At 40.4% G+C, this 72,089-nt stretch overlaps 1 protein-coding gene across 1 annotated transcript; it reads left to right on the top strand.

The window, feature by feature from the left end:
- The first annotated feature begins 28,715 nt into the window (after window positions 1-28,715).
- Itprid2 (ITPR interacting domain containing 2) lies at window positions 28,716-64,683 on the top strand. The gene is made up of 18 exons (XM_051167126.1): window positions 28,716-28,967; window positions 29,267-29,312; window positions 32,501-32,550; window positions 33,142-33,198; window positions 35,042-35,081; window positions 35,169-35,267; window positions 36,461-36,669; window positions 37,451-38,148; window positions 44,845-44,917; window positions 48,391-48,479; window positions 50,438-51,679; window positions 53,951-54,028; window positions 54,105-54,232; window positions 54,613-54,763; window positions 55,877-55,942; window positions 56,463-56,918; window positions 63,685-63,801; window positions 64,651-64,683. Exons 1-17 carry the CDS (start codon window positions 28,763-28,765, stop codon window positions 63,787-63,789), a joined length of 3,792 nt encoding a protein of 1,263 aa, XP_051023083.1. The 5' UTR covers window positions 28,716-28,762; the 3' UTR covers window positions 63,790-63,801; window positions 64,651-64,683.
- Window positions 64,684-72,089: the final 7,406 nt, after the last annotated feature.

The following is a 72,089-nucleotide window of genomic DNA, read 5'->3' as shown; positions in this document are numbered from 1 at the left end:
GGAAACACCATGTACTTTAGGGTATGTTGAAGTTCAAACTGCTGTTATCTGGGAGTGTTGTGGAATTACTGGGAGACAGAAGGACCCAAACAATGATCAGTGAAGCAGAAGAGAGCAGAGCAGGAGCAGGAGGGAGCACTCTCCTTTTTTCTGGCTGTAGCGTTGCCAGTAACTAGTCTGGTGAGCTTGAGCAGGTCCTCTGACCTCCTTTAGTGTTAGAATTTTTTTTTCTTTGTAAATAAGGGGTTGGGCTCTGATTTCTAAGGTCAATTAGGAGTATGAAACCATGCGACTTCTCTTAGAGTTTCTTTCAAAACACACATTACATATTTATTTATGTCTCTGCCTATCTTAAAGGTATTACTGGACTACATCCAGTCACAGCTCAGGCAAACAATGCAGCCACAGAAAGGCTACTTGCGTCATTTTATATTATTTTATTTTCACATTCAAACAATACCTGGCAAATAAATAAAGGTTTCTAAAATTGTGATTGGCACAGCGATGCATGATCTGCTGCACTGAGCACTTACGCAAAGCACATACACATGCACAGCTAAAAATGAGCTGAAAGCAGATGAGGTCTGCCTGTGCTTGTGGGAGGCCAGTGCTGGAAGCTATGGACGGTGCTACAACGCTTACAGCTCCACAGTTCAGCCCTCCCCTGCTCTCCCGCCTTTCCCATCAGATGCTCACATCTCAGCAGCCTTCCCTCACTTTCTCCTAGATCTTCTTGTGTTTCCCCTGTGTTCTCTCATTTGAGTGGCACTACACAGCTTCCCGTCCTGGCTCTTGCTTTCTTCCCCCTACTTTAGATATACAGCAGATTTATATACCGGTTGCATTCCTGTGTGTGACAAAGCATGACATAGGATGGGACTCTTAGGTACAGTGGCATCTTTAAAAGATGAATTTCAATTTTTAATTTCTTTTTTTCAGAGAACTTAGGGAGTGGGCTCACTCAGACTTACTACCCTCACCGAATTCATATTCGACTTCTTTACAGCACAGAGGACCAAGCCCAGGGGAAATGCTTTACTGCTGAGCCACATCCCTGGGTCCCTCTAGGGATAATTTAATATGACCTGTCTAGGAAAAAAAAAAAAAAAACGTGCCTTAGTTCTTGCTAGAAATTTAGAAAATATTCTCAAGTTTATCGAGGACTATATTAGGTATTATGTTTTAGAAATCTAATGAATATTTTTTGTGATTAAGAAGTTACTTATGGTAAATAGAATGTAGGAGTAGACCTTGGGGTTTTCAGAGATTATGAGTGATCTAGAACTGGGTGGCCCAGTGACTAAACACTATGTCTTTATGAGCTGTGCAGCAGTTAGCAAGCTATCACACCTTTCTGTTTTTAATTATTTTCACACTATAAAGTATGGCTACTAACACCCCTGCATAAGGTTGTACTAAACAACTAGGCAATGTATACAGAAGACTTAGAAGAATGACCAAGTATATATTTGAGTGCTAAATAACAACCCCACAAAGCAAGCAGTGTGAGCCTATTTTACGGGCGATGAAATCAAGCCTGAGATCCTGGGACTTGTTCAAAATAACTTGGCAACAACTCTATACCCTGTAACTTTAAAATCTTTTCTCCTCTTCCTGACTCATGGGAGGCTTTATGTTATAGAAATGTGACAATGGATGAGTAAGTCATAGCCCTTAAGGACAACAAAGCAGACAGGAAGGAAAAAGAGACTAGAACATTTTTCACATGAGCTTTAGGTGTACTGTTTACAGAACTCTAACCTGGGGTTGAGTCTGGCTTCCATAGGCATTTCCAGTTGAGCCCGGTCTTGCAGTGTGGACTGGAATTACGTCTTGGGCTTGGTTGGGATAGAAGGTGCCCTATGCAGAGGAATCAGGGGACGCAGGAGGAAGAGCTTGGTCTGCGGGTAAAGCTATAGACGCTGTGGGAGGGCAGGGAACGCTCAGTACTGCACATGTCAGCTTGACTGGATGTGGGGTCTGTGAATGAGGGGAGGCTTGGATGTAAAGGCATAGTATGAACGTAGTTCCTTAAGACCGGTACAAGAACGTGTACACAATAATGTGTAGACTGAGGCGAGGCGGTCTGCACCCCAGGTGTGCAGGCTGCTGTTGATGGACGCTGAGGTGTGAGTTACAATCCTCTCATGTATTTGTGTCTGTATGTGTCTGACCTCAGGCCTGCTGAGGTCAGATGTGTCTATAGGCAATGTGTATTATGTAGGGGAAATAACCTTATTCACAATTGAGAGGAATACTTTTCCCACTTCCGGGAATTCTTTTCTCGGGAAACTTATCTACATTGAGATCATATGTTCAAATGTCTTTGTTTCTAACAGGAAACAATCTTCATGACTTCTTGTGTAAAGCTGTTGTTTCAAGTGTTTGATTCTAACCATTCTTTTGGCAGGAGATCATTTATAGACCAAGATTCCCAGGACCCCATAGTTAAGCTTCAGAGAAATATTGATTTAAGAATCACCATAAACTCTACTCTTAAAGATAGATTACTTGAAGACTGATTACTAATAGGCTTCTACAATCAGTGTAAATTTACTATTTAAATTTTATTTTTTGAGATAACTAAAGCGAAATGAGTTGGGTGTTCGCTAAAATTTCAGGAAAACATCTTACTAATTTTGGAAAGTATCTCTGAAAGCATAAGTGATAGTTCACCATTTCCTCCATGTGTAGCTTCTACATGTTATTTGTATGGCACCAGTATGTTTAACAATAGCAACATTAATCTCAGAGTCAGTAGAAGCCCTGTTATATGGTAATTGACTCAATTACATGAATAAAATGTGTACCGAGTGTCAGGCACCGTGCTAAACACTAAGGATGCCACATGACTTAGTTGCACCCACAGAAAAAAAATACTCTCTCTTTATGTAGATGAAAACAAAATTAATTCCATGGTGGATTACGGTAAGCCCTAGAATACAAGCATGAACATGCATGCATGATAGAATTGAAGCTGATGATAGGACACCCTCCAACTTGGGCTAGCACATGTTAGTGCGGCAATTCAGCATAATTGTTTTTCTCTAGTAACTACAAGTAGAAGGGTGGGACAAGGCTTTCCATAGGTCAGGAAACCATCTGATGGGCACTAATTCCAATGACTGATGACATTATTTGGACTTCCAGCTCCCTTGTCTTTTTAAAAACACTCCGTTCCTATAGTCATTTTAAAACTAAATTGTGTAATATACACTCTTTAACTAGAAGTTTTTTAGGTTATGTAATATTTCATAAAGTACTGGAAAAGTCAGGTCAGTAGCTAAAGGATGACAGTGTCTCTGAAAACACTGTGCAGATATCATAATTGAGAGAGATTGAGATTGCTTTTAGACTGTAAAGCTGTTTCTCCAAAACTGTAAAGTGTATCTTTGTTGTCTTTGAAGCAAGACATTTCACTGGGCACCTATGACCTATTTCCCCTGTAATCTGAATTCCCTGATTGATTATGAATAAACCAGATACTTCAAACTGGTCAGTCTGTACCTTAGATACTCGAAGGGATGCCCTGTAGGTTGTCAGAGCTTTGACACAGCCAGTTGACACTGGGGATTTCATGCTCACACATCCCTTCCTGCGGACAAGTGACTATGGCTTCACTTGTGAAAGTGAGGGGAAAACAATTGAGATATAATCTGAATTAATAATAATAATAATAATAATAATAATAATAATAATAATAATAATAAAGTGTCTTTGGTCCTAATACTCAGCTAGCAGCAGCACCAGCGAGATTATTGGACATGAAATTCCTAGCGCATTTTTAGAGCTAATAGCTTTCTATTTTAAGTTGCAGAAGAGAAAACAATCGGTAGCTTTTCTCGTTTCAACATAGACTTGAAAATGTCAGGAATCCTCTAGTCAGCCCCTCTGCTGTTCTAATTTTGCTCTTCTCTCTCCTACAGGGTTTTCCTCTTCAAAGTCACTCTTCACTGCTTTTAAACTTAAACAAACAAACAAACAAACAACAACAACAACAACAAAAAAACCCCAAACCAATGATTTTAAATCTGATGAATCCTAGTTCTGTTAAAAAGGGGGGTGGGGAGAAAATGAGATAAGGAATCTCTCATTGCTCTCCAGACAGAAAAAGAAAAGTGTTCTGTGATTTGTTTCAGATCTCACTTGCTTCCTGGTGTCTCTAAAACTGCAATTGATGTTGACGTGCTTGGCTGAGATGATAAACTTCACACCAGTGGTCCTCAGCCTTCCTAACGCTGTGACCCTCTGTTCTTCACGTTGTGGTGACCCCAACCATAAAATTATTTCCATGGATACTCATAACTGTAACTTTGCTACTGTTACAAATCATAATGTAAATATCTGTGTTTCCTGATGGTCTTAGGGGACTTCTGTGAAAGGGTCATTGTGACCCCAAAGGGATTGCGACCCACAGGTTAAGAACCACTGCTTTATACCTTAGTTCTTCATTTGTCTAAAGTTTTAAAGGGCTCAAAATGTCATCTTGTGCAAAAATACAGCACTGCTATTTACAGAATGAATGTGAACATATGTGGACAGAATAGTCTGTAGCTAACATTTTTTCACTTAGCATTTTACTAATAAAGTATGATTAAAAAACATTTTCACAAAGACAATTAAATTGTCTCTATATAACATTTATTTTCTAAGCATAATGCACTAGTAAGAATTAATTTACAAAGTATATTTCTAAACTTATATGTATATGCTCATGCATGGTCTCATATATATATATATGTATATATATATATATATATATATATATATATATATATATATATGTGAGCAGGCTTTTCTATTAGACTTTTCATGTTATAAATCTGTTTTTTTAAAAATGAAACTTTGGTGCAAAGATTACTGTGTCAGCAACTGTTTTGATGAAGCTGACTTGACAGCCAAAGCACTTCTTTTTTTATTGGTAGCTGAGTCAAGTTGAGCTGATGGGAAAACCAGAAACTAAAAAATTTATAGACGTTGGCGGCTACATTGAAGTTCTCCGAGGTTAAAAGCAGCAACAGTTTATTTAATAGGTGGCCTGAGTCAAGTGAACTTACTGTTTTGAAATTTTGCCTGACACTTTCTCCCATCTACAAATGAACCAGTGCCCTGTGGGAAATGGCTTTTAAAGGTGGCCAGACTAAAATGTCCCAATTTCAATAGCATATTTTATTACCTGATACTGTAGTACTCTTTAGTGGTATTTGCCTGACACTGAGTGCATATTTCCTCTCATATTCGGCTAAATTCTGTGAGGTGTTGCCAGTACAAAAATCTGAGTGATCTTTATACCAGGTTGTCTGTATGCAAGAGCAACAGGTCACACTGCGAGCTCCCCTCAAGTAATGCGGATTGGTGAATGTTGAACACAAATTTGGGCTGCTTAAAAAAAATACAAACTCAAAAGAGAATTCTAAAAACTAAAATCTACTGCTAAGAATGATCCTAAACTAGAATCAAAGAAAACCATAAAAACTGTTCAAATTTCTAATCGATTCTAAATGACAATTTATATCAGATATGATACAGATATTTCTAAAGAAGTATCTAAGTGTAGTGGACACATATAACAAGAAAGCACAGAATAGTTTCCATATAAATGTTGTCATTGGCTCTGAGTGTGGTATTACAGGACTTGTTTGTTTATACTCAGCCTCTAATAAGATATTTTTCTGAAGGCAGAGAAAGTGGCTCAGGCCTACACAGAGAAAGCATGGCAGACCAAGGCCAGGGCAAGGTTGAGGCTGGCTCAAGAGCCCCAAGAACTATTCAGAGGAGCTCTGGGTGCTGCTGTGGGAGGTCTAAGCAGGGCACATCTTCTCCATCCTCTACAGGCAACACTTACCAGCAGAGTCCCCTTGCCTCCATCTAGGCCATGTGACTTGAAATTCTGGGTAAGAATGGGTTTGGGAAGAAAGAGGAAGGGATCGAGGGAGGAAAGCAGAGAGGGAGGGAAGGAGGGAGAGAGGAAGGGAGAGAGGAAGGGAGGAAAGGAGGGAGGAAGGGAGGGAGGGAGGGAGGAAGGGAGGAAGGGAGGGAAGGAGGGAAGAAAAGTGGCTAGGTTATGGTACCCAAATCACAAGCAATGCCATTATATAATAGTATGAGAATAATCAAGAAATCAAATTCTAAGCTAAGGAAACAGTGTAGGGACTTTGCTTTGTTTTATTTTGGTTTGATCTGACACAGGGTATCATTTCACAGCTCAGGTTGGCCTGGAACTCACCATCCTCCTGCCTCTGCCTCCTAAGCACTAGGGACAGAGAAATGAGTCACTTGATGGCTTGAAATGAAGGTTTCTGTATAACTAAACCTTTTCTGTCCGCCCCCTTACACATTGATTGCTGACTTTAATGTAGTAGAAATTTGAATTGTATAGTTATGAATAGTGAATACACAAGCATTGATAGGTACATTCCCAAAGACAAAGAGTAGGTGGGTGCACTTAAGGAATTTTTATTGTTTTAAAATTTTGGCAGTGGGAAAAAAAAAAAGGATGTCAAAACATTCTAGATTTTTTTATAGATTTAAAATTGCATAGTAGTTGATACACATTAACCTTTTCTGCTACTTTCATACTTTGTTTGGAAAACAGTTTAGGCATATCAACAATAATCTAACCAATTTATTTTATGACAGCTTTTTATAATTCTTGAACTTTTTCATTATTATGACATTTACTTACTTATTATTATTGAGAAAAGAGTCTCACAAGGAGTCTCATGTACCCTGGCTAGCCTCACACTTGATCAGATGGCCTAGCTCAGATGTGAGGATGACCTTGCCTGCTTATCCTCCTGCCCTCCACCTCCCGTGTGCCAGAGACCGACTGAAGGTGTGCACCACCATACTTAGTTTATGGAGCCTGGAGGATCACACCAGGAGCTTTGTACAGTGGTTGGCAAACAATCAACTGATCTATATTTCCAGGCTCTGCCACCCACCTTTAAAAGAAAAATGAGTAAGTATACTAGAAATTTCGCCTACAATAAGCCCAATTAATTTGAGAGATAATGTTCAGTACAAAACTGCTCAAAAAAATTAGAGCAGTTTATAAATATTATTTATGTATGTTTAAAACACTGGATGCTATTTAGTAATTAAAATTGGGGAAATGACCTTCTTTAGGAAATTTTCACTCAAATCTTCCTGGAAGAGTTATCTTTTTCACTTATAACTCTCTGCTGTCTTCAATGTGGAAGACATGAAGACAAAATTTTTCCAGGTATGAGTAATAAATAATATAAATAAAATATCAGTGGAATAACTAATTTTCTTGACTAATTGAAGATTAATTCAGTTAATATATATAGGAATAGTTATTATATGATTATTAGTTTTTAAGGTGAAGTAAGCTGGCATTTTTAAAAGAGATTTGTTTATTTAATATGTGTGTATGATTTGCTTGTTGGCATGTATGTATGCACAACACATGCATGCCCAGTCCCTCCGGGCTTTGAAGAATGGGTTGGAGGCCCTGGAACTGAGGTTACAGATGGTGGTGAGCCTGGAACTGAACCTTAGTCTACTGCAAGAGCAGCAAGTGCTCTTAACTGCTGAACCATCTTTCCAGCACAAAGCCAGCATTTTACAACAGATTTTACCATAAAAGTTAAAACGGATTCTCAAATGAAAAGCACTCTACCAGTAGAACTTTCAAGTTGTAAATATATTCCTGCAATTTGTATTGATTCTCAACTACTAAATAATTTCTTCTTCTCTCTTTTTCTTTCTTTTTTTCAAAAGATTTATTGTTAGTAGTAATATGTATATTTCTTTTCCTCCTCACTGTCTTTCTCTTTCCATGTGTGTGTGTGTGTGTGTGTGTGTGTGTGTGTGTGTGTGTGTGTGTGTGTGGTCACAGAGGTCAGAGTTGCCTGCCCCTCCTCCATCCTTTTCCTTTTCTTAAGCATATGTGTCTTAGTTGTGGGTATGGATTTGCACATGTGCTGCAATTCTCTTTTCACAAATCAAATGCAAAAAAGAAAATTATGTAGACAGAAAAATTCTGGATTAGTACTATCCTTATTGGCGGAGGGTGTACACAGGAAGACTGTCAAGAGCTGTGTCTGAGAGTAGTGCCATTCCAAAGAATGCCTCCTATAACTAATAATGTTTTCTTCTTAAGTGTGCGTGGCTGAGAGGACAGTTTACTTCATTTAAGCAGGACTGTGTGAGGAAAGGGACAGGAGATGCAAGACAAGTTAGGGGGCCCTTTCGAGGGGTAGGACTATGCCCAAGGACTGTGTGTGCTGTGAACTGTGGAGTGCTCTTTCATCTCCATCCCGGGACAATCTTTAGCAAACTGCTTTCCCTTGCTCTGGGGTTGTGAAGTTAGTTGCCTAGGGGTGGCCATGTAGGGTAATTACAGGCTTCTTATGGAAAAGGCCAGGTTTTGGAGCACGGTGTTAGCATACACATGTTGATTGGCCTGTGCGTATTCGGACACAAATGCACATGTCAATTGAAATAATTGATGTTTGCCAAGGTGAGCTGCTCCCCACTGACGCTGGGAGGTCAGTTAAAAAACGTATCATGCTCTTGAACCATTCTGGCCACAGTGATGGTGCCGAGACACGGGCTACCGCGATGCTGCCAAAGAGCTTCGGAAGAATCTACCTGATAAGACTACATTCTTTTGTGATTCCAAGAGGCACAGTTATATATTTACATGGACACAGGACCTTGATCTAACTTTTATTCATAGTTCATAAATATGTAGAAGGCATGGGACTACTGCTTACAAGATGGTTGGTGTTATAAATATATAGATATATACACAAATATATATTAATTCTCAAAATGAATGGCTGCTATTGAAAAGGACCCTTTACACAAATGATCATAATACCAGATAAAATCTGTTGAATACCAAAATCATTAGGTGTTTTGACAAATAAATACCTACTTCACCTTGGCATCTTTTATACTATGTATTCATTGGTTTCAAAACAGTAATCTTTCTAAACTAAGAACCTAAAGAAAACCCAACCCAGTTAAACTGTGTCGATGCAGACATTAATGTGTAATGAGTTGCATATACTGATTCTAGTGGTATGCTACACAAGATGTAAAATGATGAGCTCTTAAAATATACATGTACTTCATATTTAAGAACTGCTGAAGATGCTAATTAGAACTTTCCAGGTCTGGGCAACACATATGATCAACTTGCTGGCTGTGAGGGATGGTATATTTGTGTTAGTTAGGATGTCTCTGACAAGAAGTGACAGAAAATGCAGAAATAAATTTGACTTACTAGTAAGGGAACTTCACCAATATCAAAATGTTTGATGAAGGGTGTTCCCCGGCTTCTGTACTTCTTCACTGAGGTGGGGCGTGTGTAAATGTCTGTTTTGTCATTCTTAGCATCCAGGCTATACAACACCTGCTGGAATTGGAATTTCAACTAAAGAATGCATAATTTTTGACTCTATGCCACACAGCGTTGCATTTGCACTTTCTAGATGAACTGGGTGCTATGCGTTTCTGTCTCTCAGATCCGAGCGCCTTCCATGCAGATTGTTCTTCTGAGGCTAGCTTCCTTTGTGGCTACAAGGTAGCTTGTGCTGGCTTTTAATGTCACGTTTCATGCCAATATACAGATGGTGTAAAATTATTCTGTTGTTGAGAAAGACAAGTAGTGGCTCATAAGCAACCAACAGTAGATGTCAGTGAGACAAGTCTGGATTTTTTTTTTGTTGTTGTTGTCTAACACAGTTTTCTCTGAGAATGTGGACTTAGTTCTGTAACAGGGATACAATTGACCCTGTCTTCTGATCCAGGGACAGAAGGTGATCAAGTGTCATATTTATGCTGAAGCCTCTGTCGTTTTATCATCTATAGTTGTTAACATTTGTTTTTGAGACCCCTTCATCTTGTTAGTGCTGGGAACTGTCCCAGCCCCCCACCTGAGTATTTGAGATGATTAAAATGCTTCCTTTGAGGGTACTGAACTGAGGGACATGGCTCATTTGCACGTTCTCCTTTTTCCACAGCATTGCCTGGATGGGTATTACTCAGCTCCCCAGGCTCAGGCTCCATAGTCGACTCCGCCTGCCTAAGGCTGTTTCCTGTGCTCCCTTCCTCTTCCACTCCCCTCCTTTCAAAAGCTGTCCACACCTTCAGAGCCTTATTTGTGCTTAAAGCGCTAATGGTTTTAAATGGGCTTGATAGACTAATCTGTGTTAATATTTACTTTACTAATGTGTTGGACCTCTGAGGTAATTTAATACTTTAATCATTTCAAAAGTTCAGCCTCGCAAGACCTTTTCAGGAACGCTGCCAGTGTAGGCATCTTCGTGGCATGGAACCTCCAGCTTTCCTGCCACACTCCCAGGGGCAGGTAGCAACAAGAAAGGCTGTGCCATATAACAACTCTCTGGACTTTGCTCATTGCTAACTTGGTCTTGTGACTTCCTCCATATTTCACTCCTCATAGCCTCATACTCAATGCACTGGTCTCCAGGCCTTTTCTCCACCCAGCTTCCTGTCTCACACTGAATGATTCATACATGACTGCAGTATTTATGATGATGCCCCACCCATCACCCTAGACTCATAATTTCTTGACCGTCTGTGGTGCGTAAGTCTTTTCCTTTGGACTTCCGTGTGGACAGCCAGTGACATGCCCTAGTGCTACCTAGTCATCCCCAGCAAGTCCCCACCTATTGTAACTACAACACAGTGTCATCAGTGTAACCTGAGTGCCTACTCCTCCAATGAGAACTCTTCTCCACGTCTACCAGACAGGTCCATTGGCAATGAATCTAAGAACATAGAAAATCCGCACAGTATCCTCTCTCTGAGGCCTCCCACTAGCCTACATCCTCCTTTCCTGACCTTCCTCTTCCATCTATCTGTATAGTTTATCTGAACAACTAAGTTCTCAACTTGCTCCATTTCTCCAGTCTCCATCACATCCAATCTCAATGTCCAAACTCCTATCTTGACGAACTTAAAATGTGCTCCTGAAATTCAACACCTATATGTCTGGACCCACTAAATACAGCTACACCATTCCCAAGAGGGCTTCCAGGTTGCCCTACAGTATGGAAGCATCACTGGGTATGTGTTGTAAGGAGTTTGGAGGTCAGATGCTTTCTGATCCCATTCTAGCTAGGAGCCCTTGAGAAAATAACATGGCCACACTGTGCTTTCTTTGCGTCACCCACAAGAATCAAATGATAACATGTCTCATTGGTGTATAATAAATAAATGTGCTAACATTTATAAGCTGCTTAGAGAAGTATATAACTTGAATAAGCAGGTTTTTATTTCTCTCTTTAGTTTTCTGTTCAAATTTGAGAACAATTCGCTATTCTAAATCTTTCTTTTCTATCTCCCCATGTCACAGGTTCCACTATTTTAGCAGATTACTTGATTCTGAGTATTTTCAGGACAAGCGATGAAAACCCTTTTAAATTATCTCTGTCTACAAACCTCTGAAACATTGATCTAGGCAAAGGCTTTGTTTTGGGCTTTGATTTCCAGTGTGCTAGTAACAAAACCAAACCTAGACAACTGTGGTTGTGTCAAGCTACATAGGCTCTACAGAGCAGCTGAGGGAAGACACACTACAGGGAGGGTACATCTGCAAATTGTGTGTATGTGTATATGCACATGTGTACCAGACGAAGGGCTAAATTTTAGAATATTTTAAAAAGTAACTCAATATCAAGAAAATAAATAAATAAATCTTTAAATGAGAAAAGAGCTTGGATACACGTTTCTCTAAAGAAATGAGCAACAGGTACTTGAAAAACTGTTCAGCAGTACTAACCATCAGGGACATGCAACTTAAAGCAACAGAGAAATATATGATTTTACACCCATTACGATAGCTCTTAACAAAACACAAGCTAGCCAGTGTTGTCAAGGATGGGAAGAGCAGGGGAGTCCTGAATACTTCTGATGAGAAGGTAAACTGGACCAGTTATTATGGGAAGTGGCACGCAGGGTCCTCTACTTCTGCAGTGGAATCAATGATGGCAGACACAGTCATAGAGGCATAGAAGGCCCTGGAACAACCCTTACCTCCACCCCATGCTAAGCCCCTGAAAATAGTAACCGCCTAGACAGGAAACCATCAAAGGGAACTCTTAAAAATTGTGATAAAGATGCTGAAGTGTAGCTCTTCACCACTGATGGCTTCTGGCGGGCACGCAGGTGGGGAAGGACTCAGTTTCCTTTAGGGGCTGGCCACTGGGAGTTTGACCATGCCCCAGTGACTATACGGCGAGCAAAACTGGACTTCGTTTCTTCTTCTTCTTTTTGGAGGAGGAAGTCACAAGAGTGGAGGGGCAGACCTGGGAGGATTGGGAAGTAAGTGTGACTGGGGTGCATAATGTAAAATTCCCAAATAATCAATAATAATATTATGTTTAAAAAAAACCAGAATTACTATATGACCCAGCGATCTCATGGCTGTATTCCCGGAAGAAATGGTCAGTCTGAGAGCACTGAAGTGACACTTTTCTTCCCTGCACTGATGTGCATAATTGTAATGTATGAAAACAAACCTGTGTCCGTGTGGATAAATGGATAAAAAGTGATTTGCAGTCATAGTGGGACACTACTATGGTACAGAAAGAAAAATACCCTTTTGTTTGCAACAGCTTGGGTGACTGTGGAAGGCATTCTGTTGAGTGAAGTAAGTGAGGCACAGAAAAACAAATAGCATGTCATTTTACCATTTGCGCAGTACAAAATAAATTCTCAGGTAGAGAGTAGTAATATACTTATAAGTCCAACCCTGAGTTAGTTTAGCTACTGGGTACTACTTTTCTGCTCTTGTGAGAGAACACCATAACCAGTGCGACAGACAGGAGAAAGAGTTTGCGTTTGCTCCTGGTTCCAGAGGGATAAGAGTCTATTGTGTCCTCCTATTCTTCCCTCCCTCCCATTTTCCCCTTATTCCCCTCCCCTATGACTGTTCCTGAGGGGGATTACCTCCCCCTGTATATGCTCATAGGGTATCAAGTCTCTTCTTGGCAACCTGCTGTCCTTCCTCTGAGTGCCACCAGGTCTCCCCCTCCAGAGGACACAAGGGATGGGATAGCCATTGAGATGTAACAAGAATAAATTAATAATTAAAAATTAAAACACACACACACACACACACAAAGTGATGACGACTTTTACTGTGTATTCTGTACCCTGTATTGTTTCATTTAAAGTTGTAATTCAAAATATGACAAAACTATTACTTTGCATTCTGTACTTGTACTGTGTATGTCTGATTGCTCACTGACTTCCATGCATCTACTCTGTTTCAAAATATATGTATAAAAACTTAAAAAAAAAAAAAAGAGTCTATTGTGGTGGGGGGAGGGTAACAGGCAGTGGAAGCTGAGTTAGCAGAGGCAGAGAGCTGGAAGTGGCACAAGATGCCTCATCTCAGAACATAACCCCTAGGGCAGACTTCCTCCAGCGATGCTTCCCTAGACAACACCAACCACTAGGGGCCAAGAGCAACTGTCTGAGCACTCAAGGGCATGCCTCTCATTCAGAGCCCTCTATTTTCATCACTGTGTATATATTTTTTTATCATATATGTGCATTGTGTGTTTCTACTTTCTGTCATTACCGAATTATTGAGATATGATGAGATGACAGTAATTGTGGGGCAGCAGTAAGGTTAAGACTAAGTTCCGAAGGGATCCAGAGTTTTGACTTGTTCTTTACGTAGGCTTCAGCTGAGCAGACTCTTGTGACTTTTATGGCCATATATTTGCCTGATGGTTTTCCTCCTTTTTGGTTGCACGCCAGTGAATTGCTTTAGTGTGAATGCCCATGCTGTTTGCTGCTTCCTTCCCAAAGAAACTAGCCATAGATGTCCACTCTACTCATGTCTTCACCATTCCAGCCACAGTCTTTACCAAGGTAGGAACTAATCTCTCTGTGTGGCCAAACCAGAAGCAGTTCTTTCTTAGTGTTCATCCTAATTAGTGTTTTAGGGAGTTTGCAAGGTTGATGGTTTCATCCTCTTTCAGGCCTCTTCTCTGAATTCCACATTCTCTTTTTTGATCTCATCTGTTTGTTTTTTCTCAGCCTCCCTTGCTGAACTCTCATTATGTACCTGCCTCTAAAATGTGAAGTATCCCAAGATGATGCTGTCTTTGGATATGTCTTCCCATCACTCTTCTTCACCAGTTGCCAACTTACAGCCTCAGCTAGCTTGTGGGCATTAGATATTACACATTGATCTACTATCCCATAATTTTCTCCTGAGTCCTGTCTCCATAGTTGCATGCTTATTCTCTCTCTTTAGCTAAGCATCGAAGCAGTTCTTCATGCATGACACATTTAATTATCCTGTTTTCCCCCCAAGGCTGTTCTACTAGAAGTCTTCCTTGCCTCAGCCTGAGAACAATCTCTATTTCCTCAATAAATCAAATATTTCTTATACTCTTCTGTCTGTTACACCACTTCTAACTAATAAAAGTCCTGATGGCTTTTATCTTCAAAATATAACTATCATCTCCACCGTGTCCAAAGCTCCCATGCTGGTCAGCCCTGTTACATCATTTTTTGTTGTTTTTTTTTTCTCCAGTTTTATCTTTACCACAGTTACATTTATGAAGAACATCCGGAATTAGTCTTCAAAAACGTGAGTTAGGCCATGCATCCCTCTGTTTAACCTCTGCTCTCACCGAATTAAAGCCACATTTCTTCAGGCACCTAGAGAGATGCTGTGATAGAGTTCTCTCTCTCTCTCTCTCCTCATCCAGGAAGAGCTGAACAGACAATGAAAACTTTGAGAACACAGAATTATATAAGGTGGGAGAACAGATCCAACTACAGAGGCTGAAAAATACAACGAAAAAGCGAGGACAAGGAGAAATGAAGGGAATAGTTATGGGACCAACTATGAAAGAAGGCATTGATCATGGTCACTGGAGTTTGCATTTCACAGATCTTTTACGATGACAGTCTCACTGGTACACAGCAGCTTCCTTAGGAAGTAAGAGGGTGAGTGACTGACAAGAGCCATGAAAACAGAAGACTATCAAAACATGCACCATCTATTTAAACCTAACTTTTATCCACAGTTCTAGCTCTGAACTGTATTGTTGAGTGCTTGGAGACACATCTCATTCAATGGCCTTTATAAACACTTGCCAACCAGTACACCCAGTAATGTACTCATTTTATTTTATTTTTTCTGCCTGGTTCTCCTTACTCATAAACAAATTAGCATCAAACATTCAATCTTTATAAGATTTCCATCATGTCAAACAACACCAATACATAACTTTTAAACAAAAAGTTGAAAACAAACCTTGGGACTTCATTCTGGTTCTCCCCTCCACCTATTTCTAAGCTGTCAGTGTTGTGTGTATGTAGGCCATATTGCTACTGCCCCAACCCAGGTGTTTATCATCTTTACCAAATACCAATTAATACACTCCCTATCTGGTTCCCTTGCCTGAGGCCCGCCCAATGCTTTCAAGTATAAAGTTACTATCTACTTTTTAGTAGAGCGCTTTAGTTAAGAAAGTGATATAACACAACCCCTTAGGACAGATGATGAAAACTGGCTTTTACCTACTATTTTAATCTCAGTTATCATAGTCTCTCACATGTATTAACATAATCATACTGAAATATATTATGTGGGTCATGTACATGCTTTCCTCATATTCCTACTTAAATGGCTATAGCCTTTTCAAGTTCAAGTAGTTTCCCTGTCTCCTACCAAATTACCAATGTAATTTCAAACAATTTGGAAAGCCTTAATGCTGCCACTTAACAGTCTCTTTGTTTATTTTGTTTCCTCTCTAAAATATGTATTTTCAGATTGAATATGATCTTATATACTTTTTCCAATATACTTGACCTAGCTGTTTCTTGCTATATTGTAGAAAGGATGTTAAAAAAAAACAAAAACAGTATTTTTCAGAATAAATGAAAGTAGAGTGACACCAGGGTGGGGGCGGAACAGTGCAAGGTTTCAGATGCACATCATGATGGCCTACTCCTGCCTTGCACAACCCACACACTTGGCACCATTTTTCTAGCAACCAATACAGCACAATCTTTGTCCAGTTTCCAAACTTTATCCACTTTCCAGTACCAGTGAGATAAAAAAATAAAGCCTGGTAATTTCAACTGTTCTTGCAATAAGATCGTAAAGAGAAGTTTCTTTAAGAGAATCTAAGATGAGATTCTTTTTTGTTTTGTTCTGTTTTTGAGATTCATGGAAGCGCTTTATTACTCCTGATTGAATTTGCTAAAGCTGAATGGTCTACAAAAAGAATTTAAAGCCCTCATGTTAATCAACTTTCTGATTTCTCCGACCAGGATTTTATGTAATTTTTCCTATGTCTGTTCGCTCATAGGTAGAGCTTTACCAAACATGAAGGATGCCATTCTTAGTGATATTTGAAAGACTCACTTTCTGAGACAGTGCATTCTACTTTCATATAGCCAATCACATGCAGAGTTGATACCGGCAGGTGTTACTGTGCAGACCACAATCCTGTAAAAATATCTTTATGGAAAACACTGAATATTATCAAAGCAGCAAAGCAGCAGGCTATTTCCTAGATTGGTCTTAAGTCCTGGGTAAATACTAATACATTGAAACAATCATATAAAATGATATATAAAGCCACAGTAGTTTCTGAGTTTGTATCCTTTAGAAAATTTTGAATATTGTTCCTCCTCATGTTAGAGTTATATTTATTGTACAAGTTTGCGGAGCACAGTGTGACAGTATTTAATGGCAACATGTAATGATCAAATCTGTGTAGTTAATATTCCCACCTCTTTCAATATGTAAGAATTTTAAATATTTCTTAAGTAAACTTTAAAAAAATTACTTTATGTATGGGTGGTTTTGTATGGATATACAGTCTGTGCACTGGATGTGTGTGATGCCCGCTGGACATCAGAAGAGGGAATTGGATTCCTGATGCTGGAGATAAAGGCTGTATGAGCCCCTATCTGGGTGCTGGACCCTCTGGATAAGGAGCCATTACTCTTAACTTCTCAGCCATTGATCCAGCCCTGCAAGTAAGGTCAGAGTGTAAGGCGTGACATCCCTCATTTGAGCATTGCTGGGAAGGCTAGATTTTCGATTCAGATACTGAGTCCTTCACGTTCTTATCAAGAACCTATCCCCTTAAATAATCCTTCTGAGTACAAGAACATAGCTAGACCTGGTATGTTACAGTCTTAGCCTTTTGCTTCTAGTGTAGAATATGATGCTCTTCTAGAAGGCTCAAGCACAAGTTAAGCCACGCCCTCAGGTTTATAAAGATTCTGCCCCTACTCCTGAGTGCTTATGGCTAAATAGAGTGATAGGTATCACTCTTACTGAGGAATCTTAATATTACATGCTAATGAGAGGCTTAGATGTTAAAATCGTTGCTTCCCAATTTGAAGATTTGGTAATATAAAAGTATGTTCCATCTTTACATTTATCAATAGGATAACCCCCATGAGGCACGTGGCTTATATAAAAGGAAGATTTAGTAGACATATTGTATCTTACACATTTAGATATAGTACAGCAATCAGTAGTCACATAGATTATGTAGATATGTTCTGACATTGTATGGGTCTCAAGGCAGATATAATCACTTATGGGAGTGCTATCAAGACTAATACAATTGTTCCCAGAGAGGATGAGATGATTGCTTAGCTCTCCAGTGCCTATATCTCTATACCTATAGGAATATACATATGAGTTCACTGACGAACAGAAGCTGTGGTACTTCAAAGGACCATGCAAGATTGTGGTAAAGTTACCCTCATCTCCACAAGACAGCAGCAGAAAAGGCTGAACAGAGTTGCCATATTTCTCTCTGAACCATCAGCATATGCCACCCATTGTCCTATCCCAACCATCCATCAAATGGCTACCGAAGCTCTAACAGACAGTGTTTCCCTTCATGGCTAGCTTTGCATGTAGCTGCTTCAAAGTCTATTAGCACACAGGTATGGACCTGTGTGGTTAGGGGCCGGGGAAGATTACACCATGCTTGAAGTTTTCCAAGTAATATTGAAGTATATCCTATTGTTAGGCTGTCTTTAAATTTTTTATGATAGTTATGAAATATTTGTAGAGATGTTTAGGACTATGGATTTATGTATAAATAAGACTAAAATGAACATCTTACCCTTAGTTTCCCTACTCTATGAGCCGCATAGTAACGACTGTGGTATAATTTATGATAACGCAGTAAGAAATAATCCTAGTATTTGATAGGCAGAGTAGACTTGTCCTGAGTCTACTCATCCAGGGTACATAAAGAGACTCCATTTCAAAACACAAAAGACAACCAATTAAAACTAGTATAAAACAATGAAAGATCTAGAAACATTACATTGATAAAGCAAACAAACAAAGAAATAAAGAAACAAAAACAAAGACTTTTTTTCTGAAGAAAATAGGAGACCTCTTTTGTATTTAACCAGAACATGCCTAATTACAGATCAACAAATATTTCAGAGGATTCTGAAGATGTTTCCTAAACAATGATTGCAAATATTCTTAGCACAACTGGTTTTTGTCACCCACTATGGTTTCATTAATGCTTTTAAATGTATTTGTTTTAAAAATATTATTTATTTAGTATGTACATGTATGCCCTTTATCAATAAATACAAAATATGTACTTATTTAATATTGTACATATGTGTGCATATAGTGTACTATGTGTACTTGGAGCCTTTGGGATCAAAAAAAGGCATTATTTTCCTTGGGACTCGAATTACAGATGGTTGGAGCTGCCACATAGGTGCCGAGAGGCAAACCTAGGTGTTTTGGAGGAGCAGTTAGGCCTCTTAAATGTTGATCTGTCTTTCAAGCCGGTATTTATTTACTTTACACTTTCAAAAATTAAGAAAAAGAGAGATGTGTATGGTTTCACAATATGTTCAATTTTAAATGTTTAGATATGTATACTTAGTGTCTAAAACTTCCTGGTAGAATCTCTGAGATGTACATAGGTAAGCACACTAAAAGGCTGATATGGCCTCTTGTCCTACTTTAGTCACTGGCCACCTGCTGACCTTAGGCAATCTTTCTGACTTAGTCTTGTTGCCCTGAAAAACCAAGGGGTTGGAGCAGATAGATCCCTCCCCAGACGTCCATGAGCTTTGGGTGTCCCTGCTCCTAGGCAGCTGTTTGTGAAGAGAGGAGGCACTTTGGTGGCCCACAGGGCTGCTGAGCTCTAATAGCCAGCCTAAAGTTCCATGAAGCAGCTGAGAGTGCTTTGCAGGGAGAAGCCTTGGTTACACTCTGCCACCCAAGCAGTGTACTCTTGTGTGCTCTGGGACACCAACGTCTCAGAAAAAATCTGCTTTTTTATCCATAAAACTAGACCAATACAAGCAGTTAAAGACTTTTTTTTAATTAAATGAGGCAGTATCAGTGTGGCTGTAAATATAATGACTGATTTCAAAGTGAGTACTTAGTTAAAACCACTAATTTTTAAAAATTTATTTACTTTTATATTATGGGCATTGGTGTTTTACCTGCATGCATTTCTGTAAGAGGGTGCCAGGTCCCCAAGACCTGGAGGAAAGACAATTATGATCTGCCATGTGGATGCTGGGAATTGAAGAGAGCAGCCGGTGCTCTTAACAGCTATGCCACCTCTCCAGCACAAAATCTCCCATTTTTAACAGTGCCACGAGTCCACTGAAATAACTGCCCTATTAGAACTTATACAAGTAGATGCTCAACACATCTGCAATGAGGTGTGTTTCAAGGGTTTAAAGTGCCACCCTGAGATGATTTGTTAAAAAAAAAAAGATAGGAAAGACACAGAAGCAGAAGAATATTTTAAAACCAACCAAAATAACCTGTATGGTAGGTGCACTCTGTAATTCTTTCACTTAATAACAAGCTTCTAATAAATGCACTATCAAGCTATTGAATCTGTTCTAACATAATCTAGGTCAGGCATGCTACATCACAGCTTTAAGAAACTTTGATGCCCTGATGAGATTTCCGTGGAATTTGCTTCATATTTTCATTCCTTTGATATGAACTGTGAGGGAGTTCTTTTGGTGCTGTTCTCAGTTCTTAAGGTAATATATATTAAGTCCCCTTATTGCCCAAAATATCATTATATGTAGATTATATTTAAGCAAAAATAAACAACACAAAACCATTCCTAGGTAGGAGAGACACATTTAAAAGGAAACTTAAGATCATATTTTATTTTTAAATACCATTACTTTTTCCCAAAAGAAAAATGGAATAAAAGAAATTCTCCAAATGTGGGGATGGAATCCTATGATCTGTGTTCAGTTACAGCAGGGCGATATGTTTATTTTGGTCCTAGTATTTCCATGGCAGATTAAATTCCCAACATAGAGACTGTACTCCTTTACTACAGGTGTCACCCTGACTTGTGGAAGCTGATGACTGTCAGAGCACAAGGACAACACATGTGTGAGGAAATCAGCATTCCTTGACTTTTCCTGTAACTTAGAGATGGGACTTTTGTGATCATAGGATCCTCTACAGTATATGTTAATCAGCTGACAATAATGTTCTGGATCAACCTGTGTTAAAGACGATCACAGGAATTCTGAAATTTGTAGCAAAAGTTCTGAATTAGCACAATTTTTCCTTTTTTATTAATTTTTACATATATGTGTACATTATCACAGATATATACAATGAACTACCTATAGCATGAAGAACCATGAAACAATCAGGAATTATATAAATGTTACATTAAATGTTTTGGCAGTTTGTATTTGACAGCCTTGAAGAAAATATCTTTCCTATCTTGTGAGTCTAAAATTCTGATTGTAAAAACAATATCTATCTTATCTCGTCATTATCACCTTAAAACATCTATCTAAACTTAAAAACATCTTAACTACGAAACAACTAAACATCATTGTAGAATTAAATTATCTGGTCTTTAACCCTATCAGAGACTTGAGAAGGAATAAAATTAATTACTTGCATATAAAGGGAGTGCAGATTAGCAGGTCCCCAAATGAGAAGATGACAGAGACAGTTTGCTACCTGAGCAGTCACCCAAAACATTGGAGCATCATCTTCAACCTTCTGGCCCAATATATCTGGCAGACATTTTTGTGAGGCAGGAAATATTGAGGACTTGCTTACCCTGCCTTGGCAGAGTCTGGCCGTCAACTCTGCCTGCATCCAAGCTTGCCCTCCCCCCCCCCCCTTTTTTTTTTTTTTTTTTTTTTTTTTTTCATAATTCTGTCTGTGGTAGAAATGAGGACATTTTACCCAGTGGCTTGTTTGCCACATTTGAAGCCATCTCCATAAGGAAGTTCTTTGATGCTCATCATCCTCTTTGAGGTAAAGAACTCAAGAAATTAAATACCACCAAACCAAACCACCCATTTATAAAATGGGTTACAGAACTAGAGAATTCACAGCAGAGGAGTATTAATGGCTGAGAAACACTTAAAGAAATGCTCAACATCCCTAGTTATCAGGGAAATGCAACTCAAAACGACTCTAAGATTCCATCTTACACCTATCTGAATGGCTAAGATCAAAAACACAGGTCACAGCACATGCTGGCGAGTATGTGGAGAAAGGGGAACACTACTCTATTGCTGGTGGGAGTGCAAACTTGAACAACCACTTTGGAAATCAATCTGGTGCCTTCTCAGGAAAGTGGGAATAATTCTACCTCAAGACCCAGCCATACCACTCCTGGGAATATACTCGAAAGATGCTCCACCATACAACAAGGATATTTGCTCAATTAGCATATTTTTCTTTTTTCTTAATTAAACATTTTTATACATTTATATTAATACACATATGTACAATAGATTACCTATAGCAAGAAGAACCATGACACAATCAGGAACTGTATAAATGTTACATTCTTATTGCTTTGGCTATTTATATTTGGTAGCCTTTAAGAAAACATCTTTCCTATTTTGGTGAGTCTAAAATTCTGAATGTAAATCAGTTTCCATCATATCTTGTCATTATCAACTTAAAACATCTATCTAGACCTAAAAACATCTTAACTCATAAACAACTAAGATTCACTGTAAAACTAAGCTACCTGGTCTTCAACTCCATCAGAGACTTGAGAAGGAATAAATTTGGTTACCTGAGTATGCACTGAGTGCAGGTTAGCAGCTTTCCAAATGAGAAGATGACAGAGACAGTTTTCTACCTGAATAGTCACCCAAAACTCTCTATAACATTAAAGCATCATCTTCAGCCTTCTGGCCCAATATATCTGACAGACATATTTGCGAGGCAGGAACTATTGAGCACTTGCTTACCCTGTCTTGGGAGAGTTTGGCCGTTGACTCTGCCTGCATCCAAGCTTGCCCTTTTTTAGGCACAATTCTGTCTTTGGTAGAAACAAGGACATTTTGCTCAGTGGCTTGTCTGCCACATTTGAAGCCATCTCCATAAGGAAGTTCTTTGATGCTCCGCATCCTCTTTGAGGTAAGCTAGATATTGCCAGGAGCTAACCTGTCCCATTGTCCGTGAACCTTTAAAATAATAAAAACACTTTAAAGATCTACTTGTATCACACAAATATACATCTTAGGTGCGGCAGATAGCTATGATTCTATAGAAAATAAAGTAGGATAGTTAGATAAGGCCTTCAAAACCCTCAGAGACATGCAGAGTATGGCAATTAGCATAATTTTTAAAGAACTGTCTCCATGGGGCTGAACAGGTGGCTCGCTGGTTAAATGAGCTTGCTGCTCTTGCAAAGAGTGAGGGGTTAGTTCTTGGCACCCACACCAGGAGAGTCACAAACACATATAGCGTCAGCTCTGGCCATGCACTGATTGTGGCTTTCTTGGGTAACTGCATGCATGTGTACACAAGTACCTACAGACATGCATACATACATATAACTCAGAATAATAAAGCAAGATTTTATAACATCTCCTTGTAGAGTCTAGGTTTGTTCTCACTTATGAAATTTGAGAACCTGCATGACCTATAGTGCCTTGTGGAAAACAGGAAGTTTTCTTCACAGTACTGGATGGATAATATGTTTAATAGGAAGTAATCACTGGTTTATAAATCTTGCATATTCTTTGTTAAATACCTAAAAGTCATGAAATTATTATACAGATATATTTACTATAAAATTCAACTTAAAATCCTCTTAGGGACCAGTTTATTTTCTGTGTGCACACTTCTACTTCCTCTATCGCTTTGTTGCTGGATTAACATTCATGGCACCTCACTTACTTAAAAAGATATTTTAGGGGAATGAATAATAAATTAATATACAACTTTCTAATTATGTTCTAAAAGCCTGAAGAAAGTGATTACTTAATGTGTATACCTTACTGACGTCAAGTAAGGAAAGACACAAAGGAGTCTTAAGGATACATTGGCTTTGCAGGGAACCCGCTATGAAGGTGCTAGTTGAAATGAAAGGCCCATCTTTTACCTGTTTGACTTTGCACTTTTTAGTTTGTGGTGATAAAAGGAACTGGTGGAGTTGGAAATTTAAAAAATAGCCAAAATCCTTTCTGTGGCTGGCAAGGGCCCCACTTACTTTCTCCCCATTTTACTCTTAAACTTGCCAAGCCTTGTTCACTTTGGCTTTATTTTTAAAATGCATTTCTGGTGAATGAGGAAAGGTTTTGTACTGTGTTTTCAATGACTCACCCGAAATAACTCTATTGAACTTGTAAAGCGTCCTGTTCTGAATGTAGATTTTGTTTGTACTGCAATGGGCATGAAGTAGCTGCAGAAAGGAGATTAGAGACAGGAAATATGATGGGGAAAGCAAGTATAATTCAGCTTTTTCAGGATCAGGTACATGGCAAAGAATTGATTTTCTTTAAAAAAATTTGTGTGGTTTTGTTCAGTGTACATGTTTATGCTTATGCATGTTCACATGTAAAACAAGCATTTGAACACTGTCCTTGTAAAGCCTTTACAATCTACCAGTATTAGATATGTGGTGTATCCAGGCACTAAAATTGAAGTTTTATATAGGAATACATAATTGTAAATCTATGTATAGTTAATTTTTAAAGTTCTAACTGGTTTTAGTGAAAAAAAAAAAAACAGTCACATATAAAAACACAAGGGTTTGGAAATAATCAAGTTAGGAAGAAAACGTGAATTAAAAAAAATCACACTAGAGGATGGTGTTAACTCTTGTCATATACCTTGTGTGATTCAAAATGTCTGAGACCTTTAAGAGAAGGAGGGAAGGAGGGAGGGAGGGAAGGAGGGAGGGAGAGAGAGAGGGAGAGAGAGGGAGGGAAGGAGGGAGAGAGAGAGGAGAGAGGGAGAGAGGAAGAGAGAGAGAGGGGGGGGGAGAGAGAGGAGAGGGAGAGAGAGAGAGAGATCTAGGTTTCACAGATGAATAGCAATAGTTTTGGCTTTCCCATATAGCTTTTCCATATGTCTAGTAGGAAGATTCCAAAGCCTCCTTTGAATGGCTTTATGAATTCATGAAACAAACCAAACAAAGCTTGTTCATTCTGTTACATAATCTGGTTTCTCCATTGTGGATGAAAAACAGATGGGCATTCTCACCTGTTGCTCAGGAACAGGAGAGAACTGAGTCAGCGAAAAACAAAAACAAAACAAAACAGCTGGTTACAAATGCACTGTGGAATGGGTAAATCTCGGATAGTCAACAAACATGAAATTGTGACCTGAGAACAAATGAAAAAGCTAACAAGCCTGTAACGTGCATCACATCAGACAGACGTCTTCAACGTGACAGTTGAGGAAATAATCTGTAAGGCAGTTTTCTAGTGGGAGTCACACCTTTCCGTCTGATATGTGCTTGATAAAATATGGAAAATACACGTAGCAGGTGGCTGTGCTTTAGTAGTGTTTCCAATAAGGAAAGGGAAGTAATCCAATCATTACTACATTTTTAATAGCCAGGAAAGTCTAACATAACAGATTTAAGTTGTACAGCTGATATGATTTTACTTCTTTAAAATATGTACAATAACTAGAAATACTGAAACAAAAATATTTTAATAAATAATAATAGCTTAGTGGGCTAAATCAAGAACTGATCAAAATCAGACTACCTTGCTTTCAGCAGGCTTTATTTTATAAGTAAACCATTGGGTGTTTCTGAGGAGTTTACTTATTCTTATTGATTGACACTTTCTGTCAATTCTCTTTTATTCTATTTAGGAAAATTTCCTCCCTCCGTTAGTAGAAATGCTAATAGATGTTGAGGTGACCCACAGGGTTTTCTTTTGAAATGAATTTTAGAATTATTGGGCTCAACAAAATTCATTCATGTTTGCTTAGAATAAACCTCAAAGGTATCTCATTTGTGTAGCAGTTACTACACCAGACTCACATAAAATATATTTTGAAGAATCCCCAAGCCTTTAATATTAGGATTGAGCTGGATAGAAGTAGAGAATATAGCAATACAGTGCTTAGTGTTATCTCAAATAAGAGAAAGTTTATTTGACATAGCTACAATTCTGCCATCCAGATCAGATTTTGAGCAAAAGTTTGGTTACTTAGATATAAATGAAACAGTATCTTAATTAGACTCAAAAGGCCTCAATTTAGTTACAGTCAAAATAAATCTTGTTTTTCTAATTATGAGGCCTGTGTTAAGGTTAGAAATTTTAAATCATATCACATATCACTTATTATTGAAGCTTTCCCACCCAAAATTTTGTTATTTAACCATAGTATATTTTCTGTTCTATCATGAATTTATTATAATTTTAAGAAATATCTGCATAAAAGTGGAAACAGATAGAAGCTGTTCATTAGTATTAGAATACATTTTCCATATGAAACCAACTTATTTTTGTCTCTTGCAACATAGTAAATACAAGAACCCTAGTGAATAATACTTCGTTTTGTGTGGGGAAGTTAGTTATGATTGTGATTTCACATATGAAGAAAGCAGTATTCACAGAGATGAGCTATATGAAACACAGAAAGAAAATATTCAACTTTAGTCTGATTGCAAAGGCCTTCCTCTTTCCCCTCTATGCTGTTAGGTGAAATGATCTATATTTAATATAACTATATTTCTCTTCTTCCTAAGCATCAATGACATAGACAATATCCTTAAATATAAAACATTAGCAATGCAGATTTTACAGCTGGTCTAGCCTAGGGTACTTGCCTGGAAACAAGCAAAATACCTAGACTTTCCTCAGGTTTAGCATTCAGTATTGAATAAGTCAAACACTTTGGGCATTAAAAATGACCTGAGAGTTGACAATATAAATCTATTGGCTTTAAAGGCAGTAGCATGCTGCCTATGATTTTATTCTCAAGGTAATACACCTTTACCATTCTTCATTAATTTTTGTAATGTAAAATATTTGTCCTACCATAGATTCAATAACTGCTGTGTTCTATTCTAGCACTTGCTGGATTTACTCCCTTTTTGTTTTTGTTTTTTGTTTGTTTGTTTGCTTTTGTTTTTTGACTGTGATTGAATGACTTGTAGACATAAACTATACTTGATTATTGCCTTTCCCAAGAATTCTTTACTCTTTAAAAATTCAGACAAAACTAATTAAAAGATAATTGGCACTGGAGAAAAAAACACAAGGCAAACATATCCCTAGTTAGTCTCTTGAAGAACAATAACAAACAGACAACTTACGTCAAGACTAGTCAGGGTTCCAGGTACAACCAGCATTGTATTAGAAGTACAAGAGAGAAGTTAACATGTTCCGCAATCTCTCATGTCTACAATGAGCCTGGTAAATGGAACATATTGTCTGGATCCTGTCATGTTATTTGCTGCATTATTCATTCCCCCCAATAAATGGTGTGTACATTCTGTTGTTTATTGGGGAAATGTAGACGGGATATGATTGTGACTGGCGGAACCATAGAGGGAAGAACTTCTGGACCAGCAGGTCCTTGCAGGTATTAGGCAGAAGAGGAATGAATTAAAAGACAAGGACAGAGAGCCAGCGATAGCACACGGTCATGATAGAACGGATGAAAGGCAAAGGCAGCAGACAGATCAGGCAGGATCCCACAAGGGCCTGGACAAACTATGGAGGCAGCCTACTCTGTAGCATTTGACCAAGCCCAGCAATCTCTAAGCACCTCCTTTTCCTTTGCTTTGGAAGGACACAAAGGAGTTAGCTTTGCCCTTACTATAGAACTCCTGATAGCCCAAGACATATTAATAACTAAAAGATCCCTTAAGAGTGAAAGGGCAAGCCGAGATGCTGCTAACATCTGTTTAACACCTTTCCACCTCGCTATAAGTGTAGGAGGTCCGCGATAATACTGTGATGGCTCGGGGAAGCCAGCCTGGACTTCAGATTTGATCTTGGGGATACTGATAACCATCAAGAAGTTGTTGTTTCCAACAATAAATAATGATGCTTTGGGAACTGTCAAACATATGTCCCGTGCTAGAAAAAAGATATTGAGGACCACACACAGGAAGCTCATGGTGCTACTTTTAAAGGTGTATGGCTTATGTGCAAGGGCTTTCACAGAAAACTGGGTGCCGTCTCACCTCAACAACACTTTACATTCTAAAAGCTCCCCAAACTATTTTCTTCGGTCACTAACACACGTATAAATTTTATGAACTGTAAATATCGATTTCAAGTGGAAAAATCTCTTCCTTAAAATATTATGTATGTAAAAACGTTCATTTCAGTTAAAATAAGACCAAAACAAAAAGTAGTCTAACTTTGTTTGAGGAGCTCAACCATGTACAATGAACTATGAAAGCCGCCTATTATGTGTACATAGTTGGAAATAACATTAGCGAGGATGTTCGTGGATATTTCACTCTTTCTCGCTCTAGATAGAATCTGAATCTTTTTTTTTCTCATAAGATAAAAAAATATATGGTAAAGGGGGATGCTCAAGCTCATTTAAAAAATGTTTCTGAACCATGATTGTTACCTATTTCTCACTGCATCTTCAAACTCCCAAATCCAAGAAGTCATCTTTACAATCCGGGGTCATTTCTTGCTCCATTTCCCTCACTTCCCTCCCCTTTTCTGTAAGCAGCCTCAATGTGATATATCCATTCTTTCTCAGCGCAATTTCATACCTCACCTAACCAGAACACCTAACCAGAACACACGTTTCTCGTGTGTGCAGCACTGGGGAAAACTTACTCCTGCAACCTCATGCCTCTTTTCATTCTCCAATAACTCAGACATCCCACACTGAAGCAAAGCCTCAAAGAATAGGTCTGAGGAGCCCAGCCACTTGTCTGCACGCGGGGGCGTTTTATGAGACTTGGCTTTGGCACTTTACCTGTATTTCTGCACCAGCAAGGAGTTGAGAGAAGGAAAGGCCATAAGCAAACAAACAAACAAATCAGGCTCCTTCCTGAGGCCACCACGAAGGGGCGGGTCCACTCCCAGCCCGTCAGGCCAAGCCCCGCCCCGCCCCCCGCCTCCTTCGCTCTGGCTACCGGAAGGGGGCGTGACTTCCTTCGTGGGGAGGCGCGCCCGGCTGGAGGGGCGGAACTGTGTCTTGACGTGGGCGTGGCTAGGAGAAGGACAGGGCGGGGTCTTGTGGTGGGCGGGGCCCGGGGCGGGCTGGCGTTCGGCGACTACCGCGCTCGCTGGGGCCACTCGCGCTTCAGCGCCCCGCCAGGCCGGGTTCACGTGAAGCGTCCGCCCCTCCCTCCCTCCCTTCCTTCCCTCCCTCCCTCCCTCCCTGTCCCCTCCTCCTGCGGCGGCGCCCGCTTCGGCTCCCCCGGGCCCCCTGCCCGGCTGGGCGCTGACAGCAGCGGCGGGGGTCCCCGCGGACGCCGCCGTGTCCCGCGCAGGCTCGGGCTGGGCCCGCGGAGCCCCCGGCACGGCCATGAACCGACCCCTGTCGGCGGAGGCGGAGGAGGAACTGGAGTGGCAAGTGGCAAGCCGCAGGAGGAAGGCCTGGGCCAAGTGCCGCAACTCCTGGCAAGCGTCGGAGACGGAGGATCTGTCCACTGAGGCGACGACGCAGGACGAGGACGAGGACGACGAGGAGGACCTCCCGGACGCAAAGCTGCCCGCGGCCGCGGGGCGAGGTCGGTGCGCGGGGCTGGGACGTGCCGTAGGGGAGGGGGTGCGTGCTCGGTGCCACCGGGCGCGGGGACTGGACGCCCCCCGACCTTTAAACGCGCGCGTGACCGGCGCTCCGGCGGGCGCCCGCATGTGCACCTGGTTGCCGACTGGCTCCCCTGGGTCGGGCGCCCGGAAGGCTCCCCGACCGAGGCTGCCGTTGCCCCGCGGCGGCTTCTCTTGCAAGGGAGTGTCAGGAAGGCACAGGCTCTGAGCCCTTTTGGGGTCCCTTACGAGCTGTCCCTGCCCTCTCTCTGCTCCACAGGAAACGTGCCCAACGAGAAGATCGCGATATGGCTCAAAGACTGCCGGTGAGTCTTACTCGAGTTGCCGGGGAGAAGCGAGGGACTCGGCCGCCTCTCGGGGTCCCGTGGTGGCTGTAAGCTAGGAACCGGAAAGTGAGCCGGCGATAGCTTCCTTCTTGTAGCGATTAGAACTGGAAGTGCTGTGGCCGCTGATTATTTGGTGACCGAGTTTACTTTACAGCTAGGACTTGAGCAGCCGGGGCATGATGTCAGCAGCAAATCAGAAGCTAAAACAGGTCTTGAAGATGCTACTTTGCCTGGCCAAGGGTTCTGTTGAAAGAATTCTGGTGTTTCGCACGCAGGGTGTTTTATTTTTCTTTATGGCATCTGCATATCTGGCACGGAATCATTTTCCTTTGAAACATGTTTTAGCGAAGTTTAATTTACTTAACTACTCTAACCCGGCTTTAATTTGGGTTGTGTGCCATAAGTCTCTCGGGGGAGCTTTTACAACTAGCCAAGTTGGTCCTTGAAGTTTAACTCCTTGGACACGGGTTTGTGAGGTGGCATTGGAGTTCGCAGGAGGAGACGGAGTTTTGAAGGCATTCAGACTGCAGGAGTCTGTTTAGTAACATGCTTTAAGAACTGGCACAAAAATGTTTGGTAAGATACAGAGGGGATGGGTTGTACTGCAAGTAAATCTGACTATAGTAAAATCTGTTTCACTTTTATCTTTTCCCAATGTATTTGCTCTTTGAAAAATCTTGGGTAAAGACTATAACTTTAAAACTTTTGTTGGTGTTTGCTTCCGCACATATTATTGCTTTCTGAAGTTATGTTTGTTCTAGGAATTATTTGGTTGTTTTTTGTTTTGCAAAGTGATTCTTACATATGGTAGTAAATTTTGTTCCCTAAATATGGGTAGAATATTGGCTGCCTCTGTATTAGTGAGTAACTGGAACCATACTGATTGCTTGCTGTAGAATTTTACCTTTTGGTGTCATAGACTTAATCTGAAATATTATAGGATGTGTAGAAATTCCTTTTAAAGATGCATAGAGGCAAATCCATTGCTTCAAGACATCTTTAGGCTAACACCCAGCTTAGTTTACCTACTTGATTTCCAAATTACAAGAATATGGCCTTTGCAGAGCACAGCAGTGTGCCAGGGGCACATTGTCATCAGAACAGTGTGAAGCTACAAGGCTGCAATTTTAAGTGCACATCTTCAAAACTTTTTAGGAGACAACGTACAAAGCAGGGCCTTTGAGGTTTTCATATCAAGGAGTGAAGAGGGTAGCCCCTCCTTGCTTTCATCCAGGCCTTTGAAGTTTACATCTTGGTCTTAGTTTAAAAATCCATTCCTGAATACAGTACTAGCTTACCCTTAAAATAGGTCTTAACATTTCTAGCATTTTTATTTCAAGTGGATAACAAAGGAATTTTTTTAATGTAAGAACTAGAGAAATAAATCACATTTTAAAAATGATGTACAGGAATTGGGATTGTAGAAGGAACCCTATCAAGTAGACAGGAAGGAAATAAATATATTCTTCAGGTAATGCCGTAGGAGAATGCTGACATTGGCCAGGACACAAGTTCCGTCCAGAAAACTCCAGAAGTTTTGTTGCTAGACTTAATCTGCATAGATTATGTAGCCCTCTGTCTCTCCTATTATAGATTTCTTTCTTGTCCTTATACTTAGCCCTATTCAATACACAAGCAGTATGCCTTTGTGCCTGGAGAAGTTAGAACACGCAGTCTTTTAATGTTGGCTATTCTGTTGTAGACGTCACTGCTACGGTACTTTATAAATAGCAACTTGGGGTCCTTCTCAGAGCGGAGTATTAATGTGCCAGTGGTCTGAAGGGCGACGTTTTCCTCCCTTGGTAAATTCTGGAATCCTTGGTTTTTCTCACTGCTGTCCATATCGGGGTAAAGATGCCATGCTTTCCCCTCTCCAATGGAGTCTTTATTCTAATAACTATTTCTTTTTTCCATAACTAAATTGCCTGAGGCAATGTCTAAGAAGCAGGAGAGGCTCTGGTGGGGTTTGGGCGAGGGTAGCTAGGAGTGGAAAGCTTGCTTTTGGAGAAGGCTGCTTGCATTCTGCCTACTTGCCATTTTGTCAGTGTATAGCAGCAGGGGCAGCTGTGGGCAGCTGTGGGCACAGAACTACAGGGCTTTGGCCCAGGTAAGGAAAGAGCCATCAGAAGAAAACAAATAAATGTGTTTAATGATATAAAATTAGGGCTTAATTGAAATGTTTGAAACCTCTAGAATTAAAAGTTTTATCAATGCCCATATGGTACTTGCTCATGATTCTCCTATGTCTGGAAAGTACTGATTTTCAGAGAATCACCTTGCTCATGTATTTGCTCACATGTGTAATTAGCATTCAGGAGCATTTTTAAATACAGATGCTTTTCAGGATGAACCCCACTTCTGATGTAAATTGTTAACAGGTAGGAACTGTTACTGAGAAACTAACCTTTGTGTCGCAGAATAGATCCTTCAGAGTAAAAGACTATTTCTGTGATTCAAGTTGCAAAACTAAGTTGTTTTGAAAAAAGTAAAGATATTTTTGTATTTGAAAACCGATTCTGAGACATTTGTGGTTGAACTACAAACAGTTGGGAGAAAGTCCACTTGGGCTGATTTAACTCTGATTCCAAGCTGAGTTGAGGACTTTCCAAAGTTAAGTGAGGAAAAACACACACTGACTGACATGCAAAGAGTCAAGGACTCTTGAGCTTAGGCCCTAATTCCTGTAACATTTGTTTCGCTGAATGAAGATGCTCACCACCGAAAATGTGCTTTCTTCTCACCCTCTTTGTTGTTGTTCAGTAAAAGGAATTTAGTGAAACTTTTTAGCCTTTTGTCTCATTTATATATATGTATATACACACACACACATACATACACATATATAATGTACACATATATTATATGTATTTCCCACTCTCCTCTCTGTTTTTCCAAAGAAACAAAGAAAATAACAATTCATATCATGTGTTGTTGCCATCCCCGCTCTTAATTGCTGCAGAGCAGACCTGTGATTAAGTCACTGCTGGTGAACTGACTTGACAACAGGTATTTGCTTAGCTGGAAGGACATTACTTATGTCAGCCACTCACATTCCTGGTGTTTGGGGAGGAGGCTAAGTTGATTAAGATGCCTGCTGAGCTGGCTGTGCAGCGGCAGTTCTCCAGGGGTTCTCCGGAGACTGAGGCGGCTGTGCTCCTGTATTGCAGCACCCCTTTAGGAGCCTCGCTGGATGAGCAAAGTGGAGGTGCACCGAAGGGTAAGGAAAGCTTTCTTCTTCAACAAGTGGGAATCTGCCTTTGTCTTTTAGATGACCATACATGAGTGAATTGCAGAAGTGAGGCTTGTGTTTACAGAATACTCCATTCTGAGCTCGACGCCCAGAGGGAAAAATATTGTTATAAGCCACAAAAGAATAGTAGCTTTAAGGAATTTTGATTCCCAAGGCTTTTCACAATGTCATACTTACATGCCTACTCCCAGTTAGATATTATAAAGACTGATTAAATAAAGATTAAGATATGTGAATATAAAGAAAATACATAATGAGTGAACTAGGTTACCTTTAGTGTAGCATTTCTTTGCTTACCCTAACTGAAATTGCCACACCTGAAATTTTAGTACCTGTACTCACAAAAGAGATAAAAAACAAAACAAAACAAAACAAAAAAAACATACGTTTGCTTTTTGAAATGATGTAATATTAATTTTTGAGTGTATTCAGATTTAATGTATTTTTCTGTGCTTTGTGATGTATTTTGCTTGGCTGACTTGTTTAATTAAGGACTTTGTACAGTAGTGGGTAAGAGCAGGAGGGTGTGGCTTCTGAATTTTCCCACTCGTGTTTTAGGTGTGCTTGTGAGAAATGGAGGCAGCTTCGAAGATGACTTGTCACTGGGAGCGGAAGGTATGTTTGCTAAGGAACTGTATCTTTATGTAGTTTTAGTTATCATAAGAAAAGAGCTTCAGAGATAACATTTAAAGGCTTTGACAGTGGGACTCATTCACTGTAGGATTCCTGTCTGGATGCTGCTAAAATACCACAGCTGCATCTTGCCTGACTTAAATGCTTGGAGGAAGTGTTTGTGACAAGACTATGGTGATATAAAGGAGAGGAAAATTGTCCCAAAGAAGGAAGGGATCTTAAATATTTAATCAAGAGGAACCTAGGTTGAAGCTTAGTTTTAGTTTAGGGAAGTCGCTCCTGTCGCACATACACCTGTGCTTTGTCTTTCTCCTTATATTTTCCCAACAATAAGATTAAAAGACAAAGACCAAATAGAGTTAGAAGTTAGATCTTTATGCTGGTGCCTACTTCAAGCTGCTTGGGCATGGTAAAAGCGTGCTGTTAAATTCTTTGTAGGTTCTCAATGAAGCTTCCCAGTATATAAAGTTAGGTTTCTCTTTTTAACGCCACTTTGTTGTTATTATAGAAGGTATGGCCTTTACTTGGTGTCCAGACAGGTTTGCACTAAGTGGCCTTGTAAACAAGGCTTTTGAATTCCCCGTGTAGCCTCAGGCTGACCTCAAATTCACAGTTGTTTGGCTTTTGCCTCCTTGGTGCTAGAATTGCAGGTGTGAGCATGCCTGAATCCATATTGATTTTGTTTTATTTATTAGGTAGAATAGGTTATTGGTAGTGTTAACAAAGAAATATTTTGTTAAATGCTTAAAAATTGCAAGCTGATAGGGAGTGAGTTTATTCACTGAATTTAGTGCCCTTGGCCCTTTGGCCCTTTAGCTCATTCGTAAGCTGAGTCACTAATGTAGAACATCCTCGCGTCAGAAAGCTTAGAGTACGTATCTTCATTATCTCTGTCAGTGCATTTTTCAAGAAATAATTGGAAACTTTAACTTCCTTTTTTCAAGTCAGTGCTCTTAGACATCTTGTCAGTACCGTATGAAGATGCTTGTCAGCATTCCTCTAAACAGTACTTTTGATGCTTTTGAGATCTGCCTGGGATATTTCATGATATCAAATGATATTATTGGTAGGAAGTACAAAGAAGCAAAGATATTCTCACAGTTTTGCGCATCGGAAATGAAAAAGTCTACTGCTGAAGTGGACTTATTAATCTGATTTGTTTTATTTTTCTATAAATATGATAAAATTAAATCTAAACATTGGATTCTATTTGCTTTGACTGTTAATCTAGGATAAAGCTGAGAGGAAGTTTTTAAAGAAATGTTGCATTGGAAGGTGTAGAGCATTTCACGTTATGCACTAACAGCTGGCACTTACCTTAAAAACGCTTAAGACATATGTGGAAATTGTGGTTCTATTGAATGACGCCCAGTCATGTTTACTTGTAAAATGTTTTTGATTGGCAGCTTTGAAATTCAATAGCCCCACAGACAGCAGTATGTGCTGCTGATCTGCCTCTTTATGATTCAACCTGGTCCAGATACTTAACTGATCATGTGTGTGTGTGTGTGTATGTATATATATATGTATATATGTGTGTGTGTATATATATGTATATATATGTGTGTGTGTGTGTGTGTGTGTGTATCTATATCTTTATTTTTAAAACACTCAAATAGAAGTAGCTCTCCAATGCCAGGAAGTGCAAGCATCCTCCAAACACTGCTGCTCCAGTGCCTGCCTCTCTGTCCAGTGGTTTCAGGAGTGGATATTTAACAAGGCAACTGTGAACAATATTGACAGCCTGTCTTCTCCATAATTGTGCCGGTGTCCTTCTAACACCTGGGCTCTCCGATTATTTACTCATTTATTTTTTTATTTGCAGCCAATCACCTACATGAACCTGATGCTCGAGTTGAAAACTGGTATGCACCTGTTTGATTCTGCTCCTTTCTAAAAGTGGAAAGGGGTTGTAGATAATCAAGCTTTAAAGCATCTTGTTATATTTGTAGCAACAGTGTCTTGGCCAAAGAGAGAAGACTTCAGTTTCATCAGAAAGGGAGAAGTATGAATTCTACTGGGTCTGGGAAAAGCAGTGGTACAGTGTCAAGGTGAGTCCTGCTGAAACCGATGGCGCGGTGGTGAAGTGAACCTGTCACTTTCCAGTCATTGATTTGATTCTGGGAGTGACCCACGGTGTCTCCCAGACTGCCATAACTGGCAGGAGCTTTGTATGTAAAAACCAACAACACCTGTAACTAAACAAGTAAAAGGCATAACTACGTTCATGGCAGTGCCAGAGTCTAGTAATGAGTACTTGAGGGTCATGGGCCTCCTGAAAGAAAACCTCCATGGTGGAGCAGAGAACCAAACCCACCCTGAGAGAGCCTTGAGGAGCTGACGTAGAAACTAGCATAAACTTCCCTAGTTAGTAGCTTGACATTTAAGGCTAAATTTGTTTTCAATGTGTTAAACCAGCGATCTTTAAAATGAGAATTAAATCAATGACTTGGGCCTGTGGAACCAGTTTTTAAATTGGTATACAAATAATTGTATCATAATCTTTCCTGTGAAGCAGAACTGTCTTCTATCCACGTTCCATCTCTGTTCTCATTTCCTCGTTGAGCTCTGGAAAGCATGGATTTTCACTAGAGTGAGTGGGTAGGCTGATGTTGAACTCGCAGTGGCGGGTTTCTCCTTATGTAACCCATATCCTCCTCACCTCACCCCTCCTACTTCCTCCTGATGTGGGGAGAGAAGAGCTGCAGGGAAGCCCCTCCTTCTGACCCTGGCTGGTCTCCTTCATTGCTTCTCCTAAGATAGTTGCCTCTTCTAGACAAAAAAGAAAAAGAAGAAGAAAAAATGTCTGCAAAGCTTATGTTCCACAGCGGGTCCTCAGTCCAGAGCTGTATGAATTTCCTGAGATGTTTTCCCTTTAATCCACTCTTTCCTTATTATGCCTGATATGAATTGCTTTACTAGAGAATCCTTTTAAAATGACCAAAAAATAAACAATAAAAAAATAAGGTGAGTAGTCCGTTAGAGTGTCTGTTTTGTGTTTTTAGGGAATAGGCATTAGGGCTTTTGTTTATCTTTTTCCAGTGCTAGTTCCCCGAGAAAACACACCTACATGTTCTCTCTAAGGGTTGTGTGTCCCATGAGTGCAGTGTCGGAAGATACTGATGGATGCCATGGTGTAAAGATCAGGAACGAGGGAGTGACGACGGGACTGTGGATTCTCTGACAGTGCCATGAGGACCTCAAACCACATTTACATCTTTATGTTCTTCTGCGTTTGTTGTAGTGTTTCAGAACTGCTGGAGCTCTATGAGGAAGACCCTGAAGAAATTCTATATAATCTTGGATTCGGACGAGATGAACCAGATATTGCATCTAAAATTCCTTCCAGATTTTTTAATTCATCATCCTTTGCCAGAGGCATAGACATTAAAGTATTTTTGAGTGCCCAAATGCAACGGATGGAAGTAGAAAACCCAAATTATGCCCTAACAAGTAAGGCTTTTGATATTAGTGTATTTAAAAAAAAATTTAGCAGCTAGGACAGGTGATCTTTATCATCTAGCCTTTGTCACCTAGTACCTGATGTTAAAAAAAAAAAAAAAAGTAAATAATAGAATAGCTCTTTTACTTTGAATTAATTATTCTGTTTATAGAGGTTATTACGTCCACCCTCCCTCATTAACTCATCATAATTTATGTGCAGGACCTTTTATTTATCCTCAAATTGCATTTGTTCAAGAAAGAAAGAAAGAAGTAGGGAAGGACCTTGTCACTGAAATCAGTCCATTTCTGGTGTTTTTGTATAAATCTAAAACACCGTGGCCAGTTGGCTCCTTTTCACTCCTGCCTCTGCTTGTTTATTCTCTGTCAAATACTGTTTCAAAACAGGATTCCTCCAAGGTTGTCCATGGCCCAGCCTTATGTGTTCTGTAATGCTACCATCCAGTTCAGTGGAAAATAAATTCTGATGTGTATTTTCTTAGGAAAGGCATTGGAGGAGGCTTCATGGAGCCCATGGCCGTACAGTAAATCATAACTAGAGAGCAATAGCTAGCCCTGTTATGTTCAGCACTATCATCATTTTTGTGTGCTTTTTAAATTTTTTAAGTATAAATTCTAATCTTTGCAGTAAAAACTTTCTCCTCCCCCCGCCACCCCCTGAATCCAGTGCTTTAGATGTTCGCTTAAGAAAAATAGGATTTCATAATATTTGGGGTCTAAATTCAATTACTGGAATTCTAAACAGCATGTAATTTCTTCTTTCTTTTCGTAGGCCGTTTTCGTCAAATTGAAGTGCTTACTACTGTGGCCAACGCGTTTTCTTCTTTATATTCCCAAGTCTCTGGGACTCCCCTGCAGAGAATTGGAAGCATGTCCTCAGTGGCCTCCACCAAAGAGGCGGCAGACCCCCCTCCTCCTCTCACTCGAAGCAACACTGCAAACCGTCTGATGAAAACACTATCAAAACTAAACTTATGTGTTGATAAAACGGAGAAAGGAGAAGCGAGCCCCTCCCCTGCTGCTGAGAAAGGAAGGAGTCTAAGTGTCTCACTGTCCGAAGACAGTGGAAAGACTGATCCTAAGCTTCCAAAAGCTATAAAGAAGAAGGAGTCGTCCCCCATGCTGGCTACTGTCACAGAAGAAGTCTCGGGTAGTGCGTCTACCATCGCAGACAGCGCTGATGCCGACAGGCTTCCTGATGAAGCAGATCGTGACGCTAGCCAGAAAATGGGAAGTGAACAAAGCAAAGAATCCCAAAGTCAGGACAATAAACTGCTCTGGACGTCTGTTGTCACCGATTCTGACTCAGGTGGTGATGCCCATGTGCCCAGGGCCTGTGAGCTGGAGAGCAGCAGTGAGCTGAGAAACTCGCATACGTGCACGAGTGAGAAGGAGCCCTGTGCGCCCCTGACAATCCCGTCCATCAGAAACATAATGGCACAGCAGAAAGACTCCTTTGAGATGGAAGAGGTAGGCAAATGATTTCCTGACACTGCTTTTTAAGGAAAGGGCTGCGGAGACAGGCTGCAGAGAGCGTTTATACAATGGGAGAGTGCTAATAGGTTCAGAGCTGCTGCGGGAGCTCATCCTCCTCTTTCTTGCTTTATGCTTTCCACACCAAGAGTGGATCCCTGTGCTGTGGAGCCCCTCAGGCTCAGATGTCATCTACGAGGTGACATTTTATCTGCAACCACTGTTTCTCAAGCCTGGGATTTTGATGTCAGAGAGAACCCGAGAGTGTATATGCAAATCAATATTGCATAATAGTGAAAATGTTGAAATCAAACAAGTTTGGAGTTCAGTTTTAAGGGGTCCCAATGACCAGGGTGAGGGCGAAGACAGCTCTGACTAGATACTGGTGATGGTGGGTCCCTGCAGGGAGGGCTCGGGAAGGCTGCTGAGTCCAGATCAACATTTGGTGACTTTATGGTACCCAATGATATCCTAGTGCTTAGCATAAGTCTAAATTCAGGGAGGTAAAGATACATATGAGGTTCACCCAGAGCTCCTAGACCATAGGGACTGATACCCGAGGCTCAGCTGCATGGCCCAGGGCAGGCTCCTGCAGTGAGGGAGGACTGCGCTTGCCCCAAGGAGCACTACCTATAAAGTGCTGTCTCATGTCACACAGGAAGAAACTGAGGTGTATGTGTTGTGGATGTGCATCATATAATTTTTCCTATTGAAAATATGGAAGATTTGCTTTGGTTGTAGCAGACACTATGCTAGGATTTGCTTTGGTTGTAGCACACACTGTGTTAGGATTTGCTTTGGTTCTAGCACACACTGTGTTAGCAGTTGCTTTGGTTCTAGCACACACTGTTAGGATTTGCTTTGGTTGTAGCACACACTATGTTACGGTTTGCTTTGGTTGTAGCACACACTGTGTTAGAATTTGCTTTGGTTGTAGCACACACTGTGTTAGAATTTGCTTTGGTTGTAGCACACACTGTGTTAGAATTTGCTTTGGTTGTAGCACACACTATGTTAGGATTTGCTTTGGTTGTAGCACACACTATGTTAGGATTTGCTTTGGTTGTAGCACACACTACTGTTAGAATCACATTTTCTTGGGTTGAGGAATTTAGTAGATAATGGTGTCCATAATGTTCTCTTAGCTGAGTTTTGTATCAAGCACATTAGTGAAGATTTTTCACTTAAATTGTAGTTATTGGCAGAGCTATTTATGTGTTTCTGTGGCACTTGGAATTTTTATGTTAATTGTGGCTAAAGAATAAAGTGAAAAGGAATAGAGGAAGCCCTTTGGAATATTTTTTTCTTGTAGGCTATTTTCCCCTAAATCTTTTTCCTGTAGTTTATATTTCCATTCTTTTCTTGACTGCAGTAATTTATGCCTTACTACAGTGAGTATGGAAGAGAATTGTGATGATTGCTTTAAACCTCTGGCTCTTTCCCATTGATTTCTGTTGAATATTGTTTGGTCCAACTAGTCCTAACTAGAGCGTGTGGGTTTGCCCCTTTCCGGGGCACACTCCCCTGTGCTTACATCAGCACTTCAGCACTGCACTGCAGTATACAGATCTCTACAAATTATGCAGTAGCTGACAATCTCATGTTAATGACTCAGTTTGGGCAGCAGTGGGTTGACTGCATCATCCCTTTTGTAATTTCTAAGACTGTCAAGAATTCATGAATTCTAAGAAAATGTGTCAGGGGCAGTCCTCTGAAAGGGTTCAGATAAGATACAGGAGAGGTCCTTAACACTTGTAAAATCTTAGGTGCAGTTTAGTGCTAGTTACCTCTCCTCATACATGTTATCATTTGCGCCCCCTGCTGGCAAAGCCGTTGATGATAAAATAACGTGATCCTTTTGTGAAGTGTAAGATTACCTCAATAGTTAAGGAATACTAGATATCTGCTGTGTGTGTGCGCGCACGCGCACGTGTGTGTGTGTGTCATCACTAGGAATGGTCTTTATGTGTGTAATACTAGCGTCCATATGATTGAGGCAGGAAGAGCATGAGTTTGAGACAAGCTGAAGCTACACAGCAAGTTCTAGACTAGTAGCCTGGTGTACATAGTATCATTTTTCTGAAATAAATAAGACAAATTATCTTGTCAACTCTGTTATAAGTAGAGGAACCTTAAGGGCAATGAATTCTTGCTGTATCTATTTAAAATAAGCCTTAAAAACCTAGAATTGTGTTTTCCCTTTGGAAACTCTAGAGAAGTGTCTAGAACAATGGATAAAGCAGGGAAATGTATTGTTTTAATTTCCTCTTAGGCATGATATGAGCTGTTCTAACAGACAAGAGAACAGCCCCCCTGAGGCCGACTCACATCCTCAAGAGAGTAGCTTGTGTGCTTCTCGGGGAGACTCCCTTTGGTTGGGGTCTGATCCCTGTAGAGAATGTTTGTTCCTGTGTGAGCAGCAAGCAGCAAGAGCGCTCTCTCTCAGAAAGCCAGCTCTCTTCCAAGAGGTCTCAACCCCAGCAGCTCTGGCTGGGGTCTGGGGAAGTTGTTGCCATCTGGCCCTGTGGCTGAGACTGTCTAATCAGCTGAGACAGGAGGTAAGAAGTGACAGTAACCAGGGCCTGAGGGGGAAGACATTTAAATGTGCAGAGAGCTAAACAAATGACAAGACTGATACAAGCCTAGGAGAATCAAAGTGGCTGTTTCTTATATTTAAGAAATGAAAAAGACAAAAAAAAAAGTGTAGACTGTTTTAAGAGAAAAGTCAGCTTGCCTTCTAAAAAATGTCTTAGAAAGTCGAGAGTGTCCAGAAATTCTAAACCCTTTCTTATTTTTTAACTGGGGTGTGGGACAGGATTTTAATTCTTAGAGGCTTAGATGCGTTTGTTTGTTTGTTTGTTGCTTTTGTTGGCTTGTTTGAATACAGCATGGTAACGCCATGGAGTTAGACATCAGAAGTCTGAATGGTTCACAGTTAAAGTGATCCTACTGAATGCACAGCTGCTCCTGTTTGTGGATAAGCGCTGTCTGTGATAGTGGAGGGAGCCGTCTCCTGTGTGCTGGGGGCATGTGCTGATGGACTGTTTAACTGCAGCTGTTACTGGGTGCATATGTAGTCTTTCTTGAGCTCCTAAAGTAACTGTGTCTAATCCTTTCTTGGTACTTACTGTTGTTTTTAAACTAGTACAACTTATTCCTTTTGGCTTTTGAGTTTTAGGATTTATTTATTCTATTTATTGTTCTGAGTTCAAATACCATATAAGATGACCCCTAACTTTAACTTTAACTTTTCAAGTTAAAATACAGAGTTTGGAGTAAGACTACCCCTCTTCCAGTGTGTACCCAAGTGCAGCAGACTTGGGCTGCAAACTCTGTATTTTAACTGGAAAAGTTAAAGTTGAAGTTGGGTGTCATCTTATACGCTGGAAAATAGATAATTCAAAATCAGTCAAGTATGTGAGGAATGGTGACATTTTTCCTTTGGCCTTTTAAATCTGCCTGTAGATGTTGTTTCTTTAGATAGGATTTTGCTATGCATCCAGGGTTCACCTTGAGCTCACATTGATTTTCCTGCTCCAGCCTCCCAAAAATTGGGATTACAGGCATGTTTTACCACGCCTATTTCTAGCTGTAGTTTCTGAAGATACAAATAGGAACTCTGATAACTGATAACTAACATAATGCCCCAAATTTCAAGTAGTCACTGGATTTGTTACTTGCCTTTTTTTAAAATCTAAATTCCTTGAGTCCTTTTAAAAGTTACATTACAGTGGAAACAAACTGTGTGTGTGTTGTGTATTATAAAACATAGCTATCTTTCTTTTCTTTAAGGTAACTTAGAAGTAATTTCAGAAGCATAGATTAGTACAAAAGCTGTTTGTAATAGTTTCCTCCCCCATACCTCTTCCTGACATGTAGATTCCACTTCCAAGCATTGGTTTTCACTGTCTCTCTGAGGGAGATCATATTCACTATGATGTCAGAGCGTCAGAAGATGGACCAGTGTCTGGGAAGGAAGGCTGAGAGAAATCTGTTATGTTGTATCATTGCTACTTTATGTTTCAAAGTTCTCTTGGCGGTTACTTTTCATTGATTTAAGGATGTGTGGGTAGAAGAGTTTTCACCCTTATTTTATAATTGCAAAAACAGATAATTATCACAGATAATTTTTAGAAGCCAGTAAATGGCATTAGTAAGACTTGAACTCAGGACTCCTTTTCCCTGCACCATACACTTGCCATGGGACAGAGTGGGCGCGGAGATTAGTGAGATCGGTGGACCAGAGCTCAGGACTATGTTTTTGTCATAGCCCCATACAACTTCTTTGCAAAAGCATTCTTTGATTTCTTCTTTTTTTGTATGATACAACACAGAATTGTTATTTCTAAGACTCTAATTTAAATTTTATTTCGACATTATATTTTATTCGACATTTTATACTTAGTGTATATAAAATGATGAGTGTTGAGTGTCATTTTGACCCAGTGGAAGGACTAGATCAGAGCTACAGTCAAATTGTATTGCCATCAAGAAGCCAAAGCCATGATGGTCAGACACTAATTCAAAAGCTGTCCGGAAACAACAGGACTGAGCAACTTTGTTGCTTTGGCTTAATGTGTTTTTTTTTTTTTTTTTTTCTTTCATTATGGAAAGTTTTGAACTTATCTAACGTTAGAGAATTATATGACGAAAACCTATTACTTAACATTCAATTCAGTTATGTTTGATTACATTTTTAAATCTTTAATCAAAGGCTACCTACAGCACACAGCCAGCTTTCCACACAGCACTAGGAAAGCCTACTGTGTAGATTTTCATTCTGCATTGGTGTCGTGATTTTCCACTAAAATCTGACTTTTGCACAGTTGTGACCAATAATAAAAGCTAAGAAATAAGCCATCACTCACAGTCTTAATACTGTAAGATTTTTGCTGAGTGAGAACTGTCTTCCTGACATTAACAGCGGTATAAGTACACATGGCGCTCTCCACTGTCAGAGCCCTTCTTGCACTGAGGAAGGGCTCTGTAGTAAAGGGAGAAAGATGGCCCCCCCTCCAGACTAACATCATCGAGGCTAGCTGGCTAGAGGAGGGAGCATGCTCTTTGAATCCACACCACTGTGTGGTTAGTTAGTTTATCTTTAATAAATTAGAACACTTGATAATCCTACATTTCAAAGTGAGAGATAGTAATGTGTTGTGTCTAAGCTAAGATTCCTAAAATATAAATAATAATCTGGATTTATTCTGTACTTTTTCAATCTAGTTAACGATTGTTTTTATAGAAATCTGTCTGTATTAGACTGGACCTGAGTAGCAGCTAATAATAGGCCTTTTGTTGCATATAAAAAGAAAATGCATTCTGTTCCCTTGCACATACAACAATGGGTTTCCGCTTGAGCTTGTATGTGGTGCTTTGAATAATATAATTTTTAAATAGTAGCAAAGAACAGTAGAGCTTATTTTGTATATGTCATACTCACAATGATGTCAAATGTTCACTACTTACAGTTTCTTCAGGTCATATCTGTAGATTCATGAGCCCATCTAGCATAAAGGCATCACAAATCAGAAATTCCTGAACTGGGTAGTAGTATCATTAAACTTTGTGTTGATGGTATGTGCATATGTGGTGTGTGTGTGTGTGTGTGTGTGTGTGTGTGAGAGAGAGAGAGAGAGAGAGAGAGAGAAAGAGAGAGAGAGAGAGAGAGAGAGAGAGAGAGAGAGAGAGAGAGAGAGAGAGAGAGAGAGAGAGAGAGAGAGAGAGAGAGATATGTGAGTTTGTGTCTTGGCTTTCTACTCACTCCTTTGGGATAGTTCTTGCTTTTTAGTTAATTCATAGCCTGAAGTATAATACCATAGGTCATATTAGAAGTTGGTTTGCTATTTGTTCATTGATTTGTTCAAGTTTGAAAAACCTGTGTTTGGCCATTTTGCTTATTTTATGTGGTAAGGCGGTGGAAATTACCACATGCCTCCTCCCAATGCCTACTCTTGACAGTCATACTAGACTAGCTAGCTGGCATCTCCACAGGGCATGGATGGCATTTAGAATAAACATTTTCTAAATAGTGACATAGCTGTGCAGATAGAAAAGGACAGGCGACTTCTGTAGGTTTGGAACTTCCGTTAAATAGAATTTTTAGAGAGATTTTTATGGGTATGATTTTTAAAGATTTCAGTTTTATTAAGATTTCCTTTTCACTTAAAATGCTGACACATCTTGAAAGAACATTTTTATCAGGATGGAACATTCTTAATACATGAGTGACATTGGTACTTCAGATTGGGAGACTTTAAAAAATTTAGCACTGGAAGCATGGTGTCCTATTTCCAAAGATATCAAACTTGTAGCTGCCTCAAATGTGACTCAATCATACCTCCTATGATGCACAAGTGAGCTTTTTCCCTCAGATTGTAAAGTTCTACATTTGGGGCGACTTCCTGGTATGGGCCATCTTTCACATATATGCAACTTCTCAGATTTGGAGTCTTTCTATGAGGAGTTTTCTTACAGCTCGTAATTGTGCAGGTACTTTCCGTGTTACTTTTCTCTCCTGGCTCCCTAGGTTGAGTGCTGCCTTTCAGTGGGGGAAGTAGGACAGAAAACTAAGCTGTGGGACCTGCTGACAAATTGGAGATACAATATCTATGTAATATTTGGTACACTTCAGTTAGACATCAAGAGAAAGCCTTCTTTGCTGTAGATGAACTACATAAGCTTCTGTTTTAGGTTCAGAGCACAGAGGGAGAAGCACCTCACGTGCCAGCCACGTGCCAGCTAAGCCTTGCCAAGTCAAAAAGAGGTAAGTGGACCACTGCCCGCTCTTTCCCATGATTATCCTTTGTCTTCAGCTGAGAAGGCAAGGGTTTACTTATCAGTGCATACAGTAGCAGTGTGTGTGAGAAGATGAGAGTGAGGGGGGGGTGTGTATCCCCTCATCACACAGTTTTTGTGAGGTTTTTGTAGGGGGAGACTTTTATGATCATAAACTAATACTAGGTTGTTTATCCTGTAATGATCTCCTTAAACATTTCTGGGTGTTGCAAATATTTTTCAAACTTGAACATGGACTAAAACAGATTGAAACTACTTTTTCATTGTTATGACTGAAAACTCATGTTCTCTGGTTCCGGGTTTTCTTTATGCAAATATATCTTGTAAATATAATACATGCAGTATAACTCTGGCAAAAATGCACTCACAATAGTTAAACCAAGTTAAACTGAAAAAACAAAACGGAACAAAACTGCAGATCAAAGGTGAGCGGCTGCAGCCCTCATTCTCTTCTGGAAGCATTAATTATTGACCAGGGGACCTTTGGATCCATGCCTTACACTTCTGACTTTCAACTAGAAAATACTGTCTGGTTTGAAATTTACAAAGCTATTAAGAGAAAGAAAGAGGAAGAAGTTAAATGACCACTGAAGGTAGGACTGTTTATTTTTAAAATTTTACACATTCCAAACTAACTCCCCTTTTTAAAACAAAAATTTATATGTATGTTCTTAGAATAGAAAATTACATGTTTGTCCTCCTGATCGCTGAGATTCCTTCTGAGGGGCAGTTTGCGTGTGACTTTTCTTTCATTGCAGTATGGCACTAAAGAGTAGGGGCCCTTAATCACTTTGGTTTTAGTCAGACACAAAATGAACTTCCTCATTGGAATTTCTTTCTTTCTTAAATTCACAAATAGATATATCTGCTCTAGGTGTAAAGTGATGTTTAAGCCTTCAGGTGGAGGCAAAGGCCATATTGGTCAAAGCAACTGGCCTGTCAAAGGAGGATCAAGTACATTCGCCTTCAGCTGTTTTAGGGAAGCTGTGAGGAGCAGGGAAGATGTATTCAGTCTATCGCCAAACCTGCGTGTCCCGGGCCTACCAGTCTTCAGGCTCTCATGTCTGACCTTAAGCAAAACTACTATCAACATATTTGTGAATAAATCTGTTATGAAGTTACAGTAAAAGAACTTTGTGTGTGCAGTCATGGTAAAGGGGACCAGAAACAACGACATTTTATCCATTTTGGGAGGTAGCCTATGGATTTGGTGATATGGTATGCCTCCGACTGGTCATAATTTCAGAACTAGGGTCCCCAGCATGAGACTCCTTCCTCAAGTTTAGTAGAAGCAAGGAGTGGTTTGGTCTCACGGTCGGACATCCCCTGTGGACTTCTCTACTCTCAGGCGCAGGGACGCTCTCGCCTTAGAAAGGTCAGCAGCTCAGCTCCGGTCCCAGCCTAGTGTTGATCTGGTAGCGTCACATTCCTACAAGTCCAGCACTGTTCTTGTTATGGAAGACAACATATATTTGCGAAAACCCAGAAGAGAATATACTGATTTTATTCAGTTTCTTGGATAGGAAACAGGTGGTTTTCATGTTTGTTTGTTTGTTTTTCACACTTAAATGCTTCTTCTAACTGTTGAATTAAGGTAGTAGGCAGTGTCTTCAGAACTGAGGATTAATCCTTCTTAGGTCCAAAGTTCTCTAGTAAAAACTGTGGTTTCATTTTACAAGCTTTGCTTATTATATCAGTGTTAAGTTTGTGTGTATATCTGTGCACCGCTGATGTTCCTGCTGTCCACAGAGACTGGAAGAGGGTGTTTATCCCCTAGAACTGGATTATATTTATTTGTGAACCACCATGTGGATGTTGGAAGTTGAACCCAGGTCCTCTGTGAAAACAAGTGCTCTTAGCTGCTGAGCCATCTCTTTAGCCCAAGAGAATGATGTGTCTCATGGAACAGAAGTGTCGACATTTGTGATGGTTAGACTCTTAGAATGTTGTTTATTTTTAGGCAAAGCCTTTCTCTTTAGCTCAGGCAGGCCTCAAACTCAGGCTCCACTCGCCAGGCTCCCTGGGATTGTAGATGGGCACAGCAGTGCCTGTGTGATTTGTGACTTGTGGCCTGCACAGTCTACATGGTCACTTACACTGTGAGTCTCATGTGCTCAGCTTTAGGGGAGCCAGCCCAGCTCTTCCTCTCCTGCGCATCAGCAGACCTCTGAAGAAGCCGAGTGTGACCTAGTCACTCTGGCTTCTCTGTGCTCCATCGAAGTTCCCCTTCCCAAACTGAGTAGGAACTTCTAGATCATTTATTTAATTGCTTAGTTGTTGTGTTGAGAGTTACCACTGAGTCATTAAGCAAACATTGTATGTTGTTCTACATACCCGAACATTAAGAAGAAGTAAAGTTTCTGTCTTCATGACCTCATAGTCTAGTTGTAAAACAAAACAAAACAAAAGACATGGAAACACCAGTACAGTGACAACTGCTCTGACACAGATTATGAATCATTTTTGAATGAATGTAGTGCCCAGTTAGAGCTGGTGGTAACCGTTCATTTGATAGCTACTCCAGCATTTCTGGGTTTGGTAAGGGAGTGAACACTTCCGTAACTCATACCGCTTTATTACATCATAATACTGTTACAGAATTTTTCTCAGTTTTTAATAAGGGCAAAATCATGTGCTGCTTCATGAACCCTAAAACTCTAGTGGGGTGTTTTTAAACTCAAATGAACGTTAATTTTGGACTTTATTTAGTCATATTATGTGGTTCAGATTATTTGGTAAATACTGTATTTAGCCTGATGCTTTTGAAATCCTGCAAGACTCTGCTGTCTCCCACATCCTTGCAAATGTCATAGTGATAAAGTTCCCCTTTGTGGTAGCTCTAATGTGGAAAGATGCCTGCTGTACTTAGTATCTTTCTTAAAAGCATGCATGCTTATTTATATATCTAGAAATTAGAGCTTTGTGTTATATATTAATTGGATCTGACTTCTGTGTAACTGGTATGAAAAAGTATGTCTTAGTATAAATACTTATATCATAAGAAACATTAGAGATATTTACATATTCTTACATTTCAAATTATTTAGTTTAGAGCCCTTAATTTTATTTTTTTCATAGTAGGAAGATACAGGACCCTTTTAATGTATTCTGCATGTAAACTTCTAATTTCACTTCTTAACCATTTTATAGGTTTACATAATACAACTTTTAAAATTTTTATTCCATTCAGTTTTTCTCTGTGGTAGGACTTAATTGGATTTACCAAATGTTACTAATAGAGCTCAATTAGTACATGAGTGCTGAGAGTTTCAGATAGAAAATATGACTGAGCTTTTATATGAAGTTGAGTTCCTTGCTGTGCTTTGAAGCCACGATCCTTCATCATTGGTGCTGTTTGACTGGGGATGGTGTCTGTGGTGCTGGTGCTGCCGTTGCAGGCCTAGGCACTGTTTTCGGTTGACAGCATGTTTCCTCTGGCAGATCACCTGTTGCGAACTGCAAGTCAACATTCTGATAGCAGCGGCTTTGCTGAGGATTCCACAGACTGCCTCCCCCTCAGTCACCTGCAGGTACAGTGTCCGGTACTAATCAGCACTTTCATTAACTTCCTCATTTTAAGGCAGTCTGTCCCTGAGTCTTATTGTAAGGAGGTCTTGCAAATGGAAATAGAAATAAAATATCTGGCATGTAGGTCTTGGCTAAGTGTTTGACTGTATGTTTCAGGTTTTACTCAGTCATGATCTCTGGATATTATTTTATATTACTAGTAACTAAATCACTTTGGTTATTAAACTGCTTGGTCTGATGTTTTTCCTATTTGCTTGTAGTTATTATATTCCATTATTTTATAATAACTTTTGTTTACTTTAAAACTCATATTTCTGCTAATATCATGGACTTTTATGAAAAATTAATCTGTGTTAGGTAGCCCAGAGGGCAGGTACTTCTTTCCTTGAGGAGCTAGAGTCACAAATGAACGTAAAGGGTGTTCAAAATGTCCTTAATAAAATTTGAAAATTGAACTAAGGAAAAAACAAACAAACAAACAAACAAAAAGGCTTTCTAGAAACAAGGAACACACTCCAGGAGACTCAGGGAGAATCATCCCATGGGCCCACCCCTAGGTGAGCGCTATTGGCAGTTGATGACAACTGTGGTAGGGACCATTTTTCTTTGGGGTTCTGGCCACTAGTAGGTTGCCCATACTCCAGTGGGGGCCCTATACCCATGTGCGTGTGGGTAAGACTGACTAGACTCAGTGTGTTACCTGAGTCTAAGACCTGAAGTTGGGGCGGGGCATGTAGTAAAGGTCCTGGGGGAGTTGAAGTGGGGAAATGGGATGTAGTTACGATCAGAATTCATTATATTCAAGCATGGAATTCCCAAGAAAATAAATTTAAAACTACTTAAAAAACTGCTGAGGAGAATTCAAGTTAAAATGGAAAAATTATAATTCCTTATTGATAAAAGCAAATAGGTATCTGATCCCCAAGTTAAAATTCCTTAACTTAAAATTTGCAGCTTCATAATGCTGCAAAAGTGGCATTTGTTCCATACAGACCTTTGAATTTCAGTATTTAGTTGTATCTCATGATACAGGACAGTAAAAGTAAATGTTATGCAGTGTGTGCTGCTGAGCTGAATAGGCAGTAAGTACTTTCCATGGCCTGTGTGTCAGGTGCTTGATAGACATGGTGTTTTGAGTTTTTGCATCCCATCATGTCCGCAGAGTGGCCATCTCTCTCTCTTGTACTTATACAATTTTGTTCCCCATTTTTAGCATTCAGTAAACTACATGACACTCAATATTGTACTAATAAAGTAAGATTTATTCTAGATGGTTTTACTTGACTGTAAGTTAATATAAGTGGTTTCAACATACTTAAGATAGAATGGGCAAAGATATGATACTTGACAGGTTATGTATATTAAATATATATATATGAAATAAAGAATAATTGAGTGTATAAAAGTGGGCAGTGAGAAAGGAGTATGTAGTTGTGATGAGATAAACAAGGTAAAGACACCCTGGGGTTTATGCAGTGATGAGGAAGGAAAGATAAGACCCTGGGCTGGGCTATCAAGTAGGAAGGATTGCTTCCTTGAAGCAGTCTCCGCGTGTGGAGGGATGGGCCATACTGTAAGAAGAGTTTGATCCAGAAGAATCCGGGGTGAAACTGCTGAGACGCCTCTGGTGCTGGAGCAGCGTGATCACAGGTCCAGCAGGGCTGGCTGTGGAAAAGGCCATGATGGTTTCAGAATGACAAAGGTGGTGAGAAGCAGGGAAATTATAGGTATTGGGGAAGAATGTTAAAAACTTTGTCCAACTCTGTGAGGTAGTTTCATACGCTGGAAAGAAAATTTAAGAAAGCTAGATGTGAGACCCTCGTGTGAATAAGTGGTAAGGAGATGGTAAGAACCCGAACTACTGCAGTGGGGCCGTTGAATCCAGGCACGCCTCATCTGTGGTCTCCGTCAGTGCTAACTCTGACTTTATTCCCATCCTCCCAAATGTTTTCCTTCATAGGTTCACGAATCCCTGCAAGCCATGGGAAGTAGTGCTGACAGCTGTGACAGTGAGACAACTGTCACATCATTTGGTGAAGACCACGTGACTCCTACAGTACAAGACCAGCCTTATTTTAATGAGTCAGAAGAGGAGTCTCTTGCCCCTCCTCAGAAAGGAAGAGCAAAGGCGGCAGTAGCAGCTGACAAAAGAAAGGCAGACAGCCAAGATTTCCCTCAGTGTGAGACTGAAGAGGATCCCGGAAACAAAGAGTCCATGAGGGGTCCAGTTGACCCTGGTCCTCAGATCACTGAAATGGAGGAAGAGGAGGAGGAGGAGAAGGAAGAGGAGGAGGGGGCAGCGGCATCTCCAGCACCCACTGGAGAGCTGCAGAGAGAAGGGAGTGGAGACAGTGATGTGGAGAAAAGCAGTGACTGTGAATTTGCCCAGTACACCACGCACCATATTCTCAAGTCCTTGGCTTCCATTGAACCTCAGCGTAGCGGTATGAGCTCTGAAAAGAAAACTGAGTTTCCCTCTTCTGTGGACAGAGTGAATACTGCCTTACAAAGAGCTCAAATGAAGGTTTGCAGTATGTCTGGACAGAGAGTAGGGCGTAGCCTAATAAAATCCAAGGATCTGCTGAAACAAAGGTACTTGCTTGCAAAAGCTGGCTATCCTCTAAGAAGGTCTCAGTCCTTGCCCACCACCTTGCTGAGCCCAGTAAGGGTTGTGTCTTCTGTCAACGTGCGGCTGTCTCCAGGGAAAGAGACCAGGTGCAGCCCGCCTTCCTTCACCTACAAGTACACACCTGAAGAGGAACAAGAACTGGAAAAGCAAGTGACTGAACATGAGGGTCAATCTCTGGTTAAGTCCACCATCTTCATCCCACCATCCTCTGTGAAGAAAGAAGAGGCCCCTCAGAGTGAGGGGACACGGCTGGAGGAGTGCCACCATGGAAGGCTTGCCGCTTGCCCACAGTTTGCTCCCATGTCCCAGTCCACCTGTTCCCTTCACTCGATCCACTCTGAATGGCCAGACAGGCCTCTGTGTGAGCACATGAGAACTCTGAGTGCTCACAGTGTCCCCAACCTCCCAGGTGCGGCCTGTAGTGCCCTCTCTTCTCCTTTTGGGTGTCCCTACTCACATAGGCACCCTGGCCACCCGTACAGGCCGTGCCCCGCGAATCCCCCTTCTGCCATCGAGATGCAGCTGCGAAGAGTGTTGCATGATATCAGAAGCTCACTACAGAATCTTTCACAGGTAAGATAGAGATTCTCTTTATGTATTGCTCTGAATTTCTCCTAATTCAGCAGGGAGTTAGGACCGAGCAGACAAAGCACCTCAGCTTATTTTCCTACATGCCAGAGCTTACCTACACCTGCCCTCCTAGACACATACCTCCCGTTTGGGGGAGGGGGGAAGCTGGAAGTAATCCTGAAAAAGTTACTGTAGAGGAGTTGTTTCCTGGTGTTTCCTGCTTTCAGCCTGCCCTGTTCTCTCTGTCTGGGACTTTAGATTGCCTGTTGAAAGCATCTTTCTTCTCAATCCTTTGTCTCCTCTCTGCCATCTGGATGTGCTGACCTCTAACTGTCTAAGTCTCCTTGCTCCGGAGGCGCCATCTTCTCCTGGTTTTTGTGGCTCTCTGACTAAACTTTCCTGTCCGCCTGCCCACCTCTGATGCTGGCCTCCTGGCACAGAATCACTCTATTTTCATGGGCTCAAAACTGGAACCACTTTGAAGAGAATCAGGTAAAGTGAATTCCGAATGCATGCCACCTGTTTCGGTGAAATAGTGGACGGGGAAGCCACTTGGGTAACAAGTTAAAGTTGCAAGTTTCAGATGATAAAATGCACCTTTTAGACACCATCATTGTGCTCCTGACAATTGTCCCTTGTGCTTTGCAGTCTGACCGGAACACAGCCATTTCTCCTTCCTCATGAAGCACAGTTCTGGCTGTGACTGTTCTGTTCAGCATTTCCACAGTACTTGCATGAGGCCTCTCTCTGTATGTCTGTGGTGTGCCTTTCCAGGCTACTCCAGCTGTGGTTTGTTGGCCACTAATGTCCCATCAGTAACTCGGTTGCTAAATCTGCCCACTCCCACTGCACCCAGTAGCCAGGTGCTCTGTAGTCTCCGTGCTTAGGCATGTGCTCCATTGTTAGTGGCCAGCAGGGTATTCGGGGTTCTGAGGATGTCTGAACTCTGAGTGATCTGCACACATCACTTGGTTGGGTGGGTAGGTGTTTTTTGTTTCTGTTTTCCAACTCAGGACTCCGTCCTTGCCATTCTTTTCATGAACTACAAAGTCCTGATAGTGTCTAAAGCTCAGCCAGCCATCGCCATTATAGACATGTTTACCCACTGAATTCTTGCTTGTTTTCATGATTCAGCCTCCTACTACACACACACCCATACTCACTCAGATTCACACCCACACACTCATGCACACACACTCCTATTCACATTTACACACACTCAAACACAATCACAAACTTACACTCACACACTCATATACACACTCTTATCTCATACACATACGCATTCGCACATGTGTACACTCACATACATTCACAGAATTCTTTTAACTTCCGTCCATATGCTGTGAGGTGAGATGTGAGGGTGAGGCAGCTTTTTGTCTTCCCTGTGTGTAACAGTAGAGTGTGTCTGAGATTGTGTGTGGCACACACTTGCTGCTTCTCCAGCCACATCAGTATCATGCAGTTTCCTCTGCCTTTTGCTTACAGATCTCTGGGTCTCAATTCTACTTACTTTCTCAAGGCAAGAAGGAAGTTCTGTGAAAACACACACACACACACACACACACACACACACACACACACACACACACACACACGTATATGTTTTCCTTTGCCTTGTACTTCCCCCCAGCAGTAATTTGGTCCTTGAATATTGAAGAATAATCAGTAGTATTAAAGACTAATTTCTTTTGTTGCTGGTTATAATGTAAAACATTGTGAAGATCTTATCTCTCTTACCTTATCTATCTATAGAATCTTATCTGTTAAACCTAGAATGTATATTATTGTGATAAAAACAGACTAGTAATTGACATGAACATGATTTGATCAACCAACAACTGCAGCAACACTTTCAAAGTATTGGAAGTAAACCTAGATAGATGTTTTACGTTGCTAAAGATGAGATATGATAGATAATGGATTTAAATTCAGAATTTTAGACACACAAAGATAGGAAAGATGTTTTCTTTAAGGTTGCCAAATACAAATAGCCAAAACAGTATGAGCATAACATTTATTAAATTCCTGATTATCTTGTGGTTCTTCTTGCTGTAGGAAGCTTATTGTAAATATGTGTAATAATATAAATGTGCATGTAAAGAAAAGAAAAAGAATAAAAAATAATTTCAAAAAAGAAAGATAAAAAAATTATGGGTTTGGTTTAACTCAAAGAGAAATGATAGTGCATGCCATACATTCCCCCTGACACATCAGAGAGCTTGGCAGCAGTCACTTTGGCATGGCTTTTAATTCTGTTTCATCTGCTTGAAGTACCCTATGATGAGAGGACCTGATCTTGCTGCTGCTCCATACAGTGCTCAGAAGTCGTCTATTCTACCTCTTTATGAAGTAAGTTCCCTCTTAAATCTTTGCTACTAAGATTTGAGAGGGTTAAGAAGAGTAATGCTGTGACCCTGCATTTTAGAACGCCTTTCAGGAGCTTCAGGTGGTGCGACGGAGCCTCAATCTGTTCAGAACGCAGATGATGGACTTGGAGTTGGCCATGCTGCGGCAGCAAACCGTGGTGTACCCTCATATGACAGAGGAGGACAGGTGCGGGTTATTTGTATTAGTGCACCCGGAGCCCGCTCTCCAGAGAAGCAGGCCCTCCGCGCAGCTTCCTCAGAGCCCAGCTTGTCACACGCTATGACCCGTGTGTTTAGTGAAGCAGTGTTGGTAAGGAACAGGCACGTGGGGTTGACAGAGGTGTCTCCGTACCTCCAGTGTGGCAAGGAAGAGGCCGAGTCGGCTGCTTTTCTGAGAAAGGAGAATGCAGGGGTTAAAGGGCCCACTCATTGCCCACAGCTGTTTCTGCCTGAGTTTATAAAATTGCAAGCCAGTACCTTTTGTTAGTTCAGTGTATCCAAAAGTGCAGTAACTAGAAACATCTCGGCTACAATCTGTCCAAAGTTGTGCTTGGCCCTGTCTGGCAGGTATGAGGTCGATCAGCTGCAGGGTCTGCGGAACTCAGTGCGCATGGAGCTGCAGGAGCTGGAGATGCAGCTGGAGGAGCGCCTGCTGGGGCTGGACGAGCAGCTGCGTGCGGTGCGCGTGCCTTCGCCTTTCCGCCCCTCTGTGCTCCAGGTGCGTGCACTGTGCCGGTCCAGAGTCTGCAGCCCGGCTGCTCATAATGTGTGATACAGGACAGGGGACTTCATTTTAATGACTTCACTAATACTTTAGAATCATGTATAATATTCAAGTAGCTTTCTTAGATATTTTATGTATGAACTGTGATACATTTCATATTTAGTGTGTTTAAAAATACATTGTTAAATAATTTCAGTAAGAGGAAAAGCAAAGCCCAACACAAAAGTTAACATCTTTGAAGGAAAAATTCTAGTGAATTAAAAGATGACGACTTTAACTGTGTATCCTTACTTGTAACCTAAAGAACGTTTTATTGCTCCTCATCCCCCACCCACCTTATGTAAGTAAATAGCTGATCTCTTTGGATTTTTCCTTTGTTTTCAGTTTAGTTCTTTTCCATTCCTTGTGTTTTGGGGTTGTTTTTGTTTGTTTGTTTGTTTTGTTTTGACGCTGAAGATTGGACTGACCTCCACTAGTCAAAATACATGACCTACCCATGGGCAGTGCCTCTGTGCTCTTCTCTGCCTCCTGTCAGAGTCAAGTGGGATGTCCTGATAGTACCCACATACACAACCATAATGGAGGGACTGTTTGTCCTTACGTTGCACTGTTTCTCATTGTTTTTACTGCTCCTTCCCATGGAATTTGAGCTTCACCATTATAGTCTTATTTTTGCCAGTATCTTTCCAGTTATGAAATGTGTTGCTTTGAAAATTTGAATTTTATCTTACTGTTTCATGCTTGATTTTGTTCAAATAAGTGTGTGTTTGTGTGTGTGTGTGTGTGTGTGTGTGTGAACATATGCGGAGGAGAATAGGAATGTATGTACATATATAAAATAATATTATTCCAAATCATTATAAATGCACGCTTTCATTATTCTGACCCATCGTTCCTAGAAATGTGTTGGTGGGAGCAGAGAGCCAGAGCGGCTGTGCAATAGTCACAATAGCGTATGTGATGGAACCCACGGTAGTTGGCTACAGTGTTTGTGACAGAAAGGGACGTTGCGAGGAATACGTAGCCAAGTAATTTTATCGCGAAGCGCGTGCAGTGTGACAGTGAGCCGTGCATGTGTGACCCTGTCTGTTGGGCGTGTCTTTTCAGGGGATGTGTGGCAGTCGGAGTGCCGATAACTTGTCATGCCCATCACCACTGAATGTCATGGAACCGGTAAGTCACTGGGAAGGATTCCATCTTATCTTAGGAACCTGCAGTTTCCTCAGCCTGTATAAAATGTAGGCTTGTTTTAAGTACAGACTTTAAGAAGTTAAAGTTATTGGAAGTGGCTTTGCCACACTGAAGTGCTGTGCCATTTGGGGCCACTAGACAGCTAGCTGCATTGCAGTAGTGGTCTGTCTTTTTAAACTGAAGGAGCTAATGTGCCATAGAAACAGTTCATTTATACTCCAAAAGTGCCTTCATGTCAGATGCTGGGTCCTCACCGGACCTGAAAAAGATCTGTGTGTTTATCATTACGTTTTAGACTCATTGGCGAGCATTCGAGTAGTGCTTTTATTTTTCATTAAGTACTCCTCCATGAAATAATTCAGACCTATCTACATTAACTAGTAAGATTTTACTTCACTGTGTGTCCTAGGTTTCCAAGGCATGGCTTGAGATTTATTTCACTGTGTGTATGAGATTGACTAGTTAATGAGCTAATGAAATAGAATAATTTCTTGGCCTCCAGGTCACAGAACTAATGCGGGAGCAGTCGTACCTGAAGTCTGAGCTAGGCCTGGGCCTTGGAGACATGGGGTTTGAAATTCCTGCTGGAGAGAGCTCGGAGTCCGTTTTCTCACAGGCCACATCAGAGTCATCCTCCGTCTGTTCCAGCCCCTCCCACACCCACAGAAGATCCAGAGCGCCTGCTGGGAGCAGACCTAGAGCCCGCTTAGTAGCCAGAAAGAAGGTCTTCCGGGCCTCCGTGGCCTTGACACCAACTGCCCCCTCTAGAACAGGCTCTGTGCAGACGCCTCCAGATCTGGAGAGTTCTGAGGACGCTGGAACAGCTGAAGAAGCTTCACAGGCTGTGGGACTTACGTCTCACATGGAGGAAGAGCCAGAGGATTGCCCACTGATGCCAGCAGCCGAGGAAGTGCACCGCAGTGTGGAGCAAGATGAGTTTCAGCAAGTCATACGGGAGGTGGGTCGAGGCTGAGGCGTGTCCTTAGATGCAGATAGGTGTCTGTGTAGACTTTATTCAGATACCGTTCCTTGTTAGACTTTGGTTTCACTGAGGACAGTAATTTGCAGAAAGCTTTCCCTGTGACTGCGCATTTCCCTAGGTTTCAGACTGCAGGCTAGTCCTACTGCTTTGCCCATTTCAGTGCAGAAGTTGTTCCTGAAGTTTGAAGGTTTAAAGGAAAGCTCTTTAGATCTCTCATTTCCACATTACAGTTTACAACTCCTGCAGAATTAAAAGCTGTCATTTTATAAAATTCCACTGGCATGAGAAAGCAGAGGAGGTTTTTCCTTTGGTGGCTGGGGAAGTGTAGAAATTGTGTGATTTGTTCATAGACTGAAGTACAGTTAGTGTGACAATGGACTTTACCCGATGACAAGACCATGAGAACCTAAAGGCATCACGAACCATAGCTCCGGACTACCATAGGGACCACAGACGTCTATGAAGGTTACTCGCCAGGGGCAAATGTTAACGGGGAAAATGTGTAGAGTGACTGAGCACCTCATGGCTGTGGCAGAATGCCTGAGAAGGACAAGCCGAACGAGGAAATGTTTGTTCATGTTGTTGCTCTCAGAGGTTTCAGCCCAAAAGCACTGGGCTCTGTTGTTCCTGGGCGACTAGGGAAGCCGAGCACAGAGTTGGCCAGAGCAGGACACGGGACACGGGACATGGGGGGAAGTGTAGGGTAGCACACAGCACCCAAGACCCCACGGCCAAGCACCAGCATGCTTCTACTAGGCCCCACCCTCTAATTCTATGCAGCCTCCCAGTAGAATTATGAGCCCACCTGTGGACTAATTGAGTAATTTCTCAAAAGCCACACCTCTGAGTGTCACTGCATAGGGGACCAAACTGTTGACATCTGAGCATCTGGGAGTATTTTAGATTTAAATTGTAACACTTTTTACCATTGAGTTCCTTAATATAAACTAGTGTATCTCCTTTAAAAGGAAAGTACCATGGACAAAATTCACAGTGGCTTTTAAACTAATCTCTATAGGTTATACACATTGAATAATTTTTTTGTTCTATTTTCAACAAAGAGGAAGCATAGATAGCTGTACTTTTCTTTCCAACTACTCCTAAAACTTCTGGTGATAAACACCTTTATATTTTGCTGTTAGTTAAACAGAACAATTTATTACATGCTTTAAAAGCTACTTTAGGGGTTGATCTGTAAATTAGTGGCACTGTATAAGGCCCTGACTATGACCCCCAGCATGTGTGAAGCTGTGAGTATGAACCACCCCTCAGCATTGCCCAAGCCAGAGGAAAAACAAAGATAAACCAGCAACACAGTTTATAAAATATCCAAGGTAGTAGAAAAGACCTGTAAGCCTTAAATTACAGTGAAGTAAACAAGACAGAAAAAGTCATGGAAAATTGAAAACTTGTACAGTAGCCCTTAGAAAGTTTTCAGGGTTTTTGGGCCTTTTTATTTTGAGGATTTGGGCATCTTAAAGTCTATGAAAACATCACACACACACACACACACACACACACACACACACACACACACACACACAATGTAACATTTCTTGTCTCATGAATACAGATTTTTCGTTATCTAAGAACGTCAAGAGCCAAATAAGTCACAATAAGCTCTAGACACCAGGCTCCCTGCTTCCGAGCTGCATTTCTAATATGAGTGTAAATGTAGATCTGTTGTGCTTTTACAGTCAATTCTTGGCATAGAATCTCCCTCAAAAGGGCCACTGATCCCTGGGGCCAAAGATTAGTGCCTACGCGTATGGTGCCTTCGCTTATTATACAACAGCTTGAAAAGTACATTAAAGTAAACAGTGAGCTCTGCAGTGAACACGCGGATGAGAATATGTCTTCCTGAAAGTGCCTGTGCTGTGAAAACATGCAGTTAGACACGCAGGACTTGTCGTGGTAAAATAGGATTGGAAGGGCAGCATTCCAAACTTTATCAGTGACACAAGAAGGACAAAAATATATAAAACAAATCAAAATGGTATATCATAGCTTTACACACAGTTAATGTAGTCAGGAGTATAAATGGTGCTTGACCTCAGAAACCTGTGGAATTGGGGCTTGGGAGGTTAGAGCTTGTCAGCTACTGCCATGAGGTGAAAGGATGGTCTGAAATCTGCCAACACTGTAACGTCAGGTGTGAGTAGCAGTGGTGTGTGCACAGGACTGACCCTGCTGGGAGATTCAAAAATGGCTGCATTTTGTGTTCTGAGTTCATGGGTTCAGTAGACGCTGCTTTCTGTGGCCACTTATGTGTCTTGAGGAAGAAGTGCAAATCAACAGACGTGACATTTGTGTTGCATGCATATTGTTACCCTGCATTTCTGACATGTCGGAACAAATACCATTTTCAAAATCAGTATAGCTTCATGCTTTCTATTTATTCTCCAGACTTAACTGTGAACTAGTGGAAGGTTTTAATCCTATGCATTTATTTGTTCTACAAGTGGAGTTATGTTTGTAAGTTGATTGTGGCTGACTACCATTCAGCCTCCTCAGTCGGGAGCGCTTCTAAGTAGGATTCTGTTCCTAGGTAGTGTTTATACACAGGATGGTACTTGAGTTAGATCACGTATTTACTCCACCTGCACTGTATTTGCTCATGCCACATTTGCTAACTCCTTTTTCTTTTACTAAATTCTGATATTTTTGTTCCTCTTACCTTGTTTTGTTTTAAGTTCTGAAAACTCTACGTTCTATTACTTGCTTGGCATAGTTACTCCTTTAATGTATTCCTGAGTTCTCATTTTAAAAAGTTTATTGGCTTGATCCATATTGCAAGTAATTCCCTAGGAAGAAAGTGTTCGCTTTAAGCCAGAACATTGATTCTTTGGCCAATAGCACATACCGTAGAAGTCATTTGTTTCTGTTATGCTGCTGTGGTCTTAGAGAATACGTAATCATGGATAGGAATCTCCCACTAAATAGGAATGAGGCTATGCTTTTGTCAACATGTAAATCGGTATGGTAGGCAGATGTTTGACAGACTTCTCAGAATATGTTACTAAGCCCTTCGTGAGAAACCATTCAGCTCAGAATATGGCAACATTTGAAGGAAATCTGCCATAACATTTACCTTTCCTGCCCACAAAGAAGGGCTTACCCTGACACTATAGACCATAGGGCCCAGGAAAGCTGATGAGCATAGCCAAGCCAACGCTCTGAAGTACTGTGAGAAGCACTTAATAGCTACATTAGCTCATTACTAGCTAAAATTCAAAACCAGTTCATACTGCTGCATAGTTCAGCTAGTTGGTTCTATGTTTAAGTTTGTTTATAAAATATTTAAAATACTGATTTTTCATACTCCAACAGTTTGTTTCCAACTGGTATCCTTCTAAACTTCAATGTTCATGGTACTAAATTTTAAGTTCTCAAGCTTATTATATCTGCTACCAAGAAAATAAAATTTGACTATTTTCCCAGTAAGTTTGTGGCCCTTAACCCCATTAACAAAGCCACCATTCAGCAAGGCAAGATCTAATCTTGCAGAGCAGAGTTTTGCAGGTGAGGATTAAGTGTATTTGGCAGGCACTTGCCGGCAAGTTTCCTTACTGCACACACTCCTGCGTGCATGAAAACACTGGTGTCCGGCAGACCTTAGTTTCCACCACTACACCCTGTGAGGCTTTGGAGTACTTCACACTAACAGTGCACTCAGTCAGTGAATCCCACTTTGGGAGGAGAACAGGGACATAAGGTCCTTTCAGACAAGTGTTTAACACACAGTCTGTACTTCAACTTTTGTCAAACGAAGGATGCTCCATCTCTGCCCAGACTGTGTACACATCACAGCTGGGAAGAAAACAGTACTGCCTGAGGATTACTCTGAGTCATTTGTGATATACGTGACCAAGCCCTGAAACCATTTACAGATATTTTAGAAATGTACATATGTATGGGAATAAAAAAGTACCATTTTCACAGAGCCAAATTCAACATCAAATGTCAAGAATAAACATAGATTATCTTGCTGTTTGTACGGTTTTCTGTATTTATTTAAGCTTCTAGGCTTGGTTTACAACTGTCAGTACCTCTGACATGCTTAAACATGTGTTTTGGTAAGAACACAGCATCTCATGTATTCCTTTGCAGTCTTTTAGAGACCAATTAAGAGTGCTGGCTTAGGGGCTCTAAGCACTATCTAGATGTAGCCTCACATATCACAGCAGCAAATCATGTGTGTTGTAATAAAAAGTCTTTTCTATGTCAGGTAGCCTGTTCACAGCCTTTTGGAAATCGTGCACACAAAGGTGCTTTACCAGGCACCCTAGACTTCTCTTACCCTGAACCCTCCTGTCTTGTCTACAGCATGAAGAACTTTAGAACCAATTTATTTGTTCACAAATCTTTCGTAAAATAGCTTATTACAGGCATTGTGTTATTTATAGTGCTAGTTTAAATGTAGCTACTTTTCTTTCTCTTTTTCTTTTTGTTTGTTGATTGTTCTTGTTTCTTTGAGACAGGCTCTCACTATGTAGTCCTGTCTGGCCTGGAACTCCTTTATAGACCAGGCTGGCCTTTAGAGATCTACTTTCTTCTGTTGCCCAAGTGTTAGGATTAAAGGCATGTGCCAGCACTCCCAGCTTCTCCCCTCTCCCTCATCCATCCATGTCTGTCTGTCTGTCTGTCTGTCATTTTCTGTGTTCCCCTAGAGTAAAGTATGCTTGACAATAGAGATGCATGGTTGTCTGTTTGTTTCTTCTTTACTGAGTTTGAGTCTTGTTCAAAATGGTTTCAAGTTTGGGACTCAAGCAATCCTCCTGTCTCACTCTCCCAAAAGGCTGGGGCTACAGATACATATCACCCTGCTAGGGTCTTAGATACTCTTTCATATTTTATGTTAGTAATATCTGTTACCCAAAATGCTTATCATTCATTTTAATCAGTACATCCTCAGTTATCAAGCTAGCTACTTTGTGTCTTGAATGATGAACAGGAAGGAAATGTAATAAAAATTACATCATCATCATCATCATCATCATATTATTATTATTATTATTATTATTATTATTATTATTATTATTATTATTATTATTATTGTCACTTTGGAAAGTACTGCTCATCATCTTATAAATGCAGATATTTCCTGGGTCTTTTTCTACATACTGTATTTGCCTTGTATACTGTGGCTACAACTCTTTGATTTTCATGTTTCATACCTGTTTAGAAATGGATCTAAAGTACTATAAATTTTTAAAAGTTTGCTATGTCATGTTATATAAATGGTAGTAGAGGGTAAAATTAAAACCTGACATTTATTTACATGTGTAGGAGGGCAGATGAGTGGTTGATAGCAAAGGATCATTTTATTTCTATTGTCATTTTAGTTGTGAGCCTTGGCTTTAACAGTTGAGCCATCTCCTCAGCCATGTTTTTCTTCTGTGAAGAATCATATATAAGTCGATGTATTATGTACCAGTTTTGCATGGCAGAGCCATTTTTAGAAGGACTTCAATTGAGATGTTTTCAGGATGTATTTAGGAACATTTTAGGAAATAGATCAGGCTAACAGGAAATTGTGGAAATGTAGAATTTTTAAGAGCTAGTGGAGAGTAGCACAGTGCTAATTTGGGAATGCATTATCAATTTACTTCAGGAAATGCACATTTAAAGCCTTTACAAAGAGCTATTTGGAGGTGAAACTATATCATTAGAAAGAAAAAGAGGAAGGAGGCATGCCGTATTTAGACATCTGGACAAGAAAATCCTAATAGAGTGCTCACTGCCTCAGGTCTGTTTGCTTTATTCAGCAACAAAACGAGCTGTGTATTCTTTCCCTGTGTGCGAACATGTGGGGGTTTATTTGAGCATGGGTGTAAGCATTCATGTGGAGACCCAGAGGACGACCTGGGCTGGCAGCCTCAAGAGGCTTCTCTCTGTTTTATGACACAGGTTCTCTCACTGGCCTCGAGTCCATGGATTAGGCTAGGATGCTAGCTGGGGAGATGCAGGGACCCACCTGCCTGCACCTCCCCAGTGTCTGAATTACAAGCACGGCCACCACACCTGCTGGTTGTTTTGTTTTGTTTTTCCCTGGGTTCTGGGAATCAGATTCAAACCCTCGTGCTTGCATGGTGAGCCACTTACCCAGCTCGAGGTGAAAGTCCTTACCTAAGTCAGACAGGTACCAAGACGCCACAGAGCCAGGGGAAAAAAAAATTAGATGAAGTGGTTGTTTTCAGGACGCTTACAATATTCAGAACATAAGTACTAGTAAAGGAAAAGGCCTTCTGTGCACTTACAGTGTGTGTTAGTTAGGACACTATGTAAGCTGTGTGGCTGTGTGCTAGTCCTGGCAGAGCGCGGGGTGGGGGGCAGGGCGACAGCTCTGCCTGCATGTCATCTCGCTGCTTACAGGTTGTCTTCGCATTAGCAGCACGGATTCTGCAGGCTTCCCGGCATCCCCCAAGCAGCACTGCAGACCTCACATTCAGTCCTGCAGGTTGCTGTGTCAAGTAACTTATGAAGAGTCTTACCATGTTTGTCCCTTAAGAACTGTGGTTCTTCATAATGCCCGCGGCTATGTTGTCCTATGCTGTACCTCAGAGTCTCATGTGAGCTACAGGGACAGGCTTATACAGCAGGTGCCTCTTGTGAATGTCACACCAAGGCCGTGGGCTTCTCTGTGATATAGTCAACTGAAACAATTAACTCGTATGTATTTTATCTGAAAACAAAAAACAATAGCTATTGTTAAATGTGTAATTTTCTCTTTCCGTTATAGATTAAAGAGTCTATTGTTGGAGAAATTAGACGAGAAATTGTAAGTGGACTATTGGCAGCAGTGTCTTCAAGTAAAGCATCTGCCTCCAAGCAGGACAGTCACTGAGGGCCTTACTGGGTAACGCTAAATTTTTATTTTTCTAATACATGTCATTGTTGTCCTACAGCATGAAAATCATATACAACTCATTTAAAGTATAAACAACTTAATTTAAAAACAGAATTGCCTACAGTGTGTACTTACATTGAAAGTCATTTTACTAAAAAAAAAAAAATCCTGGAATTGGGCTGTAGACCTAAATCTTACTTTAATATTAATTAAATTATATTTCAAATGTACAATTTATGGGCAAGAGTTTGAGAATCAAGAAAAAATTAATACTTTTTCTTATTGTTTTTGTCTTGTAAACAGATATGATATAGATCCATTTCTAATCATAATTTATTAAAGACTTTTTTGTGGCTTACTAAAATGATAGCTCTAACTGTATTTTATAAATTATATTAATAGTAATATTTGGTAAACACACCAAGGAATAATAGTGTGTACAACACTTTCACAGCTGAAGGGGCTTATTCAGTGTGATATGAAAAATATGATACATAATTTCACCCATGGAAAGTGAAAAAACATTTTAGTAAATATCATGTTTTAGCAAGTCAGGATTTCCTTTGAAAAGCCAAGGATAAAACAACTCAAAAAATGTATAACAGCCAGAGAATTATGTATTTGTGTTTACACGTATGTGCATGTGTGTGTAGCTAGATATAGGGAAGTAGGTGGATAGGTAGAAATATAGATAGGTGATTGACAGATGGATGGATAGATGGAGAGATGGATGCATGATAAATGTAGAGATATTTATGACATGTATATGGGTTTATTTGAATAAATTTCACATTTCTTTTAAAGAACTTTTAAAATAATATTTGAAGAATGTTTAATATTCACTCTCCTTCTTTGTAGGGCAGGAATGGACCCACTAGCTGTAACGCTAGTGTTGCCAGTGGTTTATGCTGGTGGAGGTGGTGTTGTCCTTTGGAAGATACTTTCTACTGAGCTGAGCTACTGTGCACAATGGACAGTGTGTATTTCTGTATGCAGTGTACAGTATACAGTTCTCCTATGCATAAACAAGTTTAAAAACATACATAGAAACTTAGGCACTTTGCTCACCCATTTCTAAACTATCAGACTGGCCATTTGAAAGCCTAGTATTTATTTGTATGTCAATATTTTTCCAGTTGATGCTCTATGTAGAATTAATTGTAAAACTTGAAGAGTTCCAGATATAACCAACTTATAAATAACATATTTCTTCAGACTAGCTTCTACATCACTGACCTCTATGAGGTATTTACTGTGCAATAACAGATTCATCTTTTGAGAGATTGAAGCAACTGATGATATGTCCCTCCACTGCTCTTCACTGGGTCACTTCCAAGAAGACAAACAGTTCTGTTGTAAAAATTGCTCTTAATTCTTGAGGAGGCTCCTGAGAAGCAGTAGGGCAGATCTCATGAGGTTTCCGACAACTACTTCATGTTCTTACACTGTAAGCCTTGTTGCTTTGCCCCAGACAAATATAACTGCATTATAACTATGTGCCTTATGTTAGACACTGTGTACTCTCTGCTTTGTAACTTTATTGTAGCTCTGTGCCTTGTGGTAAGGGCTGTGGACTCTCTGCATTGTCCAGGTGTCTTACGTTAAGGTGTTTCTTCTGCCTTTTAGACTAAATCCTATTGTCACGATAATGGGGCCTGTGACTTGAATGGATAGACTAGAAATGAGTAAGCTGGGCTTTGTTTTTCCAAAATGAGATTTAGACTTGCTTTCCTCATTCATAAGTGATTTTAATTCAGTTTTAACTAGTGAAAACTCTTGGGTTTTTTCTGAAAGGAAAAAAAAGTTTCATATCTGGTTTTATATATGTCAAATAAATGTAAAAAGTAACAGCCAAATGTTATTAGAAATTAATCTTTTAGTATTTGTAATTTCCAACTCGTATTATGTTTCTTTATGTGAGAAATGTTAGTCAAAAGTGCTTGAAATATTAGCATTCTTTGAAAGAATATCTAAAAGGTTTATAAATATTTGAACTATCACACAAAGGCTGATCTCTAAAAAAATGAAAAACCACATTAAAACAATAAAGTATTTATTTTGCCTAAAATGTTAATTTCTTTTTTTGAGCTGCAACATGAAGAATTTGGATTGCATTTGAGGGCTAACCAACAATGTCTGAAAGGCTTATTGGACCCCCCTTCCCCCGAGAGACTTCTGTAATGTAATGGTGGTCAGTCTCCACCACCAAGAGAATGTAGTAACACATCACTCTTGGGCTAATGTACGACCAGGGCTGCAATCCCATCTAAGGCCGGCCTGAACTTCTCTTTAAAGTGTACAGTTAAACTATGAAGAGCGGATAAGAAGCCAAGTATGGACACGCATGCCTGCAATCTCAGTGCTGTGGAAGTAGACACAGGAGTATCAGGAGTTCAGAGTGAGCCTGGACTTAGATGAGACTGACACACACACAAGAAAGAAAGAAAAAAGAAAGGAAGGAAGGAAGGAAGGAAGGAAAAAGTCCAGATATTAAAATAGTACTGTTAGTCAAATTATTCAGCCACTTAAGCAGTTGATGGTGACGGTGATAGCAGACACATAAACCAGACATTCCAGATGAACAGGAAGTAATGCAGGCATTGATAATTTTGATTATTTAGATTTTTAGCCAATTTCAGTTTATTTCTAACAGAATAAGACTCCCAGGTTTTGATGATCAAGATTGGTGGTCTAACAATTGAAATACTAGGCTGAGGCAACAGACAGATCACTCAGCATGTAAATAAAGTGAATCTTAACACTGTTCTTTTCCTTTCCTGAGTTTATGGGGAAGTTACCATGTTCAAGCCACCACGCTATGTAGAGTGAGCAGAGAAAGAGGCCGAAAAAAGCATGTATCTTTTAATGGAAGGTATGCTTAGCAGTGTCCCATACCAAAAAAAAAAAGGATTTGAAAGAGTATAATCTACAGCAGAGAAGTGTCTTTTGGTTTGGGTGAAGTTTTAAGACTAAAGACAGAGAACTGGAGAGTGTGGGGTTCTATTATTCAAGAGGAACGTTAGTAAAGAGTTACCCAGATCAGCAAAAGTGAGCTTAGTCACCATGTGACTGGTGAGGGCAGTGTTCTTTTTTTTTTTTTTTTTTCAACTTTTTATTTATTATAATAAATTCACATTACATCCTGATTGTTATCTTCTCTTATCTTGCCGCTCCCACTCTCCCTCCCTCTTCTGCCCTGTTCCCCTCCCCTGGACCTCTGAAGGAGGCAGGTCCCTTCTCTCCCACCAGCTGACCTCAGCCTATCAGGTCTCATCGGGATAGCCTGCGGAGAATGAGCTGTCCATTGGCTACATCTGAAGAGGGGGGTCTATGTTCTCTGCTTGCAATGTCCTTGGTTTGCATTACCCTCACCATGGTCCAGCCTCCCTGTTTCCGGGTCCTTCCATCCCCCAACTCTTAGCACTCTGTCCAGAGTCCCAGTATTTGTCTGATCCCCTGCTGGGTGGAGTCAATCAGAGGCCATCCGGAGGCATGTGGGTCATAGCTCCTGTATACTGTGCCAAGAGCCTTACCGAAGACGGCACAGAAGACAGCCCTGAGATTATTTTTGAAGTTGTTGGGCACTGACCGGTACCCCAATAATGGGCAGCTCCCCAGGTTGAAGCACATGCTGTATCATCCCTTTTTAGGAAGCGATTGGTGATGGAAGCTCAGGCCATCCACACTAAACACCATAGTCTGTTACTGATGCTCTTGAGCTAATTGTTTAGGAAATCCATGTGCAGATGATTCATGGTTCCTTCTGTTATTTCTACAGTCCAGCGGTTTCATTTTAAAAACAAAACAAGACCACCTTTAAGTATTATAAAACAGATTCTAAGTTAGATTCAGAAACGTATCACAGTGTGTGGGGGCATAATTAGAATAATTAGGGTCATTACTTAAACCTCTATTGTAAATATCTAGATTTATACTTGGTCAGAAATTATACCATTTTTATCTATTAATATGTACAAAATGTAGGCCTTCGAATATAATGTTTATTCAGACCACTGCATATGAGGACAAATTCAGATGGCATTAATTATGAGGAACATTGTATTTTTCCATATGAAGACAAACCCTGTTTTTCCACCAGGGTTCTCAACCATGGATGACATGATGGTATGATGTGTGAGAGAGGAGAGTCCTTCCTTTGTTGGGTTGTCAGTGCATCCCTTGGTGGCAAAGCAGCATTGCTCATAGCCCAGCTTCCTCTCTTGAATCCCTGGTGAAGTCTTGTCATCTCTGCTCTCAGCTCTATCTCCCCGAGTGTGGTTAGCCATGGGTTTTAAACATCAATGCAGGTACCAGGAGATTGGGATAGGTGTGAGGACATCCTACTAAGACTCTAGGTAAGAGAAATATAGGAGATGGGGAAATAGAAGGACCCAGAGGGTCCTAGAAACGTACAAGAAGAACATCATGATGGGTGGATTGGGGCCCAGGGGGTCTGCTCAAACTGTTGAACTAACCAAGGACAATACAATAGTAAACATTGAACCTCTACTCTGTTCTACCCAACTGACAGGACATTCTCCACAGTTATGTGGAGAGCAGGGACTGATTCTGACATGAACTCTGGTGCTCCGTATTTGACCACCTCCCCTTTGTGGGGAGGCCTGGTGGCACTCAAAGAAAGAATAAGCTGAGACTTGATAGCCTATGACCATATAGTGGGGGAGGAGGTCCCCCTTGGTCATAGACCTAGGGGAGGGGAATAGGGTGAAAGCAGGAGGGAGAGAGGAATGGGAGGATACAAGTGAAGGGATGGCAATTTAGTTGTAATCTGAATAAATTAATAAAAGTTTTTTAAGAAAGGAAAAAAAGTCAATGCAGGCACCGCTACTGTTCTGTGCTACATATACTCATTCAGTTCAACAAACTCAAGCTCGCCTCTGCTGACTTACAAGTGATGCAGGGCCAGGGACAGATTGTTTTCCTCCCACTATTTTTAAGAACAGAAAAGTATTTAAATGATGAATGTTAAGCATTCATATTTTTTATTATTTTCTAGTCTAAAATCTCATCACAATTAGATTTATGTAATTATCACAACATTTTTCAACCATCCTTCCTTATTCAATAAAAAATTGAATAAAAAAAAGCTAGTAGTAAAATTTCTTTAATTTTTTTTTTTACTTTTAATCTATGTGTATATTTGACTGTACCAGTTAGAATGTGGCACATGTGTGTGGGTGCCCATCGAGGCTGAAAGACGGTATACACATATGCCTATTACTTATATTTGTTTCTTTTGTTTGTTTGTTTGTTGGGTTTTCAAGATAGGGATTCTCTGTGTAGATCTGGTTGTCCTGGAACTTGCTCTGTAGAGTTCCTCATACTCAGAGATTCGCCTGTCTCTGCCTCCCAAGTGCTGGGATTAAAGGTGTGCGCCACCACTATCCAGCTTCATAATTTTATATTTAGAAAAATATTCTTATGAAGTGTAAGTTATAGAAAACACCTTTTAAAGTCTCAGTGGAGTGAGGTGGCTCATGCCAGAAATTGCATCACTTGAAAAGCTAAGTCAGGAGGTTTGTCACAAGTTTTGAGTGAACCACTGACCAAATACATAGTGAGTTCTAGGCCAGCCTGGTCTACAGAGCAAGACTCAGGCTCTAAATAAATTAATCTTTGAAAACCGAAGTGGTAGATTATGAGTTCTTAAAAACTTGAGAAAAAAATGAAACAAGACAGTGTGTGTGTGTGTGTGTGTGTGTGTGTGTGTGTGTGTGTTCATGTCCATATGCATGTGTGCACTAGAGGCCAGAAGTTAACACTGCGTGTCTTCTCCAATAATTTCCGCTTTGATTTTTGAGACAGTGTTTCTCACTGAACCTAGAGCTTGTAGTCTCAGCTACACTGGCTGGATAGTAAACCCTGGGGACCCTTCTGTCTCTCTAGCTCTGGGATTACATACACGGGACACCACATTGATATTGGGAACCAAATGTAGGCCTCCATGCTTGGGCAGCGAAGTCTCTACCAACTGAGCCATCTCTCCAACCCCAGTTTACTGTTACTCTTAGTATGAACTCTAAATTAAATGGGTTCATTTATTATGAAAACAAAATATAGTCAATGCAGACGACATTGTGATTGCTTTTTGAGAGGTTCGGAACATTAGATCCTAGTTGATGCGTGGTAGCCAACTGATTTTCAACTTGATGTAATTCTGTAAGACATCAAGTCTGAAATGGGCTAAATATTCAACTGCTAGATATTGGAAGTAATTCAGACCACCATTTATGAAAACACTACTTTGGACTAGGCAGTGTCTTTGGCAGGAGAAATGTGCAGTCCCAGCCAGGAGATTATGAACAGAGTGGCATTTAGCTGCGACTTGTCTAAGAGGCAGCATCAGGAAGTGTGGATCTACACATTCCATGACCTTGACATGTCTTATGACAATGAAAAGAGAAGGCACTTGAGAGGGGTGGTGGCACTGCCAACTTCCTGGTGTCTTATTCAAACAAGAAACATTTAGGCATCATCTTCAAAATACTCTGACACAGCACTAGATAACCTTTCCATATGCAGGAAGCACTTCTTCATAGCCCATCTGTGGAGTTTTGAAGTCACTGATCGAGACTTCATACTTATTACCGTAAGAATTAAGTGGTTTCTGGTTGATTATCTTACAAGAATGAATGACTATCAGAAATTTTTACATAAATATGTTTTGATCTCACTCATGTGGAGTCTAAAAAGGAAAAAATATTGAACTCATAAATTGAGACTGGTGGCTACCAGAGGTTGGGAAAAGCAGGAGGCAGGAGTGAGTGGTGCATCTGAGCACTTAACTGGCTTGCACGAGGCTCTGAATCCCCAATACTGAAGAAAATGAGGAAGAGGCAGGCATAAGGAACACTCTGTAAGTGAGTCCTAAGTTATGATTACACTAGCATTAGCAAGTGCTCTGACACACTAGAGTGACTTACGATATTCTGTTTACTTTAAAAGAAACAATAAAAATAATTTAAAATATTTTAACAGTAAATAATAGGCAATATATATTTAATCTGACTTAATGTATACAGCATTGCATTGAAGTGTCACATGGTACTCTGTAATGTATGTATTTATGTATGTACATATGACTTTAGAAATGAAAAATTAAAAGAGAACTTTGATCAATCCAAAGCCCATAGCTTACTGATTACTTAATTCTGAAAATATATCTCTGGCTTCTCCTTGAGAAGAAATAGGTACATGACTTTATTATAATCTTTAATTTAGGATGTCTATGTTTGACAACAATGTGTAAGGAACAGAAAGATTAGAGTTATATCTGTAGTTAGACATACAATTTAGTCATAGAGGAACAAGAAATATAGTGTTTTAGGGTTTTTTTTTTTTTCTATAATTTACTCATCTGAAATAAGGGATATATCCCTAAAATCAATGTTCTTATACAGTCCTTTTTTCTCTTTCTATAGCAGACTATTTTTTGAAGACGAGTCTAATTGTACCCTTGTCCCATTTAGTACTCTTCTGAAACTTAACTCTTCTTTCATTAAGACCTGGAATTTAAGGTTGGAGAGACAGCTCAGTGCGTAAGAGCACTTGCTACTCTTCCAACAGCCACAGTGGATGGCCACTGTAACTTCAGTTCCAAGTGATCTGATGCCCTCTTCTGCCTTTGTGAGTACCTACATTTGTGTGGTACACATAGATAACTTTAAAAGGAATTTGAGTCTTTCCCCCTCCAACTCTTTGTGTATCTGTGGCTGCACAGGAACAGGAGAGATTGGAGATGAGAGGCTGTTATTGTTTAGATTATGACGAAATAATAACATGCACATTCGTGTGATTGACAGATGTGCAGTCTGGGTCTCAGCTAGCATCTGGTGAAAAAGCCAAGCCTAGGAAGAATGAGAACAGAAGCCTCTGGCTCTAAATGAACTTCCCTGCAGTCGACAGCACCAAATTGTGAATCCCGGGAGTCAGTTATCCTGAATGTACTTTGCAGCTTCCAGTAAAGCCACAGCCTCAGGTGACACCACATGGATATAAGACTAGTTCCTGCTAAACAGGGCCAAAATTGCAGGTGCATGAACTACTGTTTAGTTCACTAACTTTGGAGATAGTTTGTCTGTTGACAGGAGCTACAATTTTGTACCCAGACATCAGATGCTGCAATAACCAAAGCCACTGGCATTGGCTTTGGAATGGCATTTTTGGAAGCCAAAACGTTCACATGTAGTAGAGATCCAGAAGGCTTCAAGGAGGGTTCAGTGAAGGCTCATGGGAAAAGTGAGGAAGACAGTGTAAGGCAGAGGACAGGCATGGCT

Source organism: Acomys russatus, chromosome 24 (genome assembly GCF_903995435.1).
Source record: "Acomys russatus chromosome 24, mAcoRus1.1, whole genome shotgun sequence".
NCBI classification, from domain to species: domain Eukaryota; kingdom Metazoa; phylum Chordata; class Mammalia; order Rodentia; family Muridae; genus Acomys; species Acomys russatus.
Note: the sequence above shows the minus strand (reverse complement) of the source record. Positions and strands in the feature narration are given on the sequence as shown.

Bases quoted from the DNA above. Each gene is read 5' to 3' on its own strand.
- Itprid2 (XM_051167126.1), top strand. From the start codon at position 28,763: ATGAACCGACCCCTGTCGGCGGAGGCGGAGGAGGAACTGGAGTGGCAA. The intron at 28,968-29,266 runs GTCGGTGCGCGG...TCTGCTCCACAG, and splicing joins GCCCGCGGCCGCGGGGCGAG to GAAACGTGCCCAACGAGAAG. The intron at 38,149-44,844 runs GTAGGCAAATGA...CTTCTGTTTTAG, and splicing joins ACTCCTTTGAGATGGAAGAG to GTTCAGAGCACAGAGGGAGA.